Source organism: Notamacropus eugenii, chromosome 2, assembly GCF_028372415.1.
Source record: "Notamacropus eugenii isolate mMacEug1 chromosome 2, mMacEug1.pri_v2, whole genome shotgun sequence".
Lineage (NCBI taxonomy): Eukaryota > Metazoa > Chordata > Mammalia > Diprotodontia > Macropodidae > Notamacropus > Notamacropus eugenii.
Window position 1 is genome coordinate 496,317,596 of NC_092873.1, and position 72,089 is coordinate 496,389,684.

The 72,089-nt window shown below is 39.3% G+C and overlaps 1 protein-coding gene across 6 annotated transcripts; it reads left to right on the forward strand.

The window, feature by feature from the left end:
* Positions 1–3,038: 3,038 nt before the first annotated feature.
* On the forward strand, positions 3,039–47,377 carry SH3GLB1 (SH3 domain containing GRB2 like, endophilin B1). 6 transcript variants are annotated; one of them, XM_072648969.1, is made up of 10 exons: positions 3,065–3,285; positions 17,983–18,124; positions 20,188–20,316; positions 25,408–25,541; positions 26,800–26,892; positions 33,960–34,067; positions 40,739–40,828; positions 41,227–41,327; positions 46,287–46,518; positions 46,899–47,377. In XM_072648969.1, exons 1-10 carry the CDS (start codon positions 3,223–3,225, stop codon positions 47,004–47,006), a joined length of 1,200 nt encoding a protein of 399 aa, XP_072505070.1. In that variant the 5' UTR covers positions 3,065–3,222; the 3' UTR covers positions 47,007–47,377. The 6 variants fall into 6 exon arrangements, with proteins under 6 accessions (XP_072505065.1, XP_072505070.1, XP_072505069.1 ...); XM_072648965.1 differs by lacking the exons at positions 3,065–3,285; positions 33,960–34,067 and adding exons at positions 16,031–16,441; positions 17,391–17,471; XM_072648964.1 differs by lacking the exon at positions 33,960–34,067 and having other exon boundaries at positions 3,039–3,285.
* Positions 47,378–72,089: the final 24,712 nt, after the last annotated feature.

The window sequence follows — 72,089 nt, forward strand, 5'->3', positions numbered from 1 at the left end:
GGCACCTGAAAAAGGAGAAAGAACATGGAGAGAAGAGGGAGGTTGTGGGACGTTTCTCTTGTTTTTATGGAGTAGCTGAGCTACTTGGCTAGAAGCAATGGTATCTACAGTTACCCTCCTCAAATCCATGCTTCTGGGGAGCCTAGAGAGATGAAGCCCAGAGGAGGCATGGTATAAGACTGTGTTTTCTTGTGGGTATAAGCCAGGTATAAGACTGTGTTTTCTTGTGGGCACTTGCTAAAGTGTTTGGAATGCTGAGGAAGAATAAGGAGGAACTGGCAGTTCTTGCTCCTTTTCCACCTTAGCTGGGTGCAACTTGAACCTGTTTCGAAGAATGACCTTTTATTCCATTAAAGGCTGCATGTGACTGATCTAATCTAATATCTCTCAACACCTGTAGTTGACCCTGGCCCTCATATTTCTTTGTGTACCTTTGTTTGTAATTTGAAGGCACAGGACAAGCATGGAAGTCATCAGGGGAGAAACCTTTTCTAGATACTAACCCTCAGTCCATGGTCCAGAGGGCAGCAGACCAATGGAAAGAGTGTCTTGAATTAGAGATAACTGAGTCTGAATTTTCACTGTCGCTTAAACTCCCTGGGTCTGAATTTCTTCATGGGTACAAAGATGGAATTTGAATTTGACAGTCTCTAAGATCTCTTCCAATTTTAGTTCTCTTAACTTTTATCATTCTCCCTAAAGTGTAATAGTCTTATCTCCTGACTGTATGTGGCAAATATGTGATATGAGCAGAAATTTCCCCCAAATCTCCTACTTATTAAAAATGTGCTTTATAAATCCAGCTACCTGACTGTCCATGCCTGTTTCCAACTACTTGAAGCTCATTCTTGCATCTTTCTCTGTATCACAAGGCTCCTGACCTTCACTTATCCTGATGTGCTTCTGTGCCTGTGTGTCTCAACATAGCTTAAACAGTCAGCCATTATCCACAGGGCTCAGTTACCAGCATGTATTACAAGATAGAACATTCAGTCAAAACTACTACAAAGAAATGCAATAGGATAAAATGTAAAGTATTCCATTTGGTCTCCAAAGCAAACAGACAAACAAACAAGTAGAAGGTAAGGGAAGCCTGGCCAGGTAGTACAAGCCATCTCTGAGATTGGAGTTTAAAAAAAGGAAGAAATAGCTGCCATCTTGACAAGACTTTAAGCTTCGTGAACTCCTTTTCATACATAATGCCATTTGAGCCTCACAATAACCTCCTGGGATGGTTACTTTGAATACCAATTTTAAGGGTAAGGAAACTGCAGTTCAATGATTTGCTCCTAGTCAAATAACCAGCAAGTTCTGGAGGGTGAAGTTTAGGGTTTTAGGATGCATTGAGAGGCTATTCTTTGCCCTGATCAGACTATCTCTGGGTCAGTTAGGGATGCCACATTTTAAGTACAATGATAAGCTGGAGAACCTCTGGAGACAGGGAGATGGGGAAAGTGAAAGGCCCAAGTTCATGCCACATAAGGATCAATGAAAAGAACTGGAAGTGATTAGCCTGGAGCAGAGAAGACTGGAGGGGCACACGACAGTCCTGTCTTTAAATACTTAGACTCCTTGTGCCCTGGATGGCAGAACTGGATGGAATGGACTGAAGTCATCAAGGGCTGATGTAGGATAAATTGACAGAAAATTTTAATAACTATTACACATGATCCAAAGCAGAATGTGCTCCCTAGGGAGGCAATCTGTTCTCCTTCTCTGGAAGTCTTCAAACAAAGGCTGGATGGCCGCTTGTTCCTGGGGACTCTTCCTTTCCCTTTGTACGCATTCTGACTTGGGCACTCTTCAATTATAATTGGGTCCAACTATCGTATTTCCATGCAGATGGCCACGCTCTGTTTGTCTCCAAACCACCAGTCCTGCATCTCCAACTGCCTGCTGGTCTCTCGATGCCCCGCTGGCATCTCAAGTTCCACATGTCCATAACAGAACTCCCCCATTTCTGTTGGGCACCGCCATCCTTCCAAGGACCCAGGTTCAAACCCTTGGCCGTTTTTGGCCGCTCTTCCCTCGCTCCGACCACATTCAGACACAAGTCCCAACAACTGGAACCCCCCCTTGCCTCCCACACCTTCTTCACCCACGCCTCCTCTCACGCACATTAGCCCAGGCCCTCGCGGGCACCGCGTGCCCCGCTGCCATCACTCTCCAGTTGTTCTCCTCGACCCCGTCTCTCGGCCCTTTCCCTTTGCCATTGGCTCATCATTTCCCCGGAGCCCCCCCACTCCACGTGTCTCCGTGTCACTCCCCGTGGGGCTCCTGGCCTAGCTGGCCTCGCGTCTCTCTGGTCAGTCATCTATGGGAGTGTGTCTCGTGGCGCCCCCTTGGTGGGACTCACGCCACCCCACCGCGCCCTCCCCCAAGCCGTGGCCTCCCACCCCCGGGGGAGCTGGGCGTGCGGGCATCGTTCACCCCCAGCCCTCTCTAACCAGAGCCACGTCCCTCCTCTGCTTCCCCGCCCCCTCAAGCACCGCCCCTTCCTCGCCTTCTCCCCATCCCAGGTTAGGCCCCGCCCCCAATCTTAGCTCCTCCTCTCCCCTCTCCCAGGAGAGGCCAGACCCGCTCCTTCCCTGATCGCCCCTCCTCCTCTCCCAGTCCTTATCCTCTCTTTCCCCTCCCCTTCTCTCTCCCTTAGAGAGCTAGGACCCACCCTCTCCTTCCGCCCCGCCCCCTCCCAGTCTCTCTTCAGTCTGTCCCTCCCTCTTTCCTCACTTCCCCTCCTCTCCCTTCCCCACCTCCCCAAGCTAGGCCCCACCCCTGTTCGAAGCTCCTCCCTCGCCTTTCGCTCCCCTCCCCTTCCCTCCTTTTCATCCCCTAGGCGAGCTAAGCCCCGCCCCCTCCTCTCCTCCCCTCCTCTTCTCCTCTCTCCCCGCTCACATCCCTCTCTTCCGTCATCCCTCCTTTACCTTCGTTTTCTCCTCCTTAGCGCGCTAGACCCCGCCCCCGGCCGCTCCTTCCGCCTTCTCTCTCGCCCCTCCCCGCCTCCCCAAGCTAGGCCCCGCCCTCCCCCTCTCCCCCACCCTCCCCTCCCCTGGCTGCTGTCCTCTCTTCTCCCGGGCCGGGCCCCGCCCCCGTCTCCCGGCTCCTCTCCCTGCTCCCTGTGAGGCGGCAGCGGCGGCTCCGCCCGGCTCCGGCTGCGGCTCCGGCTCCGGCTCCGGCTGCGGGCCCCGGTCCCGGCCCCGACCCCGGCCCGGCGGAAGCATCATGGACTTCAGCGTGAAGAAGCTGGCGGCGGACGCGGGCACCTTTCTCAGCCGCGCGGTGCAGGTAGCGCGCGGGCCGGGCCGGGGCGGGCGGGAGGGAGGCCGAGGCCCGCGGCCCGTTCCCCGAGGCCCCGCCTCCCGCCGCTGACAGCCGGGCCGAGCCAGGCCGGGGGCGGGTCGGTAACGGAAGGAACCGTGGCCTCGCCCTCTTCCTCTCCCCGCGGGCCGCGAGACCCGGGAAGAGCGAGGCCCGAGCCGGGACCTGACCTCCTGACCTCCCCCGGCCCCCACCGGGCCCCAGGGCACTGGGAGGCGCCCGAAACGCGCAGCTCCAGCCGCGCCCTGGGTCCGGAGCCCCACGGGGTGAGGACCCCGGGCCCGGCCCGCGGCGTCCCCAGCCGGTCACTTCCCCGGGAGCCGAGCTCGGGGCGCCCCGGGGCTGGCTCCGCGGCCCGCCCCAGCCTCCCCCGGGAACTCCCCCGGGACGGAGCCAGAGGCGCGTCAGGTCCGCGGCCGTGCTGGGCTCGGCCCGGCGCCCCCTCGGCCCGGCGCCCCTTCGCTCCGGCGCCCCCTCGGCCCGGCGCCCCCTCGGCCCGGCGCCCCTTCGCTCCGGCGCTCCCTCGCCGGCCTTCCCTTTGGCCCCAGTCCTAACTGGAGGTCCTCGAACTTTGGAAAGGATGCGTTTTCGGGCCGCTTCAGGATAGCTGGTTTCCTTTGTTACACCGCGTTTATTTTTCTGCCTCTTAACAAACGTTCTTCCCGAGGGGCTCCAGGACCTCCACCGAACTGCCCGCAGGTTGGGAGCCTGCTCTGGGTCCTGGGTTCTCCTCTGGGACCGTTGGTTAAGCAGGGAGTAGGCTAGGTGGGGTAGCCAGCCGGAGAGGTGTGGCCGGCCAGGGGAGTCGCCTCCCTGCTTTATCTGGGGGATAGAGGTGTAGCTGGCGGGGGCGAGCGGACCAACGCCCTCCTTTTGCCCGGGGGAAGCCGGCCCAGGGCCCCCTGCTGTGTAAGCGGCAGTCGGGATTCACCTGGAGAGCCTCGGCCTTGAAGGAGGGTAGAACTAAACGTTCTTGGAAACCATCTCACACCCACGTTTTAAAGATCTACCACGGTTTAAGAAAGGTGCACTTAAAAAACAAGAGGTACACTCGAGATTCCAAAGCCTACCAGGACTACTGTCGCAATTGCTCCCTTAAATACCTTAAAAAGAATTTTTATCGCTAAGATAACAAATTTATGTGTGACTCTTGACGATACCCTTAAACCGTAACGCTGAGTTTTAGTGAAAACATCTTCTTTTAAAAAATTAGCCACAGTTCAAAAGGTCATAATTTGAAATTGACTCTTTTTTGGTTGAGTAAATTTCTGTGTTCATCTTTACAACCAGAAGTGATTGAGAACTTGGAGTAAATTTAAATTTATGGTGATCATTTCTAATTCTACTTAGTGCTGTCCATTTTATAAATGAATGAACTTGTGTCATTGGTTATGTTTTGATCTCCTTTAATACCTATAAAAACATTTTCCTTCTTTAGGGTGGTGGATACTTGATAAATACAGTCTAGTTCTTCCAAGGTGTATTCTTACATTCCTAAAACAAGGTGCCAATAGGATTATTCATGCGTTTATGTTGTCTGATTTGTATTATTTAATTAGTCTTTCTGGGATTTGAATCTTATAGTTTCACTGAGAAATTTACATTAGGCCACTAAAATGTTGCCAATAACACTATTTCTGTTAAAAGCAGGAGACTTCTTCTGATCCAACTAATTTCAGTTGGAATTTTACTCATTGTTTCTATAAAGTTTACCTGATAAATAGGTCAGTGACAAGTCAAATTTATTCATTATTCAGATCAGCAAATGTTAACTAAGCATTTATTATGTGGTAATTATTGAAGATATAAAGGATAAAAAAGGTTTTGTCCTCAAGGAACTTTTTATTCTACTGGTTTGAAAGATGTGACAGGTACATAAATAATGATTATAGATAAGGTCTGGTATGGAACCATATTTTAGGATCAAAGAGTTGGGCTGGAATGCACAGTAGGGTGTCTTGGGCCTACCTCCTTATTTTACAGATCAGAAAGTGAAGGCCCAGCAGAGATTAAATGACTTACCCAAAGACATACAGGAAGTAAGTAGCAAAAGTTGAACTTGACCCTTTTCCTTGTAAGAATACATGGCCTTATCGTGCAAGAAAATTTAAGAAGAGAAGGAATACTTTTCCACTGGCGCAAGAATCAGGGAGAATTTCAGGCTGTATTTTGTGTATTAAAAAGGCTTGACTATTGGGATGTTCTCTTCAATAAATAAGAATTCCAGGTGCCTACCAGGTCAATTTGTACACTGGCCCAATTTCTAAGTGCCAAAAGCAGTCTTAATCTCTGTCTATATTTAATGTCTTCCTCCACATACTCAGTTCCAGTTGGAGTGACTGGGTCTGATATGTTTGTATAGAGTGGTAGCCTAAGGAGACACAACTGGAATTTACTATCCTAACTTCAGATGACAGACGGTAAAGTCTAGAAGTGTTGATAGTATGCTTTTAAAGAAGTGGTGATTAAAGAAAGTAGGGAAGAGAGCTTTTGTGAGCTTTATTTATACTCAAGTCTATCTTACCTTTCACTAATACCATTCTGTAACAATAACTTTGACTTACTTTTCAAGAATAATTTTTGAAGTATTATGCTAAATCAACGTAAACAAGTTAAATTTTTTTTTTTCACTTTTGCTGGATCCATTACCTTAAGAATAAAATTTACCACCTTTCAGAGTTAAGAGATCTTGGGACCATACTTCATGTGAGATTGAAAATACTGTGCCTGATTGTTTAGACAAAACAAGCACACTGCTTTGTGAAGCTTATTTCAGTTTCAGCATTTAGTCAGTAACTGAGATCTCATTCTACACTTTATTGACATCGGTAATCACAGCAGTCTTAGGATCATAGATTTAGCATTAGATTGAACCTTAAAAGTCATCTAGCCTATGACAATGTACAAAGTCTAATGAGTTGCAGTTAGAGCTTGAGAACTGTACCCCACCAGATTAATAGTAGTAAGGAAAACAAATTTTCATCTACTTAAATATTAAGGATTTTCTAGTAAAATAAAAAAATCTAGTAAAAAAAAAATCAAATAATGTCTTTTAGTAAGAATAAACAACAAACCAGAATTTGTAAGAACCTTAGATTCCTTATTTCTTCCCCTATCTGGTACATGGTTATTTTGATTTCCTCTGAATTGCAGACCTTTTAAGTCCTAGCTAAAAGTCCCATCTCTTCCATAAAGTTGTTTCTGACCACACTAGGCCAAAGTACTCTGTCCTTCCTGTGAACATCATTATTCATATTATCAATTTATTGGTGCAAACTTGAAATCTCTTCTTTCATTATCTTGAACTGTCAAAAATGGGCCTTGCCTTTGTTTCTGTGAGAAGAGTACCTTGTAAAACAAGTCATGCATTGTTAAATTAAAAGGAGAAAATATATTTTCATTTTAAAACCGTATCAGGAAGCTAGGTGTAGTGGCTCATGGCTCTGGGAAGGCTGAGGCTAAGGGATCACTTAAGGTTGGGAGTCTGAGTTGAAGTAGGGATAAAACTGATCACTAAGCAGCCTGGAGAGGAAAACAAGCAGGTCAAAGCTTGTGTGCTGATCAGCAGTGAGAAGACTCCCCTACTTCCAGTCTAGGCAAGATCCGGAGACCTAGTTTCCCAACCTTCCCACCATCACAAAAAAGACAGGATGGCAAAAGGATTCTGCACTCTCATTTCTTGGAAGGACAGATTGCCTTCCAAGATTTCACTCATACCACTTTCTATATGAACCCTTTCCTGATTTTCCTCTTTCCCTTCCCCTCCCCCTCAGTGCCCTCTCTCCCCAAACTATCTTGTATTCATTTTTTAAATTTAGTTTTTACTTTATATTTTCTCAATTACACATAAACAAAAGTTTTAACTTTTTTTGAGTTCCAAATTCTTCCCCCCCACTTCCTTGAACAGGCAAGCAATTTGATATAGATTATCCATGTGTAGTCATATAAAATATTTCCATATTAACGATGTTGCAAAAGAAAATACCTTGTATTCATTTTTATATTTTTTCTATATACTTACATTTACGTGTTACCTCCCCCTTTAGAATCTAAGCTCCTTGAGGGAGAGAATCATTTCATTTTTGTCTTTATTCCCAGGGCTTGATACACAGTAGGCAGTTAATGTTGATTGATTTACTTGGGTGCAGCATGTCAGAAAAAAAAAAATTTGTTAGATCTCTACTACACACTACATTCTGAAGTCAAACTACATTATGCACAAATTCCCTTTGAAAGAAAGAGGGCTTTTCATGATTAAGAATTTAAGAAGCATGATCTTGGTACTTAATATGTTTTGATTCTCTATTGGTCTGTTTAGAATGACTTTTTTTTTATTTTGCCAGATATTCTCCCTTTCCTCTTTCAAGCCTCCTTGAGAATCCTTCTTTTAAAGGTTATAATTTTAGCAACTTTTCTATTCCCTTCCCATTCTTATATGTAGAGTACCTCATGGATAAAATTCATATGGTATAAATAACCCTTACCTACTTAGTTTCATTTATTTTTGTGTTAGGACATCTGGAGTTAAGTACCTGCATCACTGAATGGTCATAATCGCTCAATATCATGCTATATGCTTCCAATTTTGTATGTGGTTATTCCTTAATTAAAACAAGATACTTATTTTTTTGCTAAGTTCTTGAAAGGATCAAAATTAATGTCTATAAGAACCTCGTTTTTTACATTTGTCTTCTGAAAGCCTTATGGTTTTTTTTTTTTTAATTATGCTTAGTCTTGATATTTTATAACATGAAGTGATTATGAGGAGTCCAGAGAGAAAATTTACTTACCCAATTTTTGTTCTGGAACTGTAGTTTCTTTAGAATAGGGAATAGGGAAGAATAAGGAAACCTCCCTACTGGTGCAGATCTGCATTTTGTAATTTTGGTGAGTTCCCAGGAGCTCTGACAAATTAAGTGATTTGCCCAGGATTATTACCAAATCCGGTTGTACTATTGAGAACTTAAATATACATTGTGCTAAGCAAACACAAACAAGCAGGGCAGTTTCTACTCTCAAGGAGTTTACATTCTAGTTGGGGAATAACAGCGCCTTAAAGGAGAGCTGTAAGACTAGGAGTGGTTGGATAGGCTTATGGAAGGGGGCTAGTGGATAGGAAGTGAGATATAGAAGGGGTGAGGAGAGGAGCTGTGGAGCTGAAACACCTCATGAAATAAGGTTCCCATTGTCACTTTCAATACTGCTGTATACTGTACCCAGAATAAAACATGTGCTGAAAATTATGAAACTTCCAGTTCAGCTATTTATATATTGCTTAAACATTAACTTGTTGATTTAAAAATTAGATGTAACCAAGTTATTTCAATAGGAAAACAAAAATTTCTATTACCTGCCTCATGAGATTAAAAATCTTCCTGTTTTTCTAGTAGGAAATTATATCAGAATTTTTATACTATCCATTCTCCATCAGACTTAGATTCTTTCAAAAGATTGTCCTTCCCTTATGGAATTGGTAGTTAGTGTGCCATCCTTCATTAAATGTATTTCTCTTTGAAATTACATATTGTATTTTATTATGGCCCTATGTGAAGCAAGGAAAAGGATAAATGTGCTCAGTCTCATGCTCCATGTAGTAGGCCACACACTTTTTTATAAAGAACTCGAGTATGGTTGGCTAGGACCAAAAAATTTTAGGTGCTTTTAATCTTTATGATTTATTTAAATTTTCAAAAGAACATAACCTCTCAGGCATCTCTGTCTGGCTTTTCCTATATCCTGAAAAACGTCTCTTCGTTCCCTTTTCCTTCTTTTTCTACTCTCTCTAGACATTGTAGTTAGGTATACTGGTAAAGCAACATTTCATTTAGAACAGTTTGTTTGGAGGAATACATCAGAATGCTGCTTTGACCTAATCACTTTATCCTCTTTCACTGTAGTAGTACAATAATAATAGGAAACACAAATTACAGTTTAATTCTTGGTACTTTTATATTCATGATTTCTTAAGTGTGGTAGTTCTTTCCACCAATGCAGTCAGTCTGTACACACTTATTAATTGCTTTCTAAGGGCAGCTAGGTGATGCAATGGATAGAGCACCAGTGCAGGAGTCAGGAGGACCTGAGTTCAAATCTCACCTCAGACACTTGACACTCACCAGCTGTGTGACCTTGGGCAAGTCACTTAACCCCAATTGCCTCATCCTGGGTCATCTCCAGTCATCCTGATGAATATCTGGTCACTGGATTCAGATGGCTCTGGAGGAGAAGTGAGGCTGGTGACCTGCACAGCCCTCCCTCACTCAGAAACAAAGTCAAGTGCAAGTCATGTCATCATTTCTCTGATGGCATGGTCTTCTTTGGCAGCGAAGGACAAACGCACATGTATTTGCTTTAATGCTATCCTTTCACTTGTGTCTTTTCCATTATCCTATAGATAATCCACCTAACACTATGAGGGCCTTTACAGGCTCCTTGGATACTTCTGGGATCACATTGTAGCAGCTGGGTTGTCCACCTGTTTATTATCTTATTTTTGTTGCATGACCAGGTTACCTCCTTTTCTCTTCATACCTGTCTTTGGTGCCTTGAATGTCACTTCTTGTCATTATTGGTAAATCTCCTTGTGCCAGGTGTGCATCTTTCCATTACCTTTGGGTCCCCATAATTTTTAATGCTTAAGAGATTTCATGTTTCTCTGCCATATAGCTTCACGGAAAGAAAATATGTAAGTAATATAGAAGAGGGGAGTTTATTTTTTTTTTCAGAATGGGTAGATTAGAGTGATAGGCATCTAAGGCAGGTGGTGTGTTGAGTAAATCTTGTGTTACTAACGTACAGTTTAGATCTCAGACACCAAAGATACACTCTGAGCTGAGTCTGTAATTGGATTGAAATAAGACGATGCTGTTTTTGATATGGAAGAGATGGTGGACTTTATCTAGTCTATTCACTTTATAGAGGAAGAAACAGAACCAGGAAGGTGAAGTAATTGCCCAGATCCATCCAGGAAGTGGCACAACCAGAGCCCCGCCCCAGGCTCACTTTTCACAATACAGCACTTCTGACTGCAAAGTTTGTAATGTTTTCCACAAACCCACACTGATTGTTGCTGCAAAAGTTGAACTTTCTTTTTAACTTCCTTAGTTCCTTGATCTCACCAACGTGAGCTCCTTGGACCCTGCAAACAGTAGCTTGTAGTATGTCTGCTTGTCTTCATCCTGTGCTACTCATGTCCAGGTCCTCAGGTACCCAACATGCTGGGTATGTTGCAATATGTGTGGGATGTACACCTGTTACTTCTCAGGCCATGACCAGACAGTCTCCTTTTCTGATACATTCCTTTGACTTAGACTGTGTATGTGTGCTGTTCTGTTTTAGTCCCCCATAGTCTATTTATGGCTACAGTGTCACTTTCCATTGGCCTTTCAGTGATTATAATTGTGTGAACCTTTGAATAGTGTAATCTCCCTGATTCATAACCATATATAACTTTACCCAAAAATTGGTTTGAAAAAAATGGGAATTTGTTTCAGGTAGAAACTTGGGATTATTGATAGTGCTATAGTTAAACTCATTCTCTTATTTGACAGACAAGCACCTCTGCTAAATGGGCTTTCTGAGTCCTTTGCAGGGCTGCTCATCCCTTTGTTTACTTGGCACTCAAATCTCTCTTGTAGCTTCAAGAACCTTAATATGCACAGCAGCCATGCCCATTAAATCATTTTGGCAGATGTTTAAACCAGGTTTGAGGGTAACCAACCAGTCTCAAACCCATCAGTGAGTCAGGGGGTAATCTGTCCCAAGCATGTGAAGATGTCCCCCTGTGGAATGGGTAGACCGGAACACTTTGTTCCATCAACCATGAAGGCTGCTGAAGCAGGGGGCTGTGGAGTGCTTAGGGCTTGTTGGGACATTGAAGACACCAAGGTCATCCACTGCAACCTGGGTCATCACCAATCCTCTTGACTTTTGTCTGCTGCTTTCCTTCTCCGTGCAACTCTGCTTCTCTTAAATCCATTTCCAGACATCACCCCGTGATGTCCTTGGTCCTTTTCACAAACGAACGACACAACAACTGATAGACAAACTCTGAGGACTATTTGTGCAGCTCAACATGTTCTGGACAAGAGACTTTATCATCCACTAGGTATTTCCTGTCTGGATAATTAGACCAAATTTTAGTGATTCTATATCTCATTTAGGAGGCTCTGGAATATTTCAGAACTTGCAATCAGTGAAATATTATTTGTAAACAAGCAACTGGAGGACTTTACTTCCTATAAGGAATGCCACTTATAGACTTTGCATTGGATGGCCTTTGTGACAGTGACAAGCACCTTAGATAAACATCTCCCTTGTTTTATGTCCCATATGATGTAAATAATTGATAAATCACCCCACGGTATTATCTCTGTATCTATTAAGGAATCCTCTATGATTTTAAAATATGTTTAGGAGATATCTAATTGGTAAAGAGCTATAAGACTATTTTGCTTTACTAAATCAAATACTTTTTGGTAGCCAAATAGTGGGATCTTATATTCTCTTGTTTTCTATGGTCTAAAACAGTTGTCAAAGGAAGGGATCTCTTTCTTGTTTTGTTTTTGTCAAAGTTTGCCATTTAGAGAACTTTAGATAGGGTTTTTATAACCTTGATTTAATTTAGTATCATTGTAGATTTAAAAAAAAAAATGCTAGACAGACCTAATGTATAGGAGGAGAAATGATTAATTGCTTTACCATGGAGTCCTTTTAAGAACTGACCTCCCCCAGGGCATTTAAAATAGGCTTCAGTTTATTTTAAAAAAAACATTTAAAATCATAGACTCTCAGAGCTAGAAAGGTACCTTAAAGGTCATCTAGTTCAGTTTCCTCCTCAGTAGAAGAAAATAAGATTGCTGGATTAAACTGTTAACCATTCCTGAATATAACCATTTTAAAATCAACCACATATTTTTTTGATTAATAGGATATTTTAATTTCCTAAACACGAGTTGTTTGGATTTCAGAATGTTTATTGCTAAAATTATTTTTACATACAAAAATTAAAAAAAATTTGGATGTAGTCCCAAATATAGTAAAATATTCATAGCAACACTTTTGTAGTAGGGAAAAAAAATAGGTGCCCATAAATTGGGAGTGGATGACACAATCACAGGTTTATCAATAGAAGGGACCTTAGAGGTCATCTAGTTAGTTCACCTCTGTAACCCAGAGAGGTTTAACAATTTTCCCAATATTACTCAGATACTACAGGTCAGAGCAAGAATGCTGACCAGAATCCTGACTCCAAATCCAACCCTCCCTCCACTCTCTGCACTGCCTCCTTGTGGTTGAATAGATTAGGATGTATGAGGATAATGGAACATTACTGAGCTGAGATAACAAATATGAAAAATTTAAAGGCATGTGAGAAGACTAGTATAAAATGCAGAACCAGGAAAATGGTATATATCGTTGACTCCAATAGTTTATTTGCCAAAGCCTATTTTTCTAACAAGTTAATTTGTAAAAGAATGAATCTGCAGAACAATGAACACTTTGACCAGATTTAAAAAAAAGGCTGAGCAAATACAACTGATAAGGTAGATTGGAGATATTGTAGAGGGCTTAGAAATACAGGGTTCAGTTTGTATTTTAATCTCAAGTCAATGTGCAGCCATTACTTAATGTGGTCTCTCAACTAGAAGATGAGGTCCTTGAAAGTCTCATACTTTTATTTGTATCCCAAGCGTTTGACACTAATAAGTACTTGGTAATGCTTTTCCTTTCCACTCTATTCAATTCCACTAAAGGCTTTTGAAGAGAGGACTGCATGATCAGATCTTCATGCTCCAGTCTAGTACTCCTTTGGATTTTTTATTCATGTGGATATTTCCTCCAGTAATACAGATTATACCTTGTCCATACCTCCCAACATGAGTGCCTATGGCGTTCATCTTTGCCCTTCTTCCTATAAGGTCAACATTGGATGCTCATCCAGTGTGCTGAATACCTTCCTCAAATTTTCTTAATGTTGCAAGGCTCCCAGGGGAGCACAGATGGGACAGTGCTTGTCCTCTGCTCCACCATGTGCTCAGCTGATGTTTCCCAATGACATGTAACTTGGACCTCCTTTCTCCTCTACTCCCTCCTAATTCTTTGTGATGTGTCAAAACCTTGTCGTGACTACCGTGTCTTTATCTCTTACCATTAGAGTGAACCTTGTATATAAGGACCGTTGTTTTGGTAGCTACATGAAGAATAGGTTGTGGAAAGGAGAGCTGAAGGTAGGAAGACCATGGAGAGCTTTACTGCAGAAATCTAAGCCTGAATGGCCTAAGCAGTAGCATGGAGAGCCATGAGGGTAGATGGATGCAGGTGGTACTATGGGGACAGAAATGATGAGACTTGCAAATTAATTACAGACAGGAAGAATCTAAGATCACTCTAACTTTTCAAGAAAGGGTTATTTGAATAGAAATGCCTTAAACGGAAATAGGAAAGTTGGTAGGAAGAAAATATCTGACGATTAAGTTAAGCCCATTTTGGGAAAAGTTGAGGTGTCTTTGGGACTTCCAGCAGATAATTGGCAATGTGATATTAGTTTGGGTTTTATGAATAAAATGTGCCTTAAAAGTTGGCAATTATTTCAACAACTGAAGATGGTTAAAATAGGAAGGAAAGGAAGATGTATATTTATATTTCAGTTAGAGAGCCCCTAGGTGGTGCAGTGAATACAGCTCCTGGCCTGGAATCAGGAAGACTCATTTTCCTGAGTTCAGATCTGGCCTCAGACACTAGCTGTTTGACCCTGGGCAAGTCACTTAACCCTTTTTGCTTCAGTTTCCTCATCTGTTAAATGAACTACAGAAGGCAATGGCAGACCACTCCAGTATCTTTGCCAAGAAAAACCCACAAGGGGTTACAGAGAGTTGGACACAAATGAAATGACTAAACACAGAAGGGATAGCATAAGCAAAAATGTGGAAATAGGAAAGCATGTGGGTATATTCTGGGATATAGCAAGAAATACATGACTAGTGACTCATGTGACCAGTGACTTGTCAGTCAGTAAACATTTACTAAGAGGTTTTATTATGTTCCAGGTACTCTGTGAAGCTCTGAGGATACAAAGAGAGGCCAAAGACAGTCTTTGTCCTCAAGGAGTTCAAAATCTAATAGGGGAAGTGATAAATAAACATATGTATAAACAAACTGTATACAGGATAAATAAGAAATAATTAAATGAGGAAAGGCACTAAAATAGTAATAGCTAAAATTTGTATAGCACTTAGCCAAGCACTGTGCTAAGCTCTTCACAGTTATCTTAATTTGATGCTCATCCCAACCCTGTGAGTTAGGTGCTATTATTATCCCCATTTAACAGGGAAACTGAGGGAAAGAGAGTCCAGGGACACAGCTAGCAACTGACTGAGGCTGGTTTAAAACATAGCTTTTCTTTACTCCAGGCCTGGCACTCTATCCACTATACCACGCAGCTAGAACGTAGTGGGGCTGGAAAAGGCTTCCTATAAGGTTGAATTTTAGTTGGGACTTACTTAAAGGAAATCAGGGAAGCCATGAGATTAAAATGAGGATGGAGATCATTACAGGAATGGAGAACAACCTGAGAGATAGACTGCCTTGTTTGTGAGACAGCCAGGAGGCCAGTGTCACTGGATGGAAAAGTACATGGCAGGGAGCTGTAAGAAGACTGGAGTGAGTGGAGGCTAGGTTATGCAGGACTTTAAATAATGAACAGAGGATTTTATATTTAATCCTGGAGATAGTAAAGAGCCACTAGAGTTTATTGAGTAGGGGTCAATACGGTCAGATCTGTGCTTTAGGAAAATCACTTTGATGACTGATTGGAGGATGGATTGGAGTGGGGAGAGGCTGGAGGACGACAGTCTCCCTAGCAGCTATTGCAGTAGTCCAGATGTGGGTTAAGAAGGATTTGCATCAGGGTGGTAGCAGTGTTAGAGGAGAGAAGGGAGTACACAATATACTTCTACTTGATGAACATGTGATCTTCTTGATGCAGATGTTCCTTTTATCAGATTGCAGTCCTTCCACACCTACTCATCCACATTCTCCCACAAATCCTTCCAAGTGTTAAAGGCTTTTTTAAACCCAAGTGAGGTCAGTGAAGCTCTCAGGCTGACCACCTGTCACCCCTCTCTCTCACTACACAACTCACCCCCTTTTCTGATCCTTGATTCACTAAGTGATTTTCCTATCCCTGTACTCTCCCCCTCCTCCCCCCTTTTTTTAAACAGATAAGAAAACTGAAAGATTAAGTGACTAGCCCCAGGTCACCTAGGGACTATTCCATGATCCAAACCCACTTGCCCGAGCCCTAGTTCTCTTCATGAGCCTTGTTTTTTCCTGTATCTTTTGGTCTTTGGAATGAAATTCATTTTCATTACTTTTTCTTGTTTCTGTCTTATGTGTGGGCATTTTTCCTCTTATAAAGCTAAGTATTAATTCAGTGAGATCTTTGTTCATCACTTAGGGTGGATCTATCCATCTTTTAAAGTAGCTCCCCTGGTTTGACTACACGGATTCTCAAGTCACAGAGTAAAATATCTTTTAGGAAGTTACCACCAGCTGTTATAATGTTTCAATTCATTTTTCTTGTCTTAAATACCTGTATGCTATCTAGGTTCTTATTGTGATTTTTATTGATGCTTTCTTCTTTAGAGGGAAATTACACAGGAGAGTATAAACCAAATCAGCTTCTATTTTTGTTTTATCTGCTTTTTAGGTTTTCTCCCTTAGGTTCTCTGTCTAATAATAGTAGTAATAATAGATCATGTAGCTCTTTTCTGTTTACATGATACTTTCACATGAATTATTTCATTAAATCTCCATAGTATCTTTGTTGTCTGAGTAGGTGTGTTATTTCTGTTTTACCAATGAGGAAACTAAAATTCAAAGGGGGTTAAATTACATGTACAAGGTCATGCAAACAGTATCAGAACAGGAACCTCACCTAAGTCTTGTGACTTCTAGAGGATCTGTGTATGAAGTCCCGTATTGGAGTCAACTAACCTCCTTTAATCCAGATGGATATAATCTTTTTTCTCCTTCTAATACACTCTTTTCCCCCACTAAGTGATTAAACATATAATGAAGGAAAACTCACTGCCTTCCTGAAAATCAAGTGTAGAGTAATTAGGTAAGTTGACTTCCCTATCCATGTTGACAAGAGTTCATGGAGTGAGAAAAAAATTACTTCCTTACATATTGAACTCTCAAATTTCTTGGGCTTTAAAATATTTTCACAAAGAAAACAGCCTTGGCTCCTTTTTTCAATTTTGAATTTAAGGATAATTTTTTTAAAAACTGTTAGTGGTCATTTCAAAGCAAATATCACTATTTCTGTACCGAACCCCAATAACCAGAAATTTAATTAAGCTTAATATAATTTCTAGAATATAAAAATGTAATGTCTCAGGCTAATCCTAGAAGTGGGAGGGTGTAGCAGTAGTCTTAAAATTTCCAAACATTGCCCAGTGGCCTAGGATTATGTGGACATACCCTGCCTATTCTGGGGGAAAGAACACCCTGCTTTGCCCTAATCCATTCCAGGATTTAGATGGTAGCAGGAATCAAGAAGGGTCCCAACATAGTTTGTTTAATGGAAAATACACCAAATAAAGAGTTAGAAGATTCTAAGCCCTGACAGTAGATAGGTACAGAGGATTTCATATACGGTATTAGGCACATCCTTAAGTGTGCTCAGCATAGTGGTCTTGAGCCTGGCTATAGCCACGTCTTCAAAAGTGGTATTTTCTCATTTTAAATAAAGTTTAGTTATTTAAAAAATAAGTAATTTAATTAAGTTCTGGTATCTTTAGGTTATTTGAATAAAAATGTCCTTTGTGATCATTGAATAAACATCTGCTGTTAAAGATAAAAATAAAATTTCTGGGTGTATCCATACCCCTTGATGAAATGAGCCATAGGTGCCTGTGGTGAATTTTTTCCTTATTGTATTGCAATGACAATAAGTATATTACCTTACCTGAAAGGTGGCTGTGGATGCTTATAAACTGTGAAGCACAAGGATGTGTAATTTTCTTGTTATGGATCAGTGAATAACATTTATCTCCCCAATACAACAGGGTTCCTGGCTGCAGCTTTCTAGCCTATCACCCACATACAGGATGTCCCAGATGACTTAGTCTTCACACCTTTGGGACACGGTACAAAGTGGAGCTTAATGTTCATGGGCTAAAGAGCTTGTAACTGCATATGAATTATAAAGTGTTTATAAAATAACTCAGGAGATATAAGTTGTGGGTTCCTATTCAGGGAAGCCTAGAAAGCAATAGGGTAGTAAGTAAAGAAGGCTCATTGGAGCGTTATATGATACTTATTTGACCTGGTGAAGGCTTATAGGCCAGGCCTCTTTAGGACCTTTACCCTCCACCTTCCCAGTATTTTTTCCTACACTAATGATTTCCCTCTCTACTCAGCTTTCCCCTTCAGTGATCACGTCAGTCTGTTAAATTGTCAGGATGTCTGGCCATTAGGCATTTGTACATCCTGACTTGAAACACTTTATAGGTGATGAGTCTTTTGGAATACATCTTATTCATGAGTTGGGGACTGTGTTTATTGTTGATGGTAATACTCATTTATGCTCATATAAATCATATTTTTTAAACTCAATTTGAGGGATAATTACTTTATTCTTTTCTTTATCAAAAACAGTTCACAGAAGAAAAGCTTGGTCAGGCAGAGAAGACTGAATTAGATGCTCACTTAGAGAACCTTCTTAGCAAGGCTGAATGTACCAAACAATGGACAGAAAAAATTATGAAGCAAACAGAGGTGCTATTACAGCCAAATCCTAGTAAGGAACCTTTTTTTCTGGTTGGTCTTATTGGGCAATTTTATTTAAAGTACTACTTGTACTACATGGTTTGGTTTTTTTCCTAATTAGTTTTAATGTTTCTTTTAACAGTCAGAATATTTTTATCTTTTGTGTTTGATTGAAAATGGAGTATTCTACATTTTTCTTTAGTACAAAACCTTTGTATATTATGACAGTATTTGAAGGCTTTCTGGAATCTTGTTTAACTGAGTACAGGCAGAATAAGATACAAGTTGAGTTCTATACCTAAAATGTAAAAAAATCAAACTCCATTACTTCTCACACTGTGATCTCAGTGAATTTTAAGAAACATAATTGGAAGGGCTTCAAAGATAAAGAAACCCTTCTGCTTGCCTAGAGACAGGAATATTTTTCTGAATTATCCCACATAAAATACTGTACATTAGAGTTATTTCATATTTTTCCAAACACAGAATTTTAGAGCAGAGAATTTTATCTGTTTTACAGATAAAGAAATTGAGTCTCAGACAGGTTAAGTGGAGTTGTGCAGTGTTGTTCAGCTTGTTGGCAGTGGAATCAGAACTAGGACTCAGGGCTTTTAACACCCAGTCAAATATTCAATGTACTGTATCATTTTTGGAAGAAAAAAAAGAGGACAAGTGACAAATGGTTGATGGGAATCAGCCATGTGACTTTTTACCTTGCCTAATTCTTCCCCTCTCTTCCACTGTAACATGTTGATAAATGTAAAATGTAAAATGTCATGAAATTATTATTAGATATTTTATCTGGATTTAAAAATTTTCAGACTTAGAATTTACTACTACCATGTGAACATCAAGTTCAAGAGCTGTATAAGAAGCACTACTAATGGTTCTAGGTTTTTGCTTACTTAGCTTAGTTTTTTTATTTTTTTTCTTAACAGACATTTATTTAAATGAGGGATAGTTTTTTTAGAGAAATGTTTAGTCTTTCATGCTTATGTAATTCATCTACCATCTAAGGGGGCCCACTTAAGGCCTAAGGATCTTAGCTCATAGTTTGGAAGGAATGAAGGAAAGAATAGATAGTTTTATTTCAGTGCCTTCCCTTACAATAGCAAAATTTCTTCCAATATACATTAGTAATCCACAGTAAGAAAATCCTGTAGTCAGTTATTTGTATGCAAAACCAAGTAGACATATTAACCAAATTTAACTTGAAGTATATATTCGTCTTAAATCCAGTACTTGAAATGTGAATACTTCTCCATTCTCCCAAATCACAGATATCTCTGAAGCATTTTCTACTATGCAGCAAAATCTACCACAGAAATCATTATTACCCTAGTATTAACATACAACAGAAGTAAGTTATTGCTGACAGACATGAAGTGTGAAGTTGTTTTCTTCATCCCAGCTAAATTAAACTTAGAGGCAGATGTGTATCATGATGATAGTATGTTGCAGGCCTCAGGTCACTATCATTTCATAGTCTAAACTAACCCATCTACAGACTCTTGTGTCTATATTTAATCTTTAAGCTCTTGTCTAGGCCTAACAGATTTAGCTTAAGGTAGTAGAGACTTGTATGTCATTCTCATTCTCTAATAATGTATCTCTTCTAAACTTAGGAATAGCTTGTATTTATATTTTGTAAATCCGGAATACAGGCAAAAAATTTAGTAGATTTGGCAGAAAAATCTAAATGAAACAAAGGAATTTTATACCTGAAAGTAACTGTTTCTACAAGACTTTTTAAGAACTTAAAATGCCATAGGACTTTATATAATCCTAGGAAAAGTTTTACCTTTTAAAATAATTTTGGTTTCTGGCTATTTTAATAAATTTAATTCCTGATTTGAAAAAAAAAGACCATGTAAATAAACTTCTAAGAGGAAGAATATTGGTCTGTTAGCATTTTGATGGTCAAATGGATATTTTTGCTATTTTTCACAGTCAGTAAGATATATATATTGTAGTATGTGGTGGTAACTTCATACTTGTTTAAAGAGATGGCATGGTTCATAATGTTTTAAAAAGTAATTTGCTACACTAAAAATAGTATTTTAAATTAAGTTTGTAATCTTAACTTTCCCCCAGATGCTAGAATAGAAGAGTTTGTTTATGAGAAGTTGGATAGAAAAGCTCCAAGTCGTATAAACAACGAAGAACTCTTGGGGCAACACATGATTGATGCGGGGAATGAGTTTGGCCCAGGGACTGCTTATGGTAAGTGAAAGCCAAGAAGATTTGGGAAGAAATCCTTTATAGTAGAATTAGATCTTCATTAGAGCTATCTATTTTGAAGTCCCTTTAGCTTCAAATTTGGGATATTCTGTTGTTTCTTGAAGCAACAAACAAATTAATTTTAAAAAAAGAAGCAGTATCCATGAAACTCTGTAAAAACTCTACCTTAAAGACTTTGATTAATTTCTTTGGTTTGAAGATTCATATTCACTGCTTAATATTAGATTAAGTGTACTGTTCATTCTTATGTGCAAATTTTCATTTGAATACACAATATAGCTAAAATTTTTCTGCTTTATGCAGTTTGTGAACAGGTGCAGAGCAGATAATTTTTATAGTAATTGAAACTCAAGCAAAAAATGAACTGAATCTTGAATTTGAAGTACTGTATGAAAATTGAAAGCTTTTCAGCTGAGAGGAAAAGCACTTAGCGAAAAGTTCAATTACTTTTTGTTATACTTGAAAACAAAATAACAATATGAATGCTAAATCAGCCAGCCTGGTCCTTATTTTTATTTAAACTTCCACTTCAGGAGTTTTTAAGTACTTTATTTACTTTTACATTTATGACTCCATAGACTTCTCTTGTTTTACTCAAAATTTAGATTTCTTGGAGTTCCAAGGATTGTTTAAGATCTCTGAATTACATAAACTTTGGGGATTTTAGTTCTTAGGAAGATAGAGAAATTTCTGACCTGTGTTTTGTTAAAGGAGAGAATTAAAATTATTTCTTCCCAGTTTCTAAAGTTAGCTATATTTGTATTATAGTGAGGTTTCAAATTAGTCTTTGTCCCCTCCCTCTTTTTAGTCACAAACTTATAGTAATGATTAAAAAAAAATCAGTGATTTTAGTCATTGAATCTTAGATTTCAAAGGCACCTTGAAGATGATCTAATTCAAGTCCTTCGTTTTACAGATAAGAAGAATCAGCTCCTGGTAACTGAACTGATTTGCTCATGATCATACTAGTTAGTGTCAGAGTTTGACCCAAGAGTGCTGGCCTTTTTTCGCCTGTGCCCTGATGGTCTTTCCACCACCTCATGATGTTCCTGCTTCATCTCTTAGTAGTTGTCATTGATTCTGATATGTGTTGAATGTCATTTTGTCCATCTTTATTTTCCTTGACTTTTCTGAAAGCATTTGACACTGACCATCCCAATCTTCTTCCTGATTTCACCTCCTTTGACTTCTGTGAAACTGATTTTTCTTCTTGGTTTCCTTTTCTTTCCCCTTCCACTGCCCATGTTTTGAGTATACCTTGTGTCTCTGTTCTTGGCTTTCTTCACACAATATTCTGTCCGCTTTAGTTGCCATTGCTATTGGATAACTCCTGTGTATATGATTCTGGACCTGGCATCTCCCAAGAGTCCTTAGTCCTTAATTTTCAGCTGCCTGCTGGATATCTTCACATGGATGTCCAACTAACACCTCAAACTTAATATTTAAAAAATTAAACTTCTCTTTTGCCTTATTCCTCACCCCTTGCTACTCTTTCTTCTAAATTTCCTACGTACATTGTCTGTACCACCATTCTCCTAGTCATCCGGACTTGAAACCTCCATCTTTGCTTTGACTGTTCCCAGTCTCCTTCACCCCCACCCAGTCAAGTCAGTGCCAGGCCTGTCAAAGAACCTGAGCTATAGGAGACCTAAGCAAGAGCATCCTCTCCACAGAGCCCACAAATAGTCCTGCAGCCTGGGCCTGCAACCCAACAGGAGCAGACTGTCAGGGCCTGCCAAGGCCAGCTTTGGGACAGCCTGAGTTGCCAGGAAGTTTGCCTCCTCTTGCTCCACAGCCTCTTCATTTACTGCTCTCATCCATTGTTCCTAGTTTGGCCCTCAGGGGCCAACTAGAATAAGTTCAGTACCCCTAAAACATTGGAGGACTAGTGTTATGTGTTTCTCCAAACTAAATATCCCAAGTTCCTGCAGTTTTGAATCAGAAAACATAGTCTCCAGTCTACTCAGTACCCTCCTTTGACCATGTTCTACTTTGCCAGGGCCTATATATTATGTGATACCTAAATCTGGTCTGATCAAAGCAAAAACAGTGGGACTGTTACCTTGGTTATGGAGGCGATGTCTCAGTTTATGCTGCTAAAGATCATGTTAGCTTTAAGGGAGCTGTTGTATCACACTGTTTAAAATTTGGACTCGTGTCTTCTAAAACCTCTAATATTTTTCACACCAGTTGCTCTTTAGCCATACCTCCTCCATTCTCTTCTTGGATAGTTGATGCTTTTGAGTCTAAGTGTTGGATTACCCCTTTAGCCCTATTATGAATTCTGACGAAGACATCTAGCTTGGAAGCTAACCCAGCCTGTATGACACTTGCAGATTTGATAAGCAGACCGTATATACCCTATCCAAGTCACTGATGTAGACCTGATCAGACCACCTTCTATCTTGACTACATAGTAACCTGCTGTCTGGTCTCCCTGACTGAACAGTCTCCCCCCTCCAGTCCATTCTCCAGTGTCTGAGTCGCTTGTCAGACTGCCCTTCCTGAAGTACAGGTCTGACTGTGTCATCCTTCTATTGAGTTAGCTCCAGTGGTTCCCTATCACTTCCAGGATCAAATCAACAATTCTCTGGCATTCAAAGCCTTTCGGAACCTTCTACCTTCCCTACTCTGTAGTCCGTTGACCCTGAGTTCCCTTCCTCTGTCTCCCAGCTCTGAATCATTTTCACTGGCTGGCCTTCTGACTCCCCTAGCTTCCTTCAAGTTTCAGCCAAACTCCCATCTCTGAAAGAAGCCTTTCCCAGCCCCGCTAAATCTTCCTTTTGCGGATCCTCTCTTCTTTGTGCTCTCTGTGGTTGGTTTGCATACTGTCCCACATTCGACCGTGAGCTCCCTGAGAACAGGAACTGTCTGTCTGTCTTTGTGCCCCCAGTGCTCAGCACGGTTTCTGGCTATATCACAGGCATGCAGTAAGTACTTGTTGCTTTGTTGACTAAATGCTCACAACATATCCCTTTAATAACATATCCTAGAGCTTGTTCCAGGAATGGAATTGAAACTCCTTGGCCTGTAGTCCATCCCCTTCCTGTTTTGAAAATGGTGACATTTATTTCCTTTCAGTTCATGAATTTCCTCACATGAATCTGTGTTCTTACTCCATTGTGGTGCTCGTTGCTGTTCATTTAATTTTTTTTTTAGGAAGTACGCTTATGCCTCTGTTTCTAGTCGAGAGTCATGTTTCCTGCCATATCTGCTTCTTCAGTGCCCCATCTCCATCCCCTCATTTTCATGTGCTCCCTGCCTCTGAGCTGCTCTTATTCCCTCATATTGACCTCCTAGCCTTCAGTCTCTCTTCTGTCCTTTCTTTACACCACAACCAGAACAGTCTTTTTCCGGCACACATCTTTCTCACTCCCCTGCTTAACAACTGTTAAGTGCTGGGCCTGGACTCGGAAAGGCCAATGTTCAAATCGTGCCTCAGGCATTTGCTAACTCTGTGAGCCTGAGCAAGTCTGCTGCCTGCTTCAGTTTCCTCATCTGTAAAATGAGATAATAGCAGCACCTACCTTAGAGGGGTTTTAAGAGTATAAAACAAGTATATGTAAAACGTTTTTTTAAAACTTGTAAGTTCTATGTATATGTCAGCTATTATTTCACTGGCTCCCCTTAGGATAAAATTCATGCTCCTTGTCCTTGGCATATTCAGCAGCCCTTCCCCCCCTCCCACCTCCAAGCTAACATGATCTGAAGCAGCATAAACTGAGATATCACTTGCATAGCGGGGGAAGTAGCAGCCCCATGGAGCAGACCGCATATGGGCATGACTGGCACTGGTCAAGTGGAACATGTTCAGAGGAGGGCGGCCAGTTCTAATGCAGATTAAACTGAAAAGCATGTTTGGAGATGCAGTTGTTCAACATGTAACAGCTCCCCCTGCTAACCCTGGGCTTCAGTTTCTTCATCTGTAAAACACAGGTTGAACTTACTGGCATCTGCGATCCCTCCCAGCTCTAAATCTGTAATCCAGGGGCAAAGTTTCCCTTGAGGTTTTGTTCAGGTGCTCTGTCTGCTAGGAAGCCTTCCCTTCTCTTCCCTCCACTACAGCTAATAGAGGTTCCTCTCTTCCCCACCTCACATGCAGCTCTGACCTTTCTCATTCCAGCTTGTACCAGTCCTTATGCATTTCTTAATGCAACTTTTGTTGCTAGATGGCACAGTGGATGGAGCACCTTGCTTGGAGACTCCTGAGTTTGAATTTGGCCTCAGGCATTTACTAGCTTTGTGACCCTGGGCAAGTCATTTCACCCTATTTGCCTCAGTTTCCTCTTTTGTAAAATGAGCTGGAGAAGGAAATGGCAAACCACTCCAGTGTCTTTGCGAAAAGAATCTCAAATAGGCTCAGACACAGCTGAAACAATTGAACAACAAAAAATACACCTTTGAGTTTGTAGACTTCTTGAAAACGGGGACTATCATTTTTTATATTCAACTCCCTAGCACCTTACACAGTATTTTGCACATAATAGATACTATTTTTTGAAGGAATGGCACCTTTCAGCTGTAGATATCCCAGTTATCCATAGATACTTTGTAACACTTTGTGTGAGAATTCACATCTTATAAACAATTTTCTATAATTATTCTAATATATATATATTTTAATGCTAACTTAATTTTATGACTTAAAAATAACCCAAATGTTGTTAATTATAACTAACACTGATTTAATAGGAAGGATCCTAGAAATTATATATTTATAACTTTAAATATTTCTTGATTTAAAAATTAACTTAACTGCAAAATCATAGGATCAGAACTATAGAGTTTGAAGAGACCTTAGAGACCATCTATCTAGTCAAACTCCCTCATCTTAAAGATGAAGAAACTCAGGTTTAGGAGGTTTTGACTTGCCCAAGTTTACACAGATAAGTTGGCATCAGAAGTGGGATTTCAACTCAGGTTCTCTTAACTCTGGGACCCAGGTTTTCTTGAGCTTATGGAATTTTTGCTATTTGATTTTTGAATAGGCAGGTTCCTGCTTTATCTTCTCATGTAGGAGCTTAGTAATTGTATGTGTTGTCGGAATATTGTAAATAAAATTTTATTTTACAGGTAATGCTCTCATCAAATGTGGAGAGACACAAAAACGAATTGGAACAGCAGTCAGAGAACTGATTCATACATCTGCAATAAACTTTCTTACTCCTTTAAGAAACTTTATAGAAGGAGATTATAAAACAATTGCTGTGAGTTGGAAGACTTTTTTTTTGTAAGATAGTATATCCTTATGTACCCACATTGAAATAAGTGTTGGCAAGTATATTCACCTTCTTATTGACTGATTTAAAAGTCTTAAATATAAGGATGTATCAGACACAGAAATTTAAAAAAAAAATCTGTCTAGTTATGCTCCCTATTCAGCATACCATGAAATGGGAATTAAAAGCCGGACCAAAGTAAAGAACTAGTGTGAGTCTTATTTAGTGGGTAAGACTACAGTATTAGCATTAAGCAGCTCCTTGTCTCTCTCTGTCAGTGAATGGATCTGTAGTGCAATTCCTGGAAATTTAAGGAAAGGGAAAGACTGAACTCTCATTCAAGTAGCACCTAAGTCATAGGACAGTTTTCAAAAATACACCGTGCTTGTGGTTGTTACCCTGTTTGTGGAGATTCTTAAGGCAGGTACGAGTCCCAACACCCACCTGTATGCCTTAGGGGAACCTAATTAATGAGCATGTGGACTTCTGGAAATTATGCATCATTTCCTCTTAATTTCCTTAGGAAGGTGGCGGACCCTGCCTGCCTGATGGAAGAAGTAAATTCCAATTGCTTTGACATGTTCTCTTTCCTTCTCTTCCCTCTCATGGCCCACCCTATTGTGTTGTCTAGGCTTAAGCCTCTTCTATATGTCCTGGAATGCAAACAGGAAGAAGCTCTCATCTCGATTCTGAGTGTTAAGACCTTTTGGCTAATTTGCAGGTCCCTCATTCTAAAACATTTTGGAAACTCATTGTTCTTGGAAAATGTCTGTTGGTGTGAAAATTAAATGTCAGTAGCATTTGATTTTCCTGTAGCTTTTTAGTCTCAGTCAGAAGAACTGAGTAACTTTTTCCTTTTAAAAATGTTATTGATATCTTTATCTTTAAAAGTCTATCAAAACTAACCAACATAACTGAAAATATTCAATATTCCCTGCCCATAGGACTCAACCCTCTGTGAAGGCAGGAGGGAGCTCTGTTTTTCACCTGTTCTCCAGGATCAATCTGGGACTTCATAACAGTATATATTCTCTTTTATTCCTGATCCCCATTTTATATATGAGGAAACTGAAACTTAGAGAAGTCAAGGCAGTTGTCCAGGTCACGTTGCTCATCATTGTCCCCTCACTCTAGGTCTTGTAACTAGAGCTGTTACACCACTCAAGTGTCTAGATAAAATTTACCGAATGCTTCTTGTGCATACTGAGCTCTCAGCTCATTAAAGGGCCCTTTTTTATATTTACAGAAAGAAAAGAAACTACTGCAAAATAAGAGACTTGATTTGGATGCAGCAAAGACCAGACTGAAAAAGGCAAGAACTGCAGAGACTAGAGCCTCAGTAAGTAGTGTATTAGATTCATTTTAAGCTAAAAAACCATTGTCTTTTAAAGACTCAGAATTGTTGCTGTTCTATCCCATGAGAGATGACTGTAAGAAAATTATTTTGTTTGATTTTGAAATCAAACTCACCCATATTTTATACAACAAATAATTGTTATTGTCTTCAAAATAATGAGGCTATCTGTGTATTCCAGTTATGCTCTTCTTTCTGGAGCTGATTATTGGCATTGCCCTTAAAGCTCTCATCACGTTCAGTTTAATATCATGCCTCTGCTTGATGGAGTATGAAGGTAGTGACTAAGACACAGCCCTTGTTTTCTTAGAAGCTTATCACTTTGGAGGAAAGATAAGACAAATGTCTGCAGAACTAGTACAAGGGAAATATAGAAGAAACATCATAATAACTGATGTTTAGGTAATGCTTAAAAGTTTATCTACATACATTTAAAACTCTCATCCATCTCATTTGATCCTCACTACAACCTCATGAGATACTACAGATATTGTATTCACCTTTTATCAATAAAACCTAAACCCATAAAAATTAGTGAATGACTTGCCCAGGATCATACGTTTTGGAGGGGCCAGAGCCTGAATTCATGCCAGGGTCTTCTGAGTCCATTGAAATATGATTATAAAGTAGTCAGTTTTTCCTTATATGGAACCAAAGGTTGGAAGGGACCCCAGAGGCCCTCTAATACAACCGAATACAATCTTGGTCTTATTTAGAGACCTTGAGTAAGGGGAAACTTCCTAGAACCTGAGGCATCCCATTCCACTTTAGGTAACTGTAGTGGTACTTTTTTCTTTACATCAAGCTAAAATTGTGCCTGTCAGTTGCTTCCACCCACACTCTTAATTCTGTTCTCTGGGACTAAGAGGGAACTTTATTCCAAATACTTGAAGACAGTTTTCATGTCCCTTTTAGGTTTCTCTCTTGTCCAGGTCCTTAAGTTCTTATATGACACAGCCCCAAGTATTTTCACAACCCTCCTTTTATTCTGTTCTGGACACTCATTAGTTTACCTGTGTGGTGCCCCAGAGTCAACCCATTATTCCAGGTGTTTGACCAGGGCAGAAAAGAGCAAGACTGTTGCTATCACAGGGCTGAGTGACTCTGATGCCGTTCTTAGTGTAGCCCAACATTGCTTTAGCATTTTTGTCTGACATATCACAGTGCTGACTCACATTGAATTTGAATGCCAAGCAAGGAATCCCCAAAATGTTGTGATCAATAGCCATGTTGTCAGAAGGCTATTATCATTATTAATCCAGTGACCCCATTTTGAAGAACATACATAATTAAAGAAATAACTTATGTTAAGTGTTTTTTTTAACATGGTTTCATTCAGTTTAGGTTATACTTATTTATCAATACAGTAATTCAAGGACTGTACACATTAACTATTCTCAAAGGAATTCATGTACCTACCTCAGCAGGATTTTTAGGTTTTTACATTTTTATAGTTGAATAAAACTAAGGGAATAAAATTAAATGATTTACTTCATAGCATCTAAAAATTCATATTTTTTCAAACAAATCAACAGACTAATCAAATATTGCTTTTCAACTAAGAATCAGATTTTATTACTACATCATTATAAATATTGAGACTGGCTAGCACAGCTTGTAGATCAAGATTTTCAGCTATGGTAATTATGACTTTCTGATGAGAGCTCATAAGAATACCACTCTAGGGAGAGCAAAAGAAGTTTCTTGTACACGTTTCATGTTTTTCCCTTTCTTTGGAAGCGCTCTGTTAGGAGGAACAATCAGCTGCAGAGCTACAGAGATGAAGATGAAGTCTAAACCAAGCATTTCTGGGGTCATTTGCAAAAAAAATTTGTTACATGTAGGCTTTTCTACAGTTTTCTCTCTCTAGATTTCCAACAGAACAGTGCCTGAAAAGAATTCTGTAAATAGTCAGAAATTTAGGAGTAGGTATACTTCTTGTATTTTTCATGATGAGTAGCTGTGATGATTTTGCTTTATAAATTATATAGAAAATACTTAGAGCCAAAAAACATTTTACTTTTATAGAAATAGAAATCACTTTACCAGGACAGGATTAATATATCCAGAGATAATTGTGGAGTGAAAAGATAATCAGATTTCAAGGCAAAAATCTCATTTGCCTAAAACTTTCATGAAGTGATGATTTTCCTTTTCCAGATTAAAAATATACAGTAATTCACATTTATATTGGTACTTTGTAACCATAAAATGCTATAAACATAACCTCACTGGTTCTATAAAGAAGGCACTGTAAGAAATAGTATTACCACGTGACAGAAAGAGAACTGAGACTTAGGAAACTTGAGTGATTTATTTGCCTAGGGTTGCCCTAGTAAAGTGAGGCCAGGACATTGAATCCAAGTCTTGTGCCCTTCCCTTGCTGTCACCCAGTTCATCAGTTATGGTGTACCCAGGATAAGCTAGCTGGGTACTGAGGGAACCATGGAGTGCCCATATCATCAAAGGTAGAAGACACTCAAGAACTATGGTGGTTGGTTTGCCATAGCTTTTTAAATAATGGAAACAAATTTGACGCAAAGTTGGGTTCGTTTTTATTAGAATTTATTTTCCCTTAAACATATACTTAGAAAAAGATTTGCTCTGTTTTTAGTGCTGCTTTTGATTGTCTTAGGGCCAAAATTTCTTCACAAAAATATATATCTAAAATTATAATATGGGTCAACCATAAAAATGATTTCATTTAGAAAAAATCCATTTCTACATAATTTTTCAGTAAACATTCTGTTATGCACACTTGTCTTAGCAGTGAAATTAGAGATATCATCAGAATTAGGATCCATGTGTCTTGACACTGATTAAAATCATCATCCTAGATTAGACTCTGCATACGCTTCTGAGGATTCGGGAAACTTTCATTGCCATTGTAATTTTGTTGCCCAGTATGGTTAGGAAAGGGTAATGGAGGATATCTAGAGCTGTTGGGGCAGGGGAAGCAGAGAATTGTGGTTATGGTATTGGCTACATGTTGTTTTCTTGCTTAAAAAAAAAGAATCAGAACTCTGAGACATAATTTCTTTAATAATCCATCTTCCATTTTTTTAAATTAATGGATGCGAAAGAAAGGGGCCTCCAGCGTTGTGTTTTGTATTTCTTGATAACTGCTGAAGATGGTACCTAAAGGGAAACCGGGACAAGATCTGCTTTTTTTCCCCTAACCAAGCAATGGCATAAATTGAGTTTTGACACTTACAACATATTGGTGGTTATAACCTTTGAAATAATAATCCTGATTTTTAGTATTTTATATAGCCTTTAAAGCTTGAGAAGTGTTTTACATATTAACTCATTTGATCCTCACTACCACCCTGGGAGACAGATACTGTTATTTTCTCCATTTTATAAATGAGGAAACTGAAGCATGTAGAAGTTGTCACTTTCCCAGGGTCACATAGTAAGTGCATGAGGCAGGATTAGAACTCAGGTCTTCCTGACTCCCAAGTACACATTCTATCTACTGTGCCACTCAACTGCCTTTGAAGCATATTCATTTTATTCATTTTTATCCATTTATTAGTTTCTAAGATAACATTCAAGTTAAAGAGTTATTGAAAGCACATATTCACTTTCAAAATGCTATTTCTAGGCCTTGCTAGAGCACTATGGTATGGGATAGTGGTTTTAGATAGTTTTGCTCTTATGGGTTTGAATAATGGTCCTAGTGAACAATTTGGAAACCCTTTGAAGGTATCCCAGAGCTTTATGATTGATTAATATGAAGGACTGGGAATTGAGATTCTGTGTTAGCTATTCATTTTACTTTGACATATATCCTTCCAATCACATATTTACTTACACGGTAATAAGCCTAGTAAGGCTATTTTGAAGGTGTTACTTTTCTGTTTTTGGTCTCTTTAGGACTAATCTTATTATGTAATTTCATTAATATTTACATGTAGTACAAAAAGTTTTGGAATTTTAGTTCTGTCACTTTACTACAAAATACAACTTTTCTTCCGTATTCACATGACTTTAGGCACTTTCTTACAAATGAAACTTTGCACCTTTGAAAAACATTAGACAGCTCAGAGCTTGCTAGTTCTGCAAAGGAAGCAGAAAGTTGAAGTTCATTCCCTTAAGGTTGTAGCTTAATAAAAGAGGAAAGGGACAGAATACTTGTGGGAAAATAAAGTAACTTGAAAAGTGAATCCTTAAATTAATTGTCTGTGAGGAAATTCTTACTAGCAGCTTTCTTAAGTCTACAGATACCTAGGAAAGTCATTAATAACAAAATCTAACAATTTGTGGTATGATGTAAGCCTAAATTCAGCATTATAAAGTGAGTGCCATCTGAGCAAAGATTTTTTTTCCTTCGAAGTATGTAATCTTGATTCCAACTGCTTAGACAGATTTGGATTTCTCCAGTGTCATGGAACTGTAAATTTTCAGATTCGTTATCTGTTTTCAGAACAAGTTTGTTAGTAGAAAAATTCAGTGTTGCTAGCAATCCAGGTTGACTGTAATTTTAATGTTGGATCACAGTGCAAATCATGGATTTGATGAAATGTCAACAGAATGTTTAAGATGAAGTCTGAGGTAATGACATTTCAGCCTTTCAGAATCTGATTTTTAAAAATTATTGGTTGGAATGGAAATTATTTAATTCAACTTCTCATTTCCAAGATGAGGAAATTGAGGCTGACATTAAGTTGCTTGCCCATGGTTAAATTATTTGATGGTAGAACAAACACTTGAACCTATCTCCAAAGGCCTTAACATTTTTAGTCAGCAGCTTAGAATAGGTTCCCCTCTCTCCCCAGAATGAACATTATATCATTTGCTCAAGATTAGACTGCTCACACACAAAGGTCTGAGAAGCATAGGGTTCTACAGGGCCCTGCCATGATGGTCTCCAAGGAGGGCTTGACATTTTCAGTTTCCTTATCTTTGCTGCTACAGAACAGAGTGAGGCCTCCTTCAGCTTTACCCTAAGCCTCGTGAGTTGGGAACTTGGACTCAATGGTTTTCCCCTTCAGGTTTCTCGGGTCTCCATCTCCAGCTGGCATTTGGAAAGAGATGCACTTTGTCTTGGCACCTTATTTCGTGGACATAACCTATGGCTTCTCTCAGACTTCTGTTTAAAAAAGAAGAATGAGGTGTGGCAAACTACTGCTGTATACTGCGGCCAGTAAACACACTGATAGAGCTACCATTCACCCTGTGTACAGATGTATTTTGAGCATAGGTTTTGTTTTCTCTTACTTTCCCCCCTTCCTTGTCAGACTCACCTTTCAGGCCTTCCTTGAGTCAGTTTATCCAACAAGAAGGTTCACAATAAGGTCTGGAACCAAAAAGTGCATTTCCTGTCTTATGTGCCTAGCAGAAACTTTGTGTTTATTGAAATACCATTCAAAAAGGAATTCAATATTTGTTTTAACTCAAATATATTTCTTCCAAGGGGATATCACATTTCTTTTTATAGCACTTCACAATGTAAGTATTTTGTAAACTTTATTAGGATATAGTTTTAGATAATCTGTTTCTACCTATTAGAAACATTGACATGTTTGACCTCTGATGTGATAGCAGCTTATGTTCATGAACTTAAGATGCCCCAAATGGTAGCTTCTTGGGCATTTCTAAAAGGTTAACTAGTTGGAAAGAGTAAGGGGAAACCTACCTTCTGACAATAATTTCACATTTAAAGTGTCCCAATTTGCAATTTTATCCATGAGGGGGGGTTTAATGTGATAACATTTATATGATAGAGGCTCAGCTAATTATACCTTTTTACTTTACCACTTACATGAGTCCGCTTTGCTGTACTTAAGTAACTGTACTGAGGAATGAATCTCCAAATTATAATTTTGACCCCTTTAGTTATGTTTGAGTGCTGCTCATCATTGAGTTTCCGAGTTATGAATATGGAAAAGAATATCTTCAATTTGAATATTAATCTGTAATCCTATCTTCTGTATTTTTTTTAAACCGGACTGATTTTATAATTTCTAAACTGAGCACCTTATGTTGTTATCCAGTTGACAAATATAGAATGAACATTTAGGATGTCTGCACTCATTCCCACAGACTGTCATGAGTACATTTAATAAAATTTTAATTTAATAAAAATGAAAGGCTATGTATGCATTTAAATATTATTTTAGGGAATGTTAACAACTGCCTGAAACTGGTTAAAAGATAACATTGTCCTTTCAGTAATTTATTCATAATGGAAAAATTATCTTTGAATAGAAAACCTTTGACCAGGCAGAACAGACTTAGAAGTTGATTGTTGTAAGTTTTATATTTCCAAGGCTGCCCCTTTGCCTATCTTGTGATGACCATCGTCAAGACTCTTCTCCATTATCCTAATTTATATTACATGGTGGTGTTATTGTCTCCTAAGTAAAAATGACATGAGTGGCACAAACTGCCCTCACAGTGTAGCTCCTCTCTTTCTAAGACATTTTATCTGTTCATCTTGGTTAGTGTTGTTTGTACAAAAGAGATAACTTTCGCTGTGTTCGTTGTTATAATATGTTCTTTGTCTCTTATCTGTGCATTTAAGCAACTAAATTCGACTCTACCTGAAGGAGATAACATTATGGTAAATTTGTCTTACATGCTCAACTTGCTGCATGTAAAATGGCTGAAGGTTTGTTGGCCTAACATGTTTTCTACATCTTCAGTGAACTGTCTTCTCTTGCTATTCAGCATCTCTTCCCATTTTTGAAATCTGAAGTTAGACATTCAGAGTTATATATTAATGCAAAAATGAACTATAACAAATTGTCATCAAAGTAATTCTTGTTTTGATCCTCTTGAACAGTATGCATATGGGCCAGTTGTCAAAATCTATAACCATAAACACTATTTGAGGCTTTTTTTCCTGCCTTTTTTTCTCATATAAATTAAGACATTGTTTTGTTTGAATTACTGTATTGTAAATTTTGGGAAAGGATTTCAGTAAGACAGATTTAGACCCTTATCCTGTACTGGTCAAATTGCATTCCTTGATATATGTAGACCAGTGTTTTCATTAGAATTTGCTCTTTGCTTAGTTATAAGAACATATCTCTCTCCCATCCTAGTATTTGGGGTATTGTCACTGCCTCTCAACAAGGAGGCAGTCAGCCAGCAGCTGCCCATCTCCTTCCCAACCCCAGCTCCTCTCTTGTGGGTCTACAAAGGAGCCAGAAGTGAGTTGTTGAGAAGTTTGTTTTTTTCTGCTATTTTCTTCACAGCTCATATCTCTGCTGCAGTATATATGTTGACCCCAGTTTAGGGGAAAATTCTTTTTAAACCTTAAGGTTAATTTCTTATAATTTTATGTAGTCTTTTGAAATACTGAAGAAATAACTTTTTAAAAATGTTTCTTGAAAATTGTTTCAGCTGAAAGTATTAAAAACTGAAAGCAGCCCAAAGTTCCAGTGTTAGTCAACAAGTACTTACTGAGCAGTCATGACTGTTGGATGATGGCCTGGGCATATGTTGTTCCAGCTGGAACAGTAGAGAATCTCTAGTTAGGACTATTTTTGGCATGACAGCTTTAAAAAATTAATGTTTTGCCAGAAGCAAGGAAACTGCATATGATACTCAGGCTTAATATAATTAGAAAAGGTAATTTCACATAATAAATGTATACAATTTGTGATGATTTTTATTCTTCTGCTACCTCAGTTATTGAGGTCCTTCTTAAGAACTCAGCATATTTTTCAAATAGCAAGAGAATACATTTACTTATTTTCATTGTCCTATCTAGAGATAATGTGAATGTATGAAAATGTTTGTCATAATACTAAAATTTGTATGTAAATTTTAGTATTCATAGAGCATTAGAACCAGAAGGAAAGTCAGATCATCTAGCTGAAGATCTTATGTTAAAAAGAAGAAAAATAAAATCTTTCCAAACTGTTTGTAGAGACTTTTTAATAAATTGTTATAAAATTTGCTGCAGATGATGCTTCCAGCATTTATACCCCAACTTTTTTAATATGGCAGTTACTTTTATATCTTGGGTTTACTCTTCTAAAGTTCATAGTTCAAATGTAAAGTATCCAATTATAACCCATCTCAGTGTTAATCTCATCTAATTATAAATCCATAATTGGAACCAGAAGGAATTTTGACAGTTATCTTACTCAGCATGCTGATAGATGAGGAAACTTAGACCTAGAAATATTTTAAAACTGGCCCAAAATGAAGTTCTGATTCTTACTAATTTCTTTATAGTAATTGGTTTCTATAAACTATAATTTCTATAATTGAGCTACTCAAGTGATTATTTCTCTTTGAATATATCATCACTTAATGTTTTATAAATTGGACTGAACAAATTGTTGGAATGTTTAAATCTAAAATTTCAATAACTGGGGAAAAAAGATAGTAAGGATGCTGCAATAGTGTTTTAATTTATCTAATGATATAGAAAATGTTTAATCACAATTTTATTTCATGCTCTTCAATGATTTTTCTCTAATTTTTAATGCTGGCTAGATTTGGGCAGAGGAAGTGACAAAAGTAAGTAAGTTTTTAAACAAGAATTTATGAAAAAATTACTATCTAAAATTGTTTACTGATCAAATCTTAAAATTATGGAAAAGACTTCGATTAATATACTGCTGAAGTTTGCTTGTGCAGTGTTGAGATGCATTCTTTTTATTGAAAAGGTAATTTTTAAAGAGGTATTTTAAGAGAAAATAATAAATAGATTTTTATTCTTGCCATGTAGTAGAAAAGATGGTATGTATGTACTCAGGTTCAGTTTTGGTTGCCATATAAATTGTGTGGAGTATCTTGAACTACTTCTTCTAAGAGTTATAGTTTCAGTTATTGACTTGTATGAACTCATGCTGGTCATGTGGCATTTAAGAATAATTCTAATTGGGTTTAATAAGTTTCACAAAGGAGCTAGCTCTCACAATTTAGTGTTAAAAATGATAGTAATCTGTTCATATAGTCCAGGGGTTCTTAACCTTTTGTGTGTCATGCACCCCTTTCTGTGGCCAAAAAATGTACTCATATAGCCAAAGCCTATGGATCCCCTCTCAGAATAATGTTTTTAAGTACATAAAGTACATATGATTACAAAGGAAATCAATTATATCAAAATATAGTTATAATTACTTACTTCACAGAATCCAGTTTAATCCCTGAGCTAAGGTTTAAATCATGAATGGGCCTCTCTACCTGGCAATGGCATTAGCTGGTAATATTTTAAGGGACTCCCCATAATCAGCTCTTTAACAGTAGGACCCCAGATCATAGCCAACTCTACATTATGCTTGTCCTTTTGATTCTTTGAACAAATTGTCTTTTCTTGCAGTGATCAGGCTTGGGTTTGGGCTTGGGCTTTTTTTTAACCAGCTGCCCTAAAGATTTCCATTTCATAAAAACAATAGAAACCCCTTTACCTAAGCATCCTTAAGATCCTATTAGAATATTGTAAAATGTAGCTAGTTCATATGTTTTCAGCGTTGGCTTAGAGTGTGAAAAAGCCACATAGCTGGATTTTCCAGAAATCTGACCGCCTACTTCCAGGTTGTGGGGAGACTTGTTTTTAAGCCAAAGACCCTCAGCCCTACTGTAGGAATGAATGAATGAGCATTTGTTAAGTCAGTTGGTAAACATTGATGAGGCTCCTACTGTATGCCAAGCATGGTGCTAAGCACGGGAACACAGAGGCAAAAGACAGACTTTATCCTCAAGGAGCTCTAAGGTAGCATTTAGAGGAGAGGAATGATGAGGGAGGCCCTGGAGGCCATAGCTGACACCCATTTTCCAGGGTGCAGTGGCAGAGTTGAACTGGCAAGGAGGGTGGCTAGCTAGCTGCTGAGGATAAAGCAGGGAAGGCAGCCACGTATTAGAATAGCAAGGTGCTGGGGTGAGAGGGTTCAAGTCCTCTTGAATTTGTGTTTGGGGACTGAGCAAACTGGTGAGGAGTTGGCCTCGACCTTTTTTCCAGGTCATGCCTTAGAGCAGTTGTGAGAAAATCAGAAAAAAGGCTTTTTTCCCTTCTTTTCATTCAGCAAAAAGTGTCATGTGCATCCTTCCTAAAGTCTTTCATGGATCAAAAAGGGCAGGCTTCCTCAAGGTAAGAGTGGCTCTCCTGGCTTCTTGGTCAAGTGATGCCACTCACCTTCTAGGAAGCAAACAAACTATACAGGATAAATTGGGAGCAAATAAGAGATGAGAGGCAATAGAACTTAAAGGGCTTGGGGAAGCCTTCCTGTAGAAGTTAGGATTTTGGTTGGGACTTAAAGGAAGCCAACAAGAGTAGCAGAGTGGAGAAGGGAGCGTGTTTTAGGCAGTGTGGGACATCTAGAGAAAATGCCCAGAGCCAAGAGATGAAGTGTCTTGTTCATGGAACAGAATGTGTTTCATCAGTGGCATTCTGCTCTTTGTACCATACCTCAGTTATATTGTATGCCAGGGTAGTGTGATTTTTGTCTGTAACTGAAGATTAACTCTTGAAGCACCGTTTCTAAAATATATTACATGCCTTAAACAGAACACATAAAACATAATTTATACTTTTCTTGTTTTATTCAGAAGACGTCGGGTCTGTGTTCTAGAGGCAGGAATTCAATCCCGTCTCCAAAGTCTTTTGTATCCCCACCAAACTAAAATGATAAAGTACATCTTTTTTTCCCTACAAATTAAATATTAAATCAGTCTGTCTAAGGATGGTTATATTTGGTGTCCTTTGAAATTCAGCAGCATTCTTTTACTAAAACATCCATAATCACTTCAGTTGACATATCTGTGACTCCTTGTGGCCAGAACTTTTTATAGATCCTCACTTGATTTTTACAGTACCCCAGTGAGGAAGATATTACAAGTACTATCACCATTTTACAAATGAAGAAACTGGAGCTCTTAAGTAAGTGATGTTATATTTGAACCGAGATATTTCTGATTCCGCAGGCTTGTGCTCTCTGCTAAATCATGTGAATTAATCTAAATGTAGAAAATTGCTGTCTTGTGGATATCTCTGATTTTGTCATCACCAACCCTTCAGATCCTGTCATGTTTTTACAACTGGAGTCATAAGTATGGCTGGCCTCTCACATCACTTAACTGAGTGATTCTGAAGTGATTTTTATAAAAAGCATTTAGCCCAATGCCCAGCACATAGTAGGCATTATATAAATACAGTTATTTCCTTCTTTTTCTCTTCCCTTCTGCTATTAACCCTTTTGGGTTTATCAGAGTATTGTGTTATCAGAGCTTACTGTGACATTAATTTGCTTCTCTTCTATTCTTTTCCCCTGAGCCTTGACAGTTGCCCAGTCAGCTATAGATGCACATGATTCAAATGTGATTTTGAATATATTGGTTTTCCTTAAAATCTTTGTTAGGTAGAACATTTACTTTTCTTGATCTGGTTTGCATCTAAGTGAAATGTACTTGAACCTCCTGCTAAACCCTTCAGTGTACTGTGGTTGAGATCAAAAATAATTTTTATGATTTCATCTCACGATTTATTAAGCAATGCAGATGTATTGCCAAGAGCTCGACCCCAGTGGTGAACGTACTTTTCCCACTTAGGTCAGTAAGGTGGCAATTGCTTGTCCAGGTTATCAGTTTTCCTTTTCTGGATTTTTATCTTTCATAGCTAATTCAAATGCCTCAATCTAAAGGGTGAAAAGGTTAAGAAAAAGAGAAAAGAATCCGTCAGTTGGCCTTTGTGCTTGCTAAGGTTTTTATGAGACTGCTTGCCTTGTTGCATGGGACTTAGAACAGCTTAACTATGGCAAGCGGAAAAGATACTGATGATCTTATTTTCATTTCCACTGATGTACCCCCATTGAGGAGGAGAAACTAGTCAGTTTGGATGAGCTAGGCAGTTATTCTTTGAGTATTTATTAGCACGGCTGTTCAAGCAATTCTGGGTAAAGGCTTGAGGTGAAGTTAGTAATTATTGGCAAAAATTATTTATGAATCATGAATTTCAGTGAACTTTTTTTGTCTCCATTCCAATTTGCAGTAGGTAGTTGAGGGTTGGCTATAACTTTGAGAAATATTATATAACTTTAAAATGTCACAGAAAAGCTAATGGCTTTTCTTTTTGCAAAAGATGCCCTGAGGAGCTGGAGAGGAAAAAAACTCAGCTATTACTTGATAGTTTTGAGCACCTCAGAGGAAAAAAAGGTCAAAATCTAAGATAAAGGAGTCCTTTTACTAAGAAGCCTTAAATTTATGCAGTCTCATTGTAGGAACTAGTACAACAGGGTAGGGTCTCAGAGCTTTATCCCCAAGATTTGTTTATTTGATTTGACTTTTTTAAGTTTGAAATAAAAACCTACAGGAACAACTGAAGATCATTAAGATATTGTTTTGAAACTTACTGAAAATTGCATTTTCAGAAACCTAGCATAATCTCTCCTTCCTTCCTTCCCTCCCTCCCTTCTGTTAAATATCTGCTATAAGTAGGTACTAGGGAATACCTGGACAAAAAAAAAAAAAAAAGAACATTTTTTTGCCCTTGGTGAGCTTGCCTTCTACAGGGGTGGGAGAGGTGGCCCAGGAAATGAGTTTTAAGTGAAGCAAGAGATTTTAAGATGTATGGATGAGGAAGGCAGTACACTCTAGACATGGAAGAAATCCACTGCAAAGTCATTGGAGTGAGAATTGGAACACCACATTTGGGACACAGCAGCTAGGCCAGTTTGGCTGGAACACAGAGTGTATGAAGGGAAGTAATGTGAAATAAGCCTGGAAAGGTTGACAGGAGCATGATTATAAAGGACTTTAAATACCAGATAATCAGGGGCCACTGGAGAGTTGATCAGAGGCATGATATTGTTAGTTCTGTGTTCATCAGCTATGGTGAAAGATGGATTAGAAAGGAAAGAGATTTGAGGCAGGCCCATTAGGAGACTGTCAATGACTAGGTAAGGGAGAAATGAAGGTCTGAACTAAAATGGTGGCCATGTGAGTATAGAAGAAAGATAGAATTGACATGACTAGGTACTTGGTGATGTATATGTATGTCAGAAGTGAGAGCAAAGGTGATCCCAAGTGCCGAGAAGAATGGTGGCGCCTGAATAGGAGCAGGTTAAGAATGGGGAAGGTCAGGGCGAAGATGAGTTTTGCCTTGTACGTGGGGTTTGAGATGCCTGGGGGACGTTCAGGTGAAGATGTTTGATCAGCATTTGATAACTGAGGACTAGAACCCAGGAAGAAGAAGCCTGGATTAAGAAAAGATCATCATCAGATTTAATATTTTACGTGTCACTGGTAGCTTGGAAGGAAACAGCTTTTTTGGAAAATTGTAGTGATTTTTTGTTTGACAATGCTTATTTGTTGCAAAGATTTTTTTCCCTTAGTTTTTTCGGGGTGGAGGAGGAGATGTCAGGTTATCAGTGTGATGCCAATAAAATGGCCATTGTAACTTTTTTAAATGCACAGAAGAGAATGAAATGAAGCTCAAATGGAAGCAAAGTCAAGTAAGACAGTTTTGAAAGTAATGTTTAAAATTTAATTATATAAATAATGTGTGTGTGTATATGTGTATTTTTTCAAGCAAAGCTCACAAAATGGAAAAAGAAAGTTATGATACTGAAGTAATTACTCTGATTACTTCTAGGTACTGTTAAAAATGTCTTGGGTTCTTTCCTTGCATTTCCCCCCGTATTTTGTGCATATTCACCTATCTTTTGTGTGGCAGTTCCCTTTATATCAATATGCTAGTCAAGCGTCAGTGAGTTCCCTTGTAGATAAGTGATATATTAAGACTTATAATTAGGGAGTTGTCAGGTAAAAGGATTTTTAAAAAAATAATTGAAGGACTAGGTTAAATGCTGAATTGAGACTTTTTTCTTTTAAATGAATTCTAAATATATATACATATATATTCTGTCTTAAGTCTGAACAGGAATTAAGAATAACTCAGAGTGAATTTGACCGTCAAGCAGAGATTACCAGACTCCTTTTGGAAGGGATCAGTAGTACACATGTGAGTATTTAAAATCATTTATTTTGATATTGAACACTCAAGCAAAATATAGATGATATACTCCAAAGGGATAAAAATATTAAAAGTACTTACCAGGAAATGGGAACAGGAGCATAAATTACATGGAGTTTTTCATAATAAATGAGAAAAATACAGCTTTCTCTCTGACTCACTTTATCCAGTAGAACCATGCAGGTTTTCAGGCCAACTTCTCTTGTTTTTACACGGCCCTCTCCATACACACTCACTGTCCAGGATTTTATTTGTGAAACAGACTTTATGTTATCTCCCTTCAGTAGTACAGTGGTATCATAAGCTAATAGTGGGTTTTTATAATGTTTCATCAATGTCATTGTTATCTGCCAGCCCTTGTCTTGCTGTTTAACTCTGTCTCCTAGGCCCACCATCTTCGCTGCCTGAATGACTTTGTGGAAGCCCAGATGACTTACTATGCTCAGTGCTACCAGTACATGCTGGACCTGCAGAAACAACTGGGGAGGTAGGAATGAGTACCTTTTCTGAGGTGGAGCTATGGACCAGCCCAGAGCAAGACTTGCCCTGTGTACTAAACACGAGAGGGAAGAAGAGAGATGTTAAAGGTTTCTACAACACTTAGTATCAGTTTATTTTTAAGAACGGTAATTTGCTTCTCACCGTTCTTTCCATACACTAAAGGACGTGCTGCTTCTTGCAAACATTTAGGCATATGAACAGTCAGTAGGTAGGTAAGAGCCCTGTTGAGGGAGGACAGTCTTTGTTCTGTGTCAAAAGGAACTTTGGGGAAAAAAAAGAAATATAACTAGGGCCTCCTAAAATCAGTTCAGTCCAGTCACCTTGTTTTCCATGAAGAAATTGAGATCTGAAGAAGAGAGTCATTTGCCTAAGTAGAACAGGTAGGCGAAGGTCAGTCAGTATCTGAAGGATGTCAGAGGGTTATAGATTTAGTACGTATGGAGCTCCCACCACCTCATTTTGTAGATAAGGAAACAGGCCCAGAGAGGGCAAACAAGGAAGTAGCAAAGCCAGAGTTTGAACCTAGTCCCTAACTGTACAGATTCAGCTTCCTTTCCACTGTATCTGCTGCCTCCCAACCTATGTTTCATGACCATTTCTTTCTAGAAATCCATTTGAAATGTACAATTACCTGTCTCCTGCAGGTATTTTTGCTTCCACATTGACCTTAAAACATCTGAGTAATCTATAAAAGCATCCTGGGTTCTAGGAGAATCATAACAGCCGCAGTTTATATTGTAACTTTGAGTTTTTTGAGTTTTATTGGATGTTTTCTTTACATGTTGTCATTCATGCTCAGAATAACCCAGGGAGGTCAATGCTACAGGCACTATTCCTGTTTTACAGGATAAGGTCTGGCTCAGAGAGGTTAAGTGCTGCCTACGGTCACACAGACAGCGTCCAGCAGCCATCCCACTGAACTGGCTGGGAACTTGTCATCATCAGTTATCATAGATTTGCACATGTCTACAGGGGGAGAGGGCCGTGCACATATGAAGCAGGGCCAGGTCAGGAACCTGTCAAGGAACCAGCCTGACTTACCAATGTCTAGAAAGGCCTTGAGGAGGCAAAGGACAGGAGTCTCTGTGAAGGGTGTGTTCTTTTCTGCTTAGCACAGAGGAGAGAGACCTGTTTTCTGTCAGTTTGGATCGAGCCACTAGAATCATCTTGTGTTAAGAGAACGGCATCAGAAATTAGAAGTTCAAAAGATTTGTCCTAATCAAGGATCAATCTACTAGTCTTGACCTCCTGACCTCTGGTTGAGGGACTACAGGGCATTTTTATACACAAAAAGCCAGAGTACCAGCACATGGATGGTTGTAGGTATCTCATTTGTTTCTCTTTTAAACCTGCATTTATTTCTATTCAAGACTCTATTTTAATAATGGCACTAAGTAGGATGTAAAGTTAACTGAGGCATTTGAATATAAAATGTGATGTATTCATTCTTGCGCATCAAATTATAATTCAAACTATTATATCAATAATCTTAACAAATCTGTGTTGTGTGAATCCTAGTTGGCATTTGCGTAATAGTGTGTTACACTAACTTTAAAGTGGAATATTTGGCATAAGTTTTGAATAGGAAAAAATAACCTGTTTTTTCTCTTATTAATTTCCTACAAGACTAGTCTACCTTTTCAAGACTTCTGTCAGTGAAACTTGAAGCACCAGAGCAGAGACACAGCCAGATGCTGTATGCTTGAGACAAGAGCATAGAGCCGAGAGAAATAAGTGCTTTCCTCCCTCCTACTGATCTTTGAGGGAATCACTAAAATATCATGGAAAAAATTCACATTTGGGTTTTGTGGGGACGTGATACTTTAAAAACACTGTGGACCTTTTGAAAAGTGGAACCTCAATTTGGTATTTGTAGTGTTTGTTTTGATCGTAACCACCCTATAGAAGCATGCGCTTTTTCTTTTAACTTCCCTTTTGAAACAAACAGTTGTATTTTTGGAGCAGCTTTCCCCACCCTCACTCCCACCCCTCTTCTACCAAGTGAACTTTCCTTTTCAATGTTCTGAACCAAAGCATTTAATGAAATTTAAATTGGGTTTATAAACTGATTTTTTTCTCTTTTTTTGTGGGGGAGGGGTGTTGGGGAATGGGACCAGACCTTTTGCTTTCATAGAAACAAGCACCCCCAGTGAGGAAATTCTCTCTGCTGCTGCTGAGCTGGGGCCTAGTGTGTACGAAAGCCTTAAGGAAGGCCCTGGAACCCTGAGTCTCACAGCCAAGTATAAGTCTGAGGCGATCCTCTCTTGGCTCATGTTGTCACAACGTCTGTTTCGTTGTAATTGACAAAGATTAGGTTAGGATGAGCATAGGCTATGGTGCTGGTCAGTCATTTCGGACTTCATGACCCCATTGCAGGTTTTCTTGGCACAGATACTGGAGTGGTCTGCATTTCCTTTTCCAGCTCATTTTACGGATGAGGATACTGAGGCAAACAGGGTGAAGTGACACTTGTCCAAGGTCTCATAGCTAGTAAGTGCCTGAGGCCAGATTTGAACTCAATTTCTCTTTAATATGATATAATATGATTAGTGGCTATGCTATAAATTAAAAATTCTGATTTGTCTTTATTTTTTTCATGAGCCTATTTATTTTTCTCATTCATTACACACCTTTAATGACTTCAAAGAATACTTCCTATTTTTTCTCTAAATATTAGGAGGCATAGGTGAAACTGCATAAAATTGAAATGAAAGTAATAGAAAAAACTGTCATTTGGGACAACTGTGTTAAGAATAACATTAAATTCAAGTATGTATAAAAATTGTTCTTGAGTAAATATAAATTCTCTTAAACTTTGCTTTATAGTGGTGGCTAACTAGTCCAGATGCTCTTGCAGTGCTTGGGAGGAAGATGGAAGCATAGCCCTGGGACATTTCCTGGACTAGTAGATTAGTGAGAATTCCTCTTTTGCCAAGTTTTGCTTGTCAAGCCCTCAGGCTTTTATTGAGCAGATACCACATTCCTAGGTATTGTACTAAGTAATTATAATAAGTGATAGTATAGAGAAAGGCAACTAGCATCCCTGACCTCAAGGAGCTCACAGAGTAATGGAGGAGACCACATGCAAACAACTGTATACCCCTAAGAGGATCAGTGGAAGGTCATCTCACAGGAGAAGTACTAGCATGACAGGGGTCCAGGAAAGGCTCTGACAGAGGGTACAACTTTAGTAGAGACTCAAAGGAGCCAGGGAAGCTAGCAGGCAGAAATGAGGAGGGAGGGGAAGAATTCAAGGCCTAGGAGAATGCAGCCAGTAAAAATGCCCAGAACTGGCACATGAAGTGTTTTGTTTGAGGAATAGCCAGGAGACCAGTGTCACTGGATTGTAGAGTGCATAGAGGGCAGTAGGAAGGGGCCTCATTGTGTTAAGATTTTAAAAGGCAAACAGAGTTCTGTATTTGCTCCTAGAGGTAATAGGAGGCTGAGAGTGCTTATTGACAATGGCCAGAGCAGCCCTGTAGGAAGCCCACTTTTACAGCTGAGTGGAGGGTGAACTGGAGAGGGCAGAGACAGTGGCAAGGTGACCAGGCCGGAGGTGATGAAGGGCCTGCCTGCCCCAGGGGGGTGGGCTTGTACAAGAGATGTTAGAAGTGACAAATTCGGGGGCAGCTCGATGACACAGTAGAAAGAGTGCTGCACTTGGAGTCTGGAAGTGAGTGCGAGCCCTGCTTTAGACATGGCCTGTCTGTGAACCTGGGCAGATCACTTAACCCTTCAGCCTCAGTTTCCTCATCTGTAAAGTGAGGGTAATAATAACACCTAAACTGAAGAGTTGTTGTGAGGATCAGATGAAATAATATTGTGTAAAACATGTTGCAAACCTTAAAGCTCTACATAAATACTGGCTAGTATTGTTAGCATTGGATATTTGGAATGTGGGCAGCTAGGTGGTGCAGTGCATGGAACACCAGGCCTGAAGTCAGGAAGACTCATCTTCCTGAGTTCAAATCTGGCCTCAAACACATATTAGCTGTGCGACCCTGGGCAAGTCACTTAACCCTTGTTTCCTCATCTGTAGGCTGGAGGAGGAAATGGCCAACCACTCGAGTATCTTTGCCAAGAAAACCCCATTTGGGGTCATGAAGGGTCAGACACAGCTGAAAAATGACCAAACAATGAGGAGTGTAATTCTGGAATGTTGACTTATTAGAAACCCACTTTTGTGTAATACCATTTAAATTGAAAATGAGTTTTTAGAAGGTAGAGATAATTGATTAATACTGATTATAATGATGCCTTTGTATCCATGACAATAATTTTCGTTTCTGTATCTGAATTTTTAAAGAGGGCATTCTGGGAATTTTTCTCTTTCATTATTATTTAAATGAATGTTCCATTCTCTGCCTGCCCCTTCCCCTGCCCCATAACTCTTTTAAGGTCAAATGTGAAGTTGTACTTTTCTGGAAAATTCCGTTATGTAGAGGAAACATTTTGTAAAAAGCATTATTTTGTTCCAGAGGTCTTTAAGAGAAAGCTTTTGTAACACACTTTTAGTTATTTCTCCCTGGAGCTTTATGAACTTTGTCCAGCATCATTGTTCTGCAGACTTAGAGGTGAATGAGAACTGGGGGATGTGCCACAGTGCATTTTGTCATTAACTACTTTTTTCCCAAAATGGAAGTTGATAGGAAAGTGAATAGTGCCACCAAGTGGCGACCAGATAGGACTGTTTGATGACTGAAACTTGTTAAACTATCTATTGCCCAATTTTTCAGAGAAAATTCTTTTCTTCAGAGTTCAACAGTAGTCCTGCAAGTGTAATTATCTACTCTGAGGAGAAATGAATCCCTTATTTTAACTAAAAAGAAGCTCATCATTATGAGCTGAAAGAAACATTAACAATTTTGCAACTAATTTGTATGTTAATTTTTTAAACAAAGTAGGAAATAGAGAAATAATTCCTTGGCCATTTTGTTTTCAACAGTTTTCCATCTGCCTTCATATCTAACAACAATCAGGCTTCCACAGCTTCCGTGTCAAACGCCTCCACTTCCTCATCATCCCCAGTTACCTCTTCTCTGTTGCCTTCAACAAGTAGCACAATTGTTACTCCCTCCCTCAGTGACTTGAAGGAATCCAGTGGAAGTAGGAAAGCCAGGGTTCTCTATGATTATGATGCTGCAAACAGTAGTGAATTATCACTTCTCGCAGATGAGGTAAGGGATATTAACTACTGTTGTATAGACACATAGATCACCACCTTAGGACATTCCCTGGGGACAGGCATGACTTTATAGATTTCTGATGTTTTATATTATTGTGTATATTTTCTTGACTTAAAAATCTTGTGTAACAAAATAAGATGTCAAAAAGCTGGTAAGATGGCACTTTTTATGTGTTTGGAAAAGTAACCCTATGAGACACTGCATCTTTTGACAAGATATGGTAATATTGTTTAATTCCTTGAAAATATGAGAGTTTGAGCTAATCGGAGGTAGAAGTATTTATTTTTTACACAGAACAAAATTCACACAAGCAATTATAATCACTGTCATTTTATTAATAAAATGAGTAACTGCAAACTTTTTTTTTTTAGGTGATCACAGTATACAGTATCGTTGGTATGGATTCAGACTGGCTGATGGGTGAAAGGGGAAATCAAAAAGGCAAAGTACCAATTACTTACTTAGAACTGCTCAACTAAGTGGGGGCCTCTATCCAGGCTACCAGTTATGACATATTTATAAATCATTAACTATGTAAAGCAGGTTTAAGTGTCTTCCATGTTAATGTCTTAAAAGAGACTCAGAAACTACCAGCCATCAGAACTAGACTTTTTTGCCAATAATGTTGCATGGTAAATTTTTCATTGTTTCAGATTTGGTGTTAAGAGCTTTTTACTTCGTGCCAAGGATGTTTTTCTTACAGGATTCTCTGTTTCTACTGAAGTTTTCACTAACAAGCAGCTTCTACTTTTGAGTAAACTAGATCGAAAGCAGGAGATCTGTTTTCTACTGAATTTTTCACTAATGGCAAGCTTCTTCCTTTATGTAAAATAAATTTATTGTGAATTGATGTCAGGTTTACTCTTTTTTAAATTACATACAGGTAGGAGCCCTAAAATTGGTTAAACTTCCTAGCTAGAATTTTTTTTATTAAGAAAAACTATAAGGACAAGTACAAGCAAATTTGAAAGTAATCATAAAGATCAGAAATCCACATTTTTATTGTCATCAAAGTAAGCCAATGGAAGTCTAAAAAGCATTTTAAATTTCAAATGAAAACAGAACTGTGTGTGTAGTAGTGTATACAAAGTCACTGGGGGACTTAAGTTACAGAAAAATTTAGTCTCCTCTTCAGCATTATTACTTCTTTTTTGACAAATGAGAATCTATACCTATGTCAGAGTAGGCCCTTATAACTTGATAGGAATAAATACTTTCTTATGTTTTGTGTATATTGTTTCACACCCACCTTTCCTGATTGTATACTAACTAGCCAGATTTATTTAACACATCTTTTATTCAGTAGATGTACCTGGTTAGAGTGTCACTTAGAGAACACTATGATGTAAGTAATGAGATTTTTTTTTTTTTACTGAACAGAAGTCTTGGTGGCAGCTGAAGGACTTATGGCAGTTTGTTCTTTCTTTATGTATGGCATGCAACAGAGTTGGTGACAGTGTAGAAAAAAACTATCCTTTGGCTATCCTAGCACTAGCACATCAAGTCTGGCTTGTTGAAAGCCTCCATTGTGTGCATGTGCCTGCCCACGTGTGTGTGTGTGTGTGTGTGTGTGTGTGTGTGTGTATGTACGTGTGTGTACGCATGCGTGCGCGCACACACACCCCAGATTCCTGCCCTATCAGGACATGGAAAGAAGGGTTTTTGACAGTTCCAAGGGTGGGAGTGGGGCACCTGTGCTGGAAACTCTGCTCTGCTCTGATAGATTCTCCCAGGACGAAGAGCTAAGTCCTCCCCTTCCTCTTAGACCCCATTTCCTAAATGAGAACCATTTCAAGAAGGGCTGGTCCTGCCATTTCCATAGAGATTTTTTTGGTACATCCTCCCAGCTCTGTCTCTTTGCATTCATGCTGTTGGAGCTGACACAAGGAGCTCAACATGTAACATCAGAACCATGAGGGATATATTGCTAGGACGTGCTCCTGCTCCTTGGACAAACCAAAACAGTGATATGAGGTGCCCTCCAGACTACTTCCTTAGCCCCTCCTTTCGAATTCTGGAGACTTCCTAGGAGGGAATGAATGCAGCAAAATACAGAAGGGATAGTCACCTGAATGAAGCATGGAAGCCAAAGGCCCTGGGCAGAGGGTGAAGAGGTTCTCAAACCATCACTTGCCTCCACTTCCAGATTTGAGAATGGAAAGATGACTACTTCAGCCTGTCCCTGCTTTTCTCTCTGGCTTCATTGTTTGGCTTCAGACTTGCTTCCTGGTTTGGAGGGGAGGGGGGAAGGAGAGAAAGGGACGGTATCTAAATTAAATGCTGCTGACAAGGACCAAAGGAGGTATGAGCACATTGAAGCTAAAATCAAGATCCAGCAGTCTTTTAATGTTCCCACCTTCTTTTTCCAAACTTGATTCTCACAGACTTTATCCTAGAAAAGCAGTTCTGACAAGTTGTTTGCACATTTGCCTCCTGAGCTTACTCCCTTAAATGGCCCATTTGTTATGTGTTAGTACAAAGGGAGTATTTTTAATGACATCTTGCCACTACCTTTCCAGCCTCCCACAGACACACTTTCTTTTTTTCTGACTCCTTCTGAAATGGTAGTTTTATTTCCATCTTTATAATAGGAACAGCTTCATCAGTCATAGGAGTTATGGACATCCACACTGATATCATTATTAGCACAATTTGTTTACGGAAGAGGGAACAGGGCAGAAATAAATGTAGCGTCTGGTGAAGTGTTTTCAGCCGAGTATTATCATGGTGATGTTAGCCATTCTCAAATAATCATCATTGCCAGATAACATTTTCCTGGTGATTATAAGTAGTCACAGCAGATAAATAGAAGATGTTAGGACTGTAGTTTACTCTTAACTGCCTAGTGACTCAGAACTGGCCAATTGTTTTTACATTGTTGTTTAGCTAACCTCACAAGATATGTCTTCCAGGGTGTGTGTACATCACAGTTCTCATCATGGCATCAAGATGGTTCATCTAGACTACATTGAGAATTTATCCCAAACAGAACATCCCTTGAGTTTTAAGAGTGCAGTTCAACAAATATGTAAATAAGAACCTGCTATACACTGGGGTCATAAGGGGTGGGGAACAAAAGAAGCAGTGCCCCCCAGGAGCTCATATTCTAGTAGGGAAGAAGCAAGTTGTGCCCAGATGAATAAACACAGAATATGGACAAAGCATCTTCTGGGGCGGGAGAACAGAACAATGAGGTATCATGAGCAGAGGTATCATGAAAGGCCTGGTGTAGGAGGTGACACTTGGAGGGAGCCCTTGCCGAATTTTACAATTATAAAGATAGATGGGACCTTCGCAGCATGTGGGAAAGGAAGCCACTCTAGCATACCCTACAAGAGGGCAACCTATGCTTGGAAACCTCCACTGAGACGTGAGCCACTTCTTGTGGTGGCCCATTCTGTGTCTCCCATCATAAGACACCAAGCCTCTGCACTCACCTCTGCATTTTCCCCGTTGCACACCCCACTGTTCCCATTTCCACCATCTAGGATCAAACAGGACAAATACTCTGATCCCTGTGATACATAGGAACCTTGGGAAAGGAGCTGGAAATTTCGAGAAGCAGAGTGAAAGACTTCTAGACATGGGGTCAGCCTGTGCATAGTTTGGGAAAGGGGAAATGGAACATGTGAGAAACAAGTAAGCAGGCTGAAACCAGGCCACGAATGGAATTTTCCCAGGGGCAAGCTACATGAGCAGTGGCTTGAACAAAACTATTTCGGCATCTGGGTAGAAAGATGGGCTGGAGAAGAGAGACTGGATGAAGGGATACTAATTAGGTGGCTATTGAAGTAGTCCAGGGAAGTGATGATAGCCTGAATTAGGATGGTGTCCATGTGAATGGTGAGAAAGGGAAGGATGGAAGTTGGTTTGGCTTTAGAATCAGCAAGACTTGGAAGCCGATTGGACAAGGGGAAAGTGAAAAAGTTGAGGATGATTGAGTTGTGAACCTGGGTGCTTGTGCCTTGACAGAAATGATGACTAGGAAGAGAGGTGAGTTTGGAGGCAGGGGGAAGAGGGGTGGGAACAGGTTCTATTTGAATATATTTGAGTTTGGTCTGCCTATAGGACACAGGTAGAGAAGTCCAATTGGCAGATGATACTATGTGGGACTAGAACTCAAGGATGGCTAGGTATGTAGACTTGGACTATTATTTTGTGTAGAGGTCATAATTAAACTCATTGTAGTTGATCAGATCCCCAAGAGGGTAAACAGAGAAGAGCACACAATACAGAGCCAAGGGATACTGCCACACATAGTGGACAGGACATAGATAATAGCCCAGAAAGTGGGAAATAAGGAGTGATTGAGTAAGAGGAAAAGAGCAATATCATGGAAGCCAAGGAGGAGGGTGGAGTTCACAGTGGCAAAAGATATAAACATTAAGTATAATGTGATGAGTGGGGGCAGCTAGGTAGCGAAGTGGACAGAGCACCAGTCCTGGAGCCAGGAAGATCTGAGTTCAAATCTAGCCTCGGGCACTTCACTAGTTGTGTGACCCTGGACAAGTCACAGATGAACTGGAGAAGGAAATGGCAAACCATTTCAGGATCTTTGCCAAGAAAACCTCAAAAGAGGTCCACAAAATTTTGGTATGGCTGAAAACAATGTAGACAACCCTTTCTAGGAATGTGTGAAAAGGCCTAAGTCATTGCTTGAGAAATGGAAGTGAAGGTTTTTAAAGTATGGGGAGACAATCATATTTATAGGGCATGGAAAGAGAAATTGAAGCTAGGACAAAAAGGGAATGATTAAGAGATTGAGCTTTCAGAGGAGCCTGGAGGGGGTGGGGTATAAGAATGTAGGCTCCAGTTCAATGGTAGAGAATGGAAATTGTTTCAGTTTGTATCCCCAGTGCCTGCCACACACTAGGTGCTTAATGAGAGCTTATTGATTTATTTATGGGATTAAATGTACAAGTGGAGGGATTGGCCTTTGCCAAGAGAAAGCCCATCTCTTCACCCGAGACTGGGGAGTAGAAAGGAGAGAATGGAGGATGATGCAGAGGGGATTGAAGGTGTGGAGAGAGAGAAGAGGAGCTTGGAGCATGCGGACCTCTTCAGTAAGATAGAAGGTGAGGACCACTGTTGATAGGGAAAGGGGCAGAGGATACAGAAAACCTCTTAAGAAAGAACTTTGGAAGTCACCTTGGAGAGTGGGATAGAGTCAGGGAGAAAAATATCTTAGAATAGTGAGGGTCCAGTTGAGATGGGATAATATAGCCCTGGTTTGCAAGACCTAGGTCAGAGACTGGATGCTAATTTTAACGAGATCCCAGAATTTTTAAGGGGATCTTTCTTTCTTGGAAGAGAGAAAATAGAGAAGACAGTAAGACAGTTAATGGATATTCTGAGGAAAACAAAAACCTAAGTTACATTCTGAGGGGAGCTGATCTGTTGACAGCTTCTAGAGAGAGCTCAGTTTATTCTGTGGATTTTGTGTTTTTGGAGAAAGACTTTTACCCAAGTTTAGGGGAATCAGACAAGAAAGATAAGCATAATGCACAAGCAGATGAAGGCCTAGACAGACAAGTGTATGACAGAAGTGGAGGCCAGGTTTGACAGCAGTGGCACTTGGTGACAGCTGGTGAGAAGAATTTCAGTCTGCAGCTCGGTTCCCTCGCTGTCCGAGAGTACAGGTGGTAACTTTGACTATGAGCCCTATAGAAGCCTATACCTTGTTTAAAATGTTTATCGGTGCTTTGTTATTTGGCATAAATTACATGACCCATTATTGATTCTGTTAAGCCTAAATGTTCAGGGTTTGAGACAGACAGAAATTAGCCAATGAGAAGAGATTTTTTTGCAGTTATTCTAGGGTAGGTGCTAATCCAATTAGAGAGTTTTTGTTGTTTTGATAATTGATTAGAATATTTCAACACATACACACTACACAGCCAATGAACCAGTGAAATTAGTAAGGAAATGAGCCAGGAGCAAACTGCAGTGAGTGGAGTAGTGTGTAGGTCCACAAGAACATACCCTGTATAACCCATAGATCTCTACAATAGCATAAATTTGTATTGAACCCAATCACAACAGCAACTTTGGAGTAGGAAAAGAGAAGATAGATGGTTGAAGGATGTGTAACCCAGAACTGTAATGCATTGAGGTATTATTGGCACTAGGACAGGCGGGTAGGACCTACACAGAGATGTGAGGAAGACAATGTCAGGAAGTGGCTTGGGCTGAAGCAAGCTCACCTATCAGGACCAGGGGACACAAGTAGAGCCCAGGGTTCAGGTGAGAAGATGTGAGGATGGTGGCTAAAAAAACAGACAACATGGTGGTGTGTAGACAACTGGAAAACAGCCAGGTGGATAGGGATGGAATCTAAAAGAAGAGTCAGGAGAAGATTTTTGCCTTTATAGACAATCTAAGCTTACGATCTAAGCTCTCAAAATTTCACAAAGCTCTTTTTCAAAAGGTTAAGAATTCACAGATAACAAAAGTTAGGAATCAACAGCTGCAGTAATTATAGGGGACAAAACCCCAGGGACAAACCAATCAGCATTTGGGTGAACTCTGCCAGACTTAAATTAGCATCTGACTTGCTGGCTATAACTTAAATTACTCAGCTGAGGAAGAGGGAATGTTGAGAGGACAGGCCCTATGGGGCACATAAGGAGGAAAGGCTATAACTATTTAAAGCTTAAATGGATGATTAACTAGGCAGTCTATGAATAGTAAGAAGCAGCCCCCTGCCAATTTGCAAGTACTGTTAGACTACCATATAGAGCTTTCATGGAGAAGAGATTGCGCAACTGTTTGCATGGGTTTCCATGCTTTGGTGAAACCTGAAAGGACTGCTGTGGTCATCTGCAAGCTTGGCAAACAACCATTTTGGAGGCCCTTTTATAGAAGGGTTTAGAAATGTTTTCCAGCCCTGCTCCGTATTTTGTTCTCTTGTCTGAAAACTAGGGCATCTGCTCCTCTTCAGTACGGTGGAAACTTTCCCATTCTCTACCATCTTTTCAAATATCAATGACATTTTCAAATATCAGTGACAGAAAACTGTCTGTCTGCCAGTTCTTTCAGTACCCAAGGATATGGTCTGGAAACTAGGGGATGTAAATTCATTAAGGCTAACAAGGTGCTTTCTTAATCTATTTTTACTTATATTGAGCATTAACTCATTATCCATTTTTATTTTGCCCTTTCTAGTCCACAAGTCTAGTCCCCTGAGCATAAATAAAATGCAGGCTAAGAATCCAGTAGTTCTAACTTTTTATTGTGTGTTATCAGAGTCCCATCCACCCCTTGTGTATGCTACATCTCTGGCATTCCTCTGACCAACCAGTTTAGTTTCACTATCAAAAAAGGAAATAAGGTTAAATCTGATATGACCTACTCATGATGAAGTCATCCTCTGTGAGAGCACCATTTTCCTTTTTCTGCAATAGTTGACAAGCATATTAAGTGCCAACATTCAAAAACATTAATGTGCCAACTTTCAAAAACATTAGGTATCTATCATGTGCCAAGCATTATGCTAAGTACTAGGGATACCAAGAAAGGCAAAAGACAGTTCCTACCCTCAGGGAATTTGCAATCTAATGGGAGAAGACAAAATGCAAACAACTATGAGCAAACAAAATATAGATAGGATAAATTAGATGTGATCTCAGAAGAAAAGCACTGAAGTTAAGGCCTGGGAAAAGTGTCTTGCAGAGGGGGGGAAGGGGGCGGAGTTGCTGAGATTTAGAGGAAACCAGGGAAATGAGGAGGTGGGAGACGAGGGAGAGAATTTCAGACATGGCAGACAGCCAGTGAAAATGCGCAGTTAGAGATGCAGTGTCTAAGGAAAAGAGTAGCAAGGAAGCCCATGTCTTTGCATCATAGAAGGTGAATAAAATGTGAGGAGACTAGAAAGGTGGGAGGGGGGCTACGTGGTGAAAGGTGAGTTAATATTTTATCCTGAAGGCAAGAGTCACTGGAGTTTATTGACTAGGGGAGTTCTTAGTGCTGTGTTAGATTTGTTCTATAAAGTAAGATCAGTTTACCTGAGTGAAGGATAAGCAAGTAGGGAGAAATGAGGCAGGGAGACTAGCCAGCAGGTGTTATGTTGTAACAGCCCAGATGTGAGGTGATAAAGGCTATGTCAGAGGGTGACAATGTCAGGAGAGAGAAGGGAGGTGTATACAAAAGTGTGAGGAAGGTAGAATTGACAGGATTTGGCAACAGATTTGGGGGAGGAGGTGTCTAAGAGAGAATGAGAAGTAGATGATACCTAAGATGTAAGCCTCAATGACTGGGAGGATGATGGTGCCTTTAGCAGTAATAAGAAGAAAGAAGGGAAGGTTTGAGGTGTGGGGGGAAAATAACGAATTCAGTTTTGGACATATTGAGTGTAAGATGTCTATAGGAATACAACTCATGGTGTCCATGAGTCAGTTGGAGATGTGAGACTCAGATCAGGAGACAAATTAGGGTTAGAGAAGTACCTGTCGAGTCCGTGATCAGGTCATATTTCTAAAATGTTGACTCCCCCAGAAGATGTCTGAGGGGCCCAGGCTGGTAACAGTGTCAGTGGTCTGAAGGGCACTTGGTTTCCCAAGATCCTTGGGCTTATCTGCATGTTGATAACAGTTGACTGGCAGTTGGTTTTGGTAGTGAGGATGGTGGACTTTATCTCCACTATGTTGGCTCTCCTATATAATTTCTCTGGGAGCCAGGCTGGATGCAGGACTGGAGGTGTGGAGGGATGACACTAATTCCCAAGCTCTTGGACTCTAGGTCCTGGGTTATCTCCACTGATGTCCAGGCAGAGGTGATCAGTGTGGTGGCAGTAGTTTGACTCACCATACACAGTGCCACCTCCTGTCTTTCCAATAAGAAAACAATATATGAATTGTATGAAGTTGAGGCACTAAACCTCTGCTTTGAAGGTACTTAAAGTTGATTTGCATAAGGAAACAAAATTTCTATTAGAGAGGGAAAGGGTCTCAAAATATTACCATCAGCTATTAAATTGTGCAGAAATTTATGCTGATGTAACTGACCATGTTCAACATCATTCTAACCAATTAACAGGGTCACTCATAATGTGAGAGTCAGTGGGCAGACAAAAATACTTTTGACCTCTGGCTATAAATCTCCAAGTCTGATGGGAAGTAGCACAGAAATTGAAGGGATTGATTCCTCGATTAAACCCAAAGGAGCTCACTTTATTTGTTTCCCTTTTTTTCCAAGACGATTCCTCATGATTTCCCCACTTTACGGTTCATAGGCTCATAGATTTAAAGTTGGAAGGGACCTCTGGGGTCAATGATGTTCTCATTTACTGTCCCTTTCCAGCTCTGTCCACAGTTCCCGCTAAGCCAGCCTGTGTAGGACATGACCTGCTCAGCAGGATGTGACATATCTTTGCATACGGCTTCTCTTTGCTGACAGATAAAGATAAATAGGACCAAGGTGGTCAGAATTGTGGTTTTAGTGAAGTTTTCTTCCAGATCTCTAGCCTCGCTTTTTCCCTAGATACCATCCCATTCTTCCTACCTAAGATGTTAGAGTCTTGCTGCTTTTTAACTCCCTCCTAACCACACAGAAGAGGATGCTTTGACTAAAGCTCATCCACATTGATGTTTTAACCCTCTTGCATAATTATATTTTAAGTCCCTTTTCTCTAATTATGACATGAAAAACTTTGTCCCCCAGTTAAAAAAAGTCTGAGAAATATTAAGCAGGTAGAGTTGGGGAGAGAATTTTAGAAGAAGCCAAACCTTATACTTGCACCCCAAAATCATATTAGTACTAAGGATGCCCCTAAGATACACACACAGAGATCTATACCTATAGATAGGAATATAGATGTCTGTCTCTATCTGTCTGTCTGTCTGTCTTTGTCTACCTACCTGCGTATCTATTGGTCAGAGCCTGTAATTTCAGCAGAATAGAGTGTTCCTAGTGGAAAAGTGTCCTCTGCTAAAGCAAACTTGAAACTTCAAAGTCTGAGAATGTCCCCTGGGGCCTGAGAGCCAGTGTCCCCAAAGGTGACTTGAACCTACATCTGGAGAATCTGAAGCTAGCTCTCTATACCCTGTCATACATAGCCTTAAGTTTAAATAAACCAGTTTGAATTCTTTTAAGACACTAGGGACCTGGGTCAGAAGACAAAATAGGGTTCTTGGATTGTCTTCCTATCCATCCCTCATCTTGTAACTCAGTACCTTCATCCTATATATCTTTTAAGACTTAAAGCGGAGAATCCAGAGTCAATTTTTTAAAAAAATCAATGATACATGTGTTAACCATATTCTTTCCAAAGTTGTTATGAGAAGGGAGAGAGAAGGAGAAGGAAAGAAAGAAAGAGAGAAAGATATAGAGGAAAGTTGGAAATTGGGGGGGGAAGAGGACCCCAGAGGAGAGTTTTTCCCAGGGTAACAGGGGAAGAGAAGAAAGTGAAGTTTGATGACAGACAAGTCAAGAAGGAAGTGAAACATGGCCGAGGTCCTTCTCAAAGTGACGGTCTTGGGGAGGAGATCACCAGTCAGCAGAGGAGAGCCTGGTGTGTGGTCTCCTGGGGTGTCCTTGCAGCAGGCTGCTAGAAGGAGGTGGAATTATGTAAGTAAATGCTTCGAGCCTTTATTGTGTACTTACCATGTGCCAGGCTCTGGGGATCAAAAAGACAAAAATGAGACAGTCTTTGTCTTCAACAAGCTTACGTTCTTAAGTAAACACAAAGCAGTGCGTGGTGTCAGGAGAACATCAACAGAAACAACGAGAGGAAGGGAAACAAAGTGAGAGGAAGAAAGCTCTTGAATAGTTTGCTAATTGTAGGAGTTTGGGTGAACGATTTGTAGCAGGAAAGCTAGAGGATGCTGTGGATAGACTGACCTGAGTCCAGTCCTGAGCAAGTCGTTTACCTGCTGTTTGCCCGAGTTTCCTCATCTATAAAATGGAGACAATAACAGTGCGTACCTTAGGGCTGCTATAAGACATAGAAATGAATAAATAATGTATAAGTAAATAATAAATAAGGATATGTAAGTGAGATGACACTTATGGAGTGCTTAGCGAGTGCCTGGCGTGTAGGAGGAGCTTAATAAGTGCTCCGTGAGAACTTAATCCTTTCGTCTTCAGAATCCGCACACCCCTTAGCAGTTGTGGAACCGTAATCAAATCGATGCTGCCATTACCCCTGGAAAGTGTGCCAGTCTCCTTCCCCTCCTCCCCTGTGGCTCCATTTACCAACCTAATAACTTTGCAAACCTAGATACCCCTCCCTGGCTCTAAGTCCCTTTATTTGAATGTAAGCAAGAACTCTTGATTTTATTTTTGTATTTCTGTGCTTACCACAGTTCTCTTACATAGTAAGCACTTAATAAATGCTTTTTTATTCTTTTATTCCAATCAGTAAAATAAGTGAATAAATTTTAAAAATGCAACTTTAAGGCAATGCTCATCAATGTTTTATTATTTGGACTAGGCAGAATAAATGTAAAAGTGACATGCCCTTTTCTCTTAATTCTTTTATACATGTATCCCACACTATTATCTTGTATATGAATGGCTTTAAAAAATCTTTTTTTCCCTTCTTGTTTACAGAGCAAAAGCAAAAAGCTCTTACCAGTAGTTTGTAACTGCCTATACCTGCATGTACCCTTTGCCTCCCATATGTCTCTGAGTCTATTACAGGCAATTCCCCATTTTGAACGGGCTATGTTCCAAAAGTTCATTTGTAAATCAAAAGTCAGAAGACATTTTCCCATAAAAACAATTTTGTAAATGATTAGATTCCCAGACCAGCCCACAAAAGCTGCCATAACCCATAATGGAGCTGACAGTAAATGGAGCTGATACAGGACTGATAATGATCTAAAGCCTCAAGTGCCCATAGTGCCCTTGGGCCCCAACCTCTGAGCTCCCCTAAGCCTGGATGGGTTAAGAGGAATGGAGTAAAGGCTTCAGTAGCTGATCCACTATCATGGGCAAAGGGGGGTTGGGGGGGACTGGGCCAGGGATATGATTAGTTGTGGAAAAGCCTCAATGTAGGCGAATGTAGGGGAAACAGCACCCTAAAGTCTACTTAGGTATGTAATTGACTTTAGAGGGGAAGTTTTGCCCTAATATTTGAAGAGCTTCTACTATTTGCCTACTATTGAAGCCAAGATTGCTTGAAAATGTATTTGATTTATTTTTTCTTCTTTTTTCATTGCGAAAGTTTTATTCTGAAGCTCTTACTTTGGAATCTTATATCACAAAAAGATGTGTTTATAAGTATAAACTGAGATGGGGGGGGTGTACACTATTAATGACTTTAAGAAGATAATATATTTGAATTAGAAGCAAATCTCATGGTGAACATAAATCCAACTTAGTTAGCAGGTATTGGGCAGGGTGGGTCCTGTTGATAAACTTTAGAGTTATAAGAGTTCTTTCTGGGTCTGTTTGGTTTATTTTTTATAAGGTTTTTGGATATTCTCTCTAAGGTTCTTTTTAGCTCTAAATCCATGATACAGTGATTCCATGATCTTGTCCAGGAAAATATCTCTGAGGTCATCAAATTCAACTCCCTCATTTTACAACTGAGTAAACTGAGACTTGTCCATAGGTAAATACTGAAATCAGGAATCAAGCCCTGGGTCTTTGGATGATGTCATGTCTGCTTGTACCCCAAATGTGTTAGTGAGGGAGGGGGGGGTCAGTATTCTAAGCATCTTCTAGTCTTTGGCCATAAAAGCCTCTGAAGACTCAAATAATTTTGTTTGAGAGAAGGACCAGTGGGACCATGAAGCACATTTGCCATAGGGGAAATTTCCAACTCTGTGCAAATACTGTTGTTCGTCCTTCATTCTCGAAGAGGAGCATGACATCAGAAGGGTGAACTGGATTTAAGTGAGGCAGATCTGTGCAGAGTCAAATGTGCAGATTTATCAAAAGTGGCTTTTAAATATTGAAAACAGAATTCACAATAATCCTACAAGTGTAAGACATGCAATTATTCCTGAAAAAGGGATAATAGTGATTAACAATCTACATCTGTCCTAAGGTGTCCTAAGCATTGCAATACCTGACTTGACCTGAGCTCACTTAGACTTCCCAACTTTTAGAGGAGAAAGAGGAAAAGGGAAAAAGAGAAAAATATTTCTAGTTATTCCACCTCCTCTTCACCTCTGCCTGCCGAGAAGTATAGGTACCACTGTGTTTTCTACCACTGCCTCCTCCTAAACAGAGGAGATACAGGAGAGAAAGCAAGAGACAGACAAGCAGGCATTCACACAGGTAGACAACCATACAAAAGTAGAGATAGACAAGAGATAGAGAGACAAGAGGGAAAACGATTCCTCATGTCATAGACTCCTTGTCATTACTCTTCTTCCTAAGATTTAAATCTGCTTTTCAGTTCTTCCCCCAGATATACTTAGGAAAGTATTTCTGACTTTTATTCCAAGCTCTGCCATATTAGAATGTCTTTGGACATGATATCACTTTTAAAAAAACCTAAAAAGCAAATTCACTTTTAAATCAAAGTTATACTGCCCCATTAGTGACCTCTTCCTCTCCTTTCTCCTCCACCCCCACCTTCTTGGTCAAAATGTCATCTGTTCAGCTCACCTTTCAGTAGTGATGAGCAGGGGCACTTCAGCATCCCCACATCACTTGGATAAGCAGCCTGTAAGATGGAGGACCACCAAGCCTTATCTCTGCTCTACTGCAGATAGACTTCATCATCTTCCCTGCTATGGTACCCTCCAGGCCTCCACACATTGCCCTTTTACTAGCTAGTGCATTTAAAAGACCCCTGGACCTTGCAGTCTGTCCTGCTGCTAAGCCCTCCTATATATGTATATCTTCCCCAATTAGATTGTAAATTCTTCAAATCAAGTACGATCTTACTTTTCTCTGTGTATGTCCCAAGTGCTTACAACAGTGCTTAGAACATAGCACTAAATAAACGCATCTTTGTTCATTTGTTCATTTGAGGATGGATTCATTTTTTAACCAAAAAATGACCAACCCCATTCACAAACAAAAATGCAACCTCCTCAATTGGTTAGGCATTAGCAACCTAAGTGTAAGAGTACAGTGCTGGAACCAAATGAGGGTTATCTTGCACAGACTCCCCTTTTAAAGAGCTAGAAGGTGTTCCTTATTAACTCTGACCCCCGCAAGCATGACTGACTTCCCTGAGGAGGTCTAATGCTGATGCCAAACACGCTACTTTAGCTCCTGGCACAGTCCTGCCTTCTTTGGATACTATGAAGTTCATTTTCAGATGACAAGGACATGGCTAACAGTCATTCATAGGAATGGAGACACCAGCTGAGACAGGCCCCTGAACTGCCCTAGGAACCTTCTGGAAAAAACAAAAGCTTATTTTAGCAAAGACCTTCACTGGACCTTTTACTGACAATCTGCCAAAGGGACTAGTTTGCCTTTTTCTCTTATTTTCTGCATCTTTGCTCAGAAAGTGTTGATGCTAAGAGGCAGGGGTGTGGCCCAAAGAGAGTCAGCAGGAGGAGAAAGGAGGTAAAATTAAGGCTTGGAATAATCAGTTCCTGAGAGGGGCTGTGATTTATTCTGAGATGGCCTCTAATGTGCTGGGGGGGAGCAGAGTAAGACCAGAGGAGGGAAAGCAGATGTTCCTTGACATTTTTAATAATAAATCTAATGGACCATACTTTATGAATTCAGTGGTGTTTTATGATCTACCCTGAAATTCTCTCAAAACCTTTTCCAGTTCTGGCTTTCCCTATTTTACCCTGTTACTAGAAAGGGGAAGTATTGTGACCTTTGTTGTTAGTGCTCATTGATAACTGGTGAAAGGAGGGATCCCTTTCTGTTTTGAAATAAAGATGGCAGGCATGACCCCAATCTCAGCCTTAGAGCTGATCTGGCCCAGGGTAACATTAGCGGAAGAGTGTTTTTGATGACTTAACAGAGACATTCCTTGTAAATCAATAGTCACTCACTTCATGCTCGAACCATGAATACTGACTAGCTAATTTTCCGGAAAGCCTGAGAGAGAGAGGTGTTTTATTATCCTTTTTGAATTAATTCTTCTTCAGGGTCTTAATCAGCCTTGCAGATTTTATTTTATCTCCAGGAAACAAGCCTTGCCAACCTTCTACATTCTGATCAGCCCCTCCTACCCTAATGAAGAAGAGCCAGAATTTACCTAACTTCTTCAGCCTGAAGAAACAAGGAATTCATATTGCAGTTGGGGTAGAATATATAGATATAATCCATGTAAATATATAAGCATGCATATATATATATATACACTCATATATACACGTACAGACATATGCACACACACACATATATATACATAAACACATGTGTGTATATCTGAAATGTGTAATAAGAGTTTATGAACATACTCATATATACACATACATACATATGTGTATGTATGTGTATATATGTATACGTGTGTGTGTGTGTGTATATATATATATATTTCACAGGGTTAAACTGGTCACCAACCTCCCTTACAGTTCATCCATCAGCCTGCTATTCAACCTGATCCCATATTGAGTCTTGTTATCCTGAGCTCTGGAGTAACCCAGAGGTAAGTTTGTATATTTCCTCATTAATGAATACAATTTTAACTTACTTTTCAGTGATAAACTAGACTCAGAGTCCCTATCCTAGTTCATTAAATATTTTTATTCAATAAACTGAAGAAGCTTCTCCCAATAGTAATTACTCATTCCTCTCTCTATGTTAAATCCCTTAATCCTCCAGAATGAATTGAAGTTACTGACTGTACATGTGTTAATAATGCAATCAATAATAAAACAAAGATAGATACTCATGTTATCTGTGAGAAAGATCTCAGCTTTAAATCCTCACTGTAACTATAGATGACATCCCTTCGCTTCTGAGAACGCATTTCCACACCATTTAGTTCACGATAATAAATAATGTCTTTTCCAAAGAATGCTCTTTATAAGATAGAGGTTACAATAGTTCCCAGTCTCCCTCCAGAAGTGATAGGAAAACATTATCTTTAAATTCTCTCAGTCTCTCTCCACTCCCATGCTTCATAAAGTATCAGTTGTGTTAGCTCTAACAAGAAACAAATTTTTTCCTCACCTTCTATCTTCTCCATAGTTTAGTTCATAGCTCTTCATAGATTAAAGATAAACTCACATACTCTCCCTGGCTCCAAAGGGAGAAACCCTTCACAGAATGACAGTTGTAGCTATAAGCCTCTTAGCATCTTTTCTTAAAACAACAGTAACAGTTTCTGTACTCTGCTGAGAGATTTGAAATAAGTGTTACATATAAAAACAAAATTTCATATTAAGCTTATAGCATATTTAAAGTAAAAAACATTTCACTTCCTGTCAATCAAGAGATCCTTTAGTCCAATATAGATGAGGACGTGGGGGCCGACAGAGAGAAAGTCATTTTTCCAAGATTATACAATAGCGCACAGCATAGCCAGGATTTGAACCCAGGTCCTCAGTCCAAATAAAGCACTGTCATCACTGTTTTATGCTGACTGGAGCAACTATGTAAAGGATAGGTAGAAAATCCGATTTGGATTAATATGTATCAATAAACATGAAATTTATCTTTATGATATTAACAAGAAGAAATAAAAGGAAGATGCTGCGGAGAAAAAAGAAAGCATCAGACTCACCTGATACCTTGTAATGGGTCAAGGAACAGTCTCAGTCAGTCGTTCAGTAAACGTTTATTAAGCACTTACCATGTGCCAGACACTACGGTATTGGGCATGGGACAGGAAGAGAAACAAGTAACATTTTGTGTGTCTCTAATCCCAAATGAGGGTCTCAGATTGAAACTCCAGCAGCTAAGTAATGAGTACAAGGAATCTGGAGCAGGGAAGAGTCTAATGTTCTTTCATTCCGAATCTTTAAAGTCTTTCCAACTAGCTAACAGGAGCTGGAGTAGCAGCATTCTACCAGGTAAAGCTACAGTGTGTCTCCCAGACCCAAAGCAAGGGCACACCAGGAAAGCAGATGTCAGACTTCACCCTAGATCACACTGCTTTGGGGGCACTGAAAGTTGGCAGGTTCTTGACCTGATCCGTCCCTGAGATCTATGAAAAACATGGCACTCAAGAATGCCTGAGCGAGAAACACAGAAAAAAAGAGAATGACTCCAAAAGATCTACAAGCAAATCTCAAAGAAAAACGTGGCTTGTTCGCAAAGCCATCCAGAGTTCCTAGAATATATGAAGCAAGAATTTGTTTTATAAAAATTTTTTTAATGATTTTTAAATGAAGGCACTAAAGGAAAGAGTAGGAAAAATGAGATCTTTGTAGGAAAGGAAGGAGAATTAACATTAATATGGGAAGTATAAAACTTTATATGAACAACGGACTCGTTGAATATTAAAATGCTCTAAATAGATGTTAGTGAATCTCTAAGATTAAAAAATATCAAAGTAAAAAACTGACACAAATAGAAGAAAATGTAAGATACCTCATTAAAAACACATCAAGGAAAGAAAATGTAAAAATCATGGAGAGCCTGGTATCACATTTCAGGAAATCATGAAAGAAAACTCAGATTTCTTAGAACCAGAGAACAAAATGAAAATAGAAAAATAACTCATAAGTCACTTCCTGAAAAAATAAATTCCAGGAATATTATAATCAAACTCAAGATTTTTGAGGTCAAAGAAAAGAATTACAAGAAGAAAGAATCAGGTATAAAGGAGTAACAGGAAAACACAAAATTTAGGAACTATCACTTTAAAGAAGTAGAGGGTTTGGAATACAATAATCCAAACAGCAAAAGATGTGGATTTACAGTCAAGAATATAATTTTGTCACACAGAAGAACAGTATTATCCTACAGAGGAAAAATGGAACTTAAATGAAATAGAAAACTCAAGCATTCCTGATGAAAAGACTGGAGCTACATTGAAATTTGAATACAACATGCGTATCAAGAGAAACATAAAGCAAAGATAAGCAACAAGCAATTGGAAGGGATTAAACAAGGATAAAGTTTTCATTCTAATAGGAGGATATGATACAAGTATCCTCATGGAACTGTCATCAAGGGTCATAGAGGGAGTTAAATAAGAAAAGGACCCCGGGGTGATTTTGTTATATTTTGATGATCATAAAAAGAAGAAAGGAAATAAAAAGAAATACACCAGGGAAGAAAGAGAGAGGAAGGTGTGCATGCATGTGTGCAAATTTATCTCACATAATTGTACAAGTAAAAGATTTTACAAAAAAGAAGGAAGGGTAAAGGGAGTGGACAATACATGAGCCTTATCATCATCTAAACTAGTCAAAAGAGGAGAGAATACAAAAGGACACATACAGACAGAATTTGATGTAGAAACACGTTCAAATAAATAGGAAAACCAGAGAAAGAAGGGAAAGGGAAATAAGGAATAAGAAGGAGGGTAGTTTGAGGCAAGAATTGACGATATGCAAGATAACATCTAACTTCAGAGGGGAAGTCAAGAAGACTTTAAAAAGAAATAATGAAAAGATAAGAATTTGTGATTGGAGTTTGGGTGAATTCTAAAGAAAACAGAAGCAAGGAAGCAAAAGTAATTTGTATCAAGCATAGAGTGATGAACACATTCCTTTTCTCTCACCATCCTCTTTTTCTTTATAAAGAGGGTTTGGGGTGCAAAGAGACCCCATAAGATGGAGGGACGTACACAATTAATGAACATAACTGTGCATGTGAGATGAACTCACCCCTAAAATGGAAGATGTCAATAGATTAGAAAACAGAACCCACCAGTATGTTGTTCACATTATACACACTTGAAACAAAGATGTGCATAGAATTAAAATAAGGAAGCGGAGCAAAATCTATTATGCTTCAGCTGAAGTGCAAAAAGGCTGGAGTAGCAATCATAGTCTCAGACAAGGCCACACAAACACAAAAATAGACTTAAAAGAGATCGTTTGGGAAACTATAGTATGTGGAAAGGTTAAAAAACTATAGGCAATGAATTAATATCACTGCTTAACATACATGCAGCAAATGGCATAAAATTTAAGTACTTAGAGTAAAAGGCATAAGTTAAAAGAAAAAATAAAAAGTAAAACTATAATAGCAGGGACCTCAGTGTATGCCTTTCAGAGTTAAACAAATCTAATCAAAAAGTAAAGAAAGAAGTACCTAAATAGAATTTCAGAAAAGTTACATATGGTAGAACTGATGATTATTGAATGGGAATACAAAGGTGTATATATTTCTCGGTTTGCATGGCATTTTGACAAAAATCAACTTTACATTAGGGCATGAAAAACTTCACAAACAATTGTTAAAAAGCATAAATGTTAGACCCATTGTTTTTTACTGGCTAAAATGATATAAAAATTATATTCAATAAAGGGCCACTGAAGAAAGGATTAAAACGAGTTAGAAGTCAGGCATAGTGGTACACACTGTGTTCTAATCCCTGCTACTGGGGAGGCTGAGGTTACTGTCTCTTGAGCTCAGGAATTCTGAGCTGCAGTGGGCTAAAGCCAATTGGGTGTCTATGCTATAAAGTCCAGTGCCAATATGGTGAGGCCCTTAAAGCAGGAGCCACCAAGTTGTCTATGGAGAGGTGAACCTACATTGGCCAGAAACAGAGTAGATCAAAACTTTGGTGCTGATGTAGTGCCATTGGGTTCATAAGCTGCTTACACTTCAGGACAGATAAGATTAGGTTACCCAGTCTCAAAAAATAAAAATTAACTAAAGACTAAATTACTGGAATTCTAAAGAATTGTTGGATCAAAGAACACATCATAGGGCCAATAGATAATTTCATTAAAGATAATGGCAACAATGAAACAACATTCTAGAAATTTGGGGATGTAGCCAAATTGTCCTTAGGGAAAAATTTATATCTCTGAAAACTTTCATCCATAAAACACAGAACAGATCAATAGACTAGGCATGCAACTAAAAAAATCTTTAAAAACCCCCAACAAATTAAAAATTAAAATAAATTAATACAAAATAACACTTTTAAAATTTATTCTTTCATGCCTTCTAGTTCAGATGTTCCAAAATGGTGAATAAATCTATTACATTTTTGATTTTACAAATTCTTTTCATCCTTCAATAAATCAGAAAAAAGTATGGGGTCAAAAAAATAATTGCTGTTATCCAAACACTTGTAGGGGATGTTGTTGAGAAGATTCCTGCTCAGTATCACTCATTTGTGATTCTACAAGAATATGTGATATCCCCTGTTATTAACACTTTTTATGTATAGGGATATATGAATTTCAACAATATACATAGAAAAGGTAGTCCATGCCAGAACAGCATCCTGCCTACATATCTTTTGGACTTTTTTTGGAGATAGTGAACAGTGTGTGTGTGTGTGTGTGTGTGTGTGTGTGTGTGTGTGTGTGTGTGTGTGTGTGTGTGTGTGTGTGTGTGTGTGTGTGGCATGGTGAAGTGTGGTGTGGTGGGGAACAGGAAGAGACACAGGAAGAAACACTAAGGTTTCCTCAGTGCAGGGAATTTCTGAAGAAGAAACCCTACAGTTGCAGATTGGCAACTTTCTCGAACCTATAGTCTTAAACATATTTTGGTTATCTAAGTGTGACCCATGGGAACCATGGGCTCTCTGAGACCTTTTCAGGGGGTCTATGCAGTCAAAATTGTTTTCATAGTAATACTAAGATGTTATAATTTTAATAAAATAGAATTTAAATATAGGTATAACCCACTTAAAACTGCCATTAGAGGTGTCTAGGTGGTGCAGTGGATAAAATGCTGGACTTGGAGTCAGGAGGACCTGAGTTCAAGTTCAGCCTCAGATATTTACCAGTTATATGACTCTAGTCAAGTCACTTAATGTCTGTCTACCTTAATTTTTTTCAACTGTAAAATGGGAATGGTAATAGGACACTCACAGGTTGTGGTAATATTATAAATAAGATGATATTTGTAAAGCTCTTAGCATAGTGCCTGGTACTTAGTAAATCCTTGTTCCCTCCCCTTCTCTAAATGAAACCTCTTTTAGGGTTCCTAAATAATTTAAAGCACATAAATGGGTCCTGAGGACAAAAAATGTGAGACTCACTATCTTACAGAGAACTGGGAGCAGGCTGGGGGGAAGAATGGAAGGAGAATGTGAGGATGGAGATTGAAAGAGGTCAAGTCACTTGCCAGGGTCACAGGGCTTCTGTGTGTCAGAGGCAAGACTTGAACACAGGTGTTTCACACTTCCAGGTCAGCCTCCTATCCACTCATTATGAATCAAATGTCAAAACCTTCTGGAGAACTCCGGCCATGTATGGTCAGATTTCTTCTGGGCACAGAAGAGCATAGAGAAATGAAGCTTGGCAGGACTTGGAATCAGAAACCTAGAGTCTTGTCCTGGTTATAAATGATGTGACCTTGGGCAGATCATACAACATTTGAGACTCAATTTCCTCAGTGATGAGATAGGACAATGCTACTTCTATTTATCTACTGGTCTCATAGAGTTATCATGAGGCTTAGCCGAGACAAAGTATGTAAACCATTTTTTCATCTTGGAATATAAATGTAAAGAACCCATAAAGCTTATTCTGAATGTCTCACGGTACAGTAGAGATTACCCTTCATCCTCATTCTAGAAAGAACTAAGTCAGGCACATGAGGTAGTTATTAAGTTCATGGACTGTATCTAGCTAGCACTGATATTTTTTCTGGTGATGCCATAGAACAGCAAAACATGATCTACCACAATCTCTGAAGAAATCAGACACCTAGGCTGGCAATGAGACCCAGCCCTATGTTGTACTCTTTCCAATACCATGGCGACCCCAGCTCTAGGCTGTGGAATTTTTCTCAAGATGCAACAGATAGCAAGCACCACAACAGGCCTTCAGCAACTGAAGCTTCCTAGGGAGTGGGAGGGGGAAAGGGGAGTCATGATAGATAGCCAGGGCTGCAGTAGTGCTGCAAAGTTCTGAACTGTTAGGCCACAGAACTGTGAAGCAGAAGGAACAGGACCAGACAGCAGGACAGGATACTGTGTGTGCATAGGTGGAAAGAGCTGTGCAGCACTCCGCTAAGCCTACGGGGAAGAGCTAAGCATCCAGATAGGGTCAGTTCTGTCTATCCACAAGTCACTTGGGCCAGTGAGCTATATCAGATTGCTTACCATCTCAGAGAGGAGGGATGAAAAAGAGGGAGGGATAGAATTTGGAACTCAAAACTTAACAACAAATGGTTAAAAATGCCTTTGCATGTAATTGGGGAAAAATAAAATATTTTTTAAAACTATGTAAAAGAAAATGGGAATGATGAAACAAGACAACAAAATTTGGGGGATGTAGCTAAAGAGGTACTCAGGGGAAAATCATATCCCTACAAACATACATGAACAAAATAGAAAAAGAGAGGTTTAATGAACTGAATATGCATTTTTAAAAACCTAGAAAGTCAAATAAACCAATAAGCACAAAAGAAAGAATATTAAAAATTAGAAAAGGAATGGATAAATTGGGGGAGGGGGGCAGAAGCCATAGAAATGATCAATAAAACTAAAAACTGGTTTCTTGAAAAGATAAATAAAATTGGTAAATTTTTAGCTAACCTGATTCTAAAAAAGAGCAGAAAATCAAATCAATAAAATAGCAAATGAACAAGGTGAAATCACAATTAAAAATAAGACTATATTATACACAATTACATGCTAATCCTGAGAACACAAAAAGTTTTTGAAGGAATACCTTAAAAAACATAAAATACCCAAAATGTCTGAAGACAAGATAGAGATCTTAAATAATCTCAGAAAAGAAAACTGACATAACTAAAGAAATTACCAAAGAAAAAACTCCTGGTTCTGAAGGATTCATGAAAGAATTGTATCAAGCTTTTAAAGAACCATTAGTACACAAATTATTCTTGAAAATTGAGAAAGCACCCTATCAGAATCCTTTTATGAGATAAATATAGTCCTAATACCTAAACCAGGGAAAGATAAAACACAGAAAGAAAACTATAGGCCAATATCATTTAATGAATATTGACTCAAAATTTTAAACAAAATCTTATCAGACCACAGCAATTTACAAAAATATTCATTATGATCAAGTGGGATTTATACCATGGAAGCTAGGATGGTTCAACAATGAAAAAAAACAATCAACATGATTAATCATATTAAAAAACCAAATTATTCCAAACCACATGATCATCCCAATAGATACGGAAGAAGTCAAATCACTAACAACCCTGAGTTTTTATCTTGCACCCTGCAAATTGGCAAAAACGATTTTTTTAAAATGCCAGTAGTTAATATTGGAGGGGTTGTAGAATAATAGACACAATTATAAACGTTGTTAGTGGAGCTATGAGAATGGTACAAACATTTTGGAAAGCAATTTGAAGTTATGCAGAGAAAGCGACTAAAATGTCCATACTCTGAACCAGAAACTCTTCCTGTTATGGCTTACATCCCAAGGAAGCCATTAACAAGAAGAAAGCCCTCTTACATACCAAAATATTTATAGCAATAATTTTTATGATAACAAAGAATTAAAAACAGAATATATGCTCATCTGGTGGGTAATGGCTAAATAAATTGAAGTACATGAATGTAATGGAATGTTATTGTGCTGTGAGAAATAATGATTGTGATTGATACAGAGAAGCATGGAAACATCCACATGAACTGATACAAAGCAAGGTAAATAGAACCAAGGAAACAATACAGACAGTAACCAGAATGTTGTAAATGGAAAGGACAAAGACACACCAAAAAATTAATATTAAATGCAACAAAATTTTTAAAATTAAGCAAGACTCGAATAAAGATATATGAGCAGACATTCCCCCTAACCTACTCCTCAGAGGTAGGATGTGCAGAGGTATTACTACATATTGCATGTTTTTCAGATTTTTTCAAGATATTTATCAGTTGTGTTGATTTATTTTTCCTTTCTAAAAATACTACTTGTTATATAGAATGACTTTCTGAGAAGGGGAGAGGAGAATGTGCAGAATAATTATGATGATGCAAGAAATAGAAGACAGCAATAAAAACTTATTTAAAAAAGAGTAATAGGGGCTTGATTGTATGATGGTCTATAGCATATTATCCATAAAGAATTGTTCACAGAAAGGTAACATGATGTAATGGCTAGAGAACCTTTACTGGAGTTAGGAAGACCAGGCTTCAAGTCCTGTGTCTGACCCATATGGAATGGTGACCCCGGCCGAAATAATGCCCCTTAATCTCTCAGAGGTAGTTCTCTAAGACTGTAAGATGCAGGGTTGGAGCTGATCTGCACGGATAGAGGGCATTTCCTCACTTGCAGTTCCCTGTATCAGTGAAACCACAGATCTGGTCAAAGAACTGCTCACCAAAAGCAACATGAGAGGCGTCACTTTCAGAAACAATAATTCCATTGAACAATTCAACAAGCATTTGTTAACTCCCTACTATGTGCATAGTTGTATGAAATGTGCACTAAATTATACCTATGGTGGTCATTCACTACATGGGCAGTTAACCCAGAACACTACCTTGAATGGTGGGAGTTTCATGTAATGGGCATATTCTGGGCAACAAATGCAGTATTTCTGGTGAGATGACCTTCTAAGCCACATCCTTAAAATATGCTGTCTATGCGCAAGGTCAGTCTTGAGATGGGGCACTCCACAAATCCTGTGGTGTGACTTGTCAGCCTACTCCAATGAGGCCATGCAAACATCCGTCCTGCCTTGTAGCAATATTTCTCTCAGGTAGAGTATGATCCATTTAACAGCACCTAAATAACGCTTCCTTCCTTCTGAATGCCTGGTATCACACAGAAACCCTCGTGCAGCATAAATAGAGGCTTAGCTACGTTCAGTGTGATCCAGCCCTTAAATGAAATACCATCCGCAAAGAGGATCACCAAGGCACAGAACAGTTCACCAAAGACAAGGTGAAGACTGATATCTGGGGATGGAATTTTTATTTTCTTATGAATTATGTAATCCAAGGTATTAATTCTCCACCTTGTAAGTGCTCCTCAGACCATAGACTTGTTCAAAATTCAAGGTTGCTGTGTAATGACAGTGTGCGCTCTGAAGGTGGGCAATCAGAGGCATTGGAATTAAGGGAGCTGTTGGGTCTATGCATTTACAGTTCAGGAACCAGAGCCTGTCGCAGAGGATTTTCTGAGCAAGAAGTCCCCAAATGAGGCCACACTTCTCAGCCCTGTGTGGTTGTGATAAGAGCAGGGTAGGAGAGTCTCTGCCCTCTTCAGAACCCTAATCAAATGTGCCTGGAGTGGTGTCCAAATGCTCAACACCAAAGAAGCAATGCTAAATGCATTATCTCTTCTGAAAAAAGTCTGGAAAAGAAATTGAGATTCTTTCTGAGTTCTCCCTGTGGAAAACACAGACACACACAGACACACACACACACACACACACAGACACACAGAGACACAGACAGACACAGACACAGACACACAGACAGACACAGACACAGACACACAGACACAGACACACACACAGACACACACAGAGACACAGACACACAGACACACACAGAGACACACACACACACAGACACACACACACACACACACACACACACACACAGACACACACACAGACACACACACACACACACACACACACACACACACACACACCCCAAACCTCATATT

Bases quoted from the DNA above. Each gene is read 5' to 3' on its own strand.
- SH3GLB1 (XM_072648969.1), top strand. From the start codon at position 3,223: ATGGACTTCAGCGTGAAGAAGCTGGCGGCGGACGCGGGCACCTTTCTC. The intron at 26,893-33,959 runs GTAAGTAGTGTA...CTCCCATCCTAG, and splicing joins CTGCAGAGACTAGAGCCTCA to TATTTGGGGTATTGTCACTG. The intron at 41,328-46,286 runs GTAGGAATGAGT...TGTTTTCAACAG, and splicing joins CTGCAGAAACAACTGGGGAG to TTTTCCATCTGCCTTCATAT.